The sequence below is a fragment of the Mirounga angustirostris genome, unplaced genomic scaffold (genome assembly GCF_029215605.1).
Source record: "Mirounga angustirostris isolate CCGP_5_RB_7025 unplaced genomic scaffold, mMirAng1.0.hap1 SCAF_8, whole genome shotgun sequence".
In the NCBI taxonomy this organism is placed as follows: Eukaryota; Metazoa; Chordata; class Mammalia; order Carnivora; family Phocidae; genus Mirounga; species Mirounga angustirostris.
This window is the reverse complement of record NW_026991716.1, coordinates 57226857-57298945: the sequence shown is the minus strand read 5'-3', so window position 1 is coordinate 57298945 and position 72089 is coordinate 57226857.

Here is a 72089-nt window from a genome sequence, read left to right as displayed (position 1 = left end):
TCGGAAGAGAGGGAGAGAGCATGTTATGCCTTTTTTTCAAAATTAGATTACCAAATGGAATTAAATGTGTATTTATTCAATTAGCTCCTTATAGTGATCCTTGTAAATTTCATTCTATGATCTAAATTTCCCTACACACTCAGTTCTTCAATGGTGAATTTCTACTCTGAAAATGATAGTTGTACAGTCCAAATGAATCCATGGTTCAATCGAAATAAGATAGAACAAAAATGAAATAAAAATTAATAAGCATATTATTGTTTTTCTTTCAAGGAAACAGATTTTATTCTTTCATTTAGTCTATTATTTTTTAAGAAAAATTTCTAAAATATTGATATATTCTATATTATGTGCATTTGAAGACTTTTCTCCTGCTGATATTCACCTGGTTTATGAATGTTGTTTAAAAAGTTTATATATAGGGCGCCTGGGTGGCTCAGTTGGTTAAGCGACTGTCTTCGGCTCAGGTCATGATCCTGGAGTCCCAGGATCGAGTCCCGCATCGGGCTCCCTGCTTGGCAGGGAGTCTGCTTCTCCCTCTGACCCTCTCCCCTCTCATGTGCTCTCTCTCTCTCTCACTCTCTCAAATAAATGAATAAATAAAAAAATCTTAAAAAAATAAAAAATAAAAAGTTTATATATACATATATATGTTTGTCTGTATTTTTGTCTTACTTCAGAGTGCCATGTGTAAAACAATTGACAGCTGCTTCTACCATCTCTGAATCTTTGGCTGTGTCCCTGTCTCAAACACTAGACAGCTAGTCTACTTTTTTTCTATTAATCACAGTTTGAAGGTATTATCTTATGAAACTTTCAAGCAAAGATCTCTTCCCAGGTATTAGTCTAATAATTCTCCAAAGAGAGTTCAAAAATAATTTGAAATCTCATTTAAAACTTTCTATTCAGCTATAACAATGACTTTTTTATTGAAACATAAATATAAAATCCTACTAGAAAGCATTGATAAGTTCTGTTAACTTCAAGATTGCAGTGAACCATGTCTCACAATAAATCAAGCCTTCTGTTATAATATCTGCCAACATGAAGGCACTCTTTGATTTGGTTTCATAGAGTTTTCTATGCCATCTTTAATATTTAAAAAAATATAACAAATTCCCAATCCTAGCCAACCAGATTTGGTGCATGCTTATTTTTATATTTTTTTCCAAATCACACTGATATATATGTTAAGTACACAGAATCTAATTAGTTTTTTAAAGAATAAACAACATATGACATAAATGACTTCAACTATAATCAACTTAATTTTATTCTTTTAACCCAGTTTTAAATGCATTTGTAATTAAACCTATATAAAAAGACATATACCTATTTATCAAGGTAAATACACATTTATTAATTTTATATATCTACAGTGTAGCTACATTTCTGCTAGAGTAATATTTAATAATATGCATATTCAGTTGTTGCATGTGAAAATTTTGTATTCAAATTTATCTTTTCTTGGTCATCACCAATTTTTCTAACATGTTTGTAACAAAAATGCTGATCAGCTCTGATCATTTTTCACAGAAGAAAGCACTAGAGGAAATCAACATACGTTAGAAAAGAAAAACGTCAGAGAGGGCGCCTGGGTGGCTCAGTTGGTTAAGCGTCTGCCTTCGGCTCAGGTCGTGATCCCAGGGTCCTGGGATCGAGCCCCGCATCGGGCTCCCTGCTCTGCGGGGAGCCTGCTTCTCCCTCTCCCACTCCCCCTGCTTGTATTCCTTCTCTCGCTGTCTCTCTCTCTGTCAAATAAATAAATAAATCTTTAAAAAAAAAAAAAAAGAAAGAAAGAAAAAAGTCAGAGAACACACGAGGAAAGTATTATTTGTGAGGAAGAATAGAATTTGATTCTTAAGCACTTGTGGAATCTGTACTCTTTGGAATTTCTTAGAATACAATTAAAACTCTTGTTTATTTTAATAAATAATCTATTTTCCTAAGAAGGACAACCATGTATAATTTTATACTTGGCATAGACATTTTCCTCTGCTTTTCGAAAGTTATCTTTACGCCGTTTTGCTTTTACAAAAGACCTACATTTGTATCTGCTCTGGCAACCCGAGAGAAATCCGGAGTATTTTTGGTGTCACGGAGAAGGGGTAAAAGCGAAAATGGCCTTCGGCGTCTGTTTTTCAGGGAGCCATTCTAGCAGTAGCTCCCACTCTGAGCAGCAAGAGGGATACCACCAAGCACCTTCCCTGGGAACCACACTAAGCATCTCAGCATCAAGCCTCAACAGCTTTGAATTGTGTCTGTGACTATCTGTGCTTTATCTCCGTTTATTTTGTGTATCTGTAAGCAAGATGTGTCCTAAGGTAAGAGAAAAGCCTAAGAGAAGTTGCTTTGGGGGTCTGGGACCACTCACAATTTTTTCCATATAAGTTAGTGGTAATTATTTCTTTGCTTTACACCATTTTGGCTTATGAAAGCTTTCATAGAAATGCTTTACTTTCAGATAGCAAGGAAAACCTGTATATAGTTCACAGACACCATTGCATTGGGCCCCTCCACAGTGTTGTGGTGCAGGAAGCTCAGGGAGTATTTGGGGATTTTCAAGGTGGTGTCTTGAAATTAAGTAAGGTTCTCACCTAAGAACATAGGCTAATATTACAGTAGGGCTTAGAAATAATTTTCATGAGTTGAGTGATGTTTTCATTTCTTAGAGTCTTAAATGAGGGAGAAAAAATGTAAAGAAATAAAATAATTCTTCTCTTCAATTGTTCTAAGTAAGAAGAACTAACTAATTTGACTTTTTCTCTATTGCAACTTCACTTTTAATTTGGCCTCCTAAATGGCTGTTGGATCTGCGCACTTTGCCCATATTCATTTTGTCCCATTACCCATATTTGGATTACGGTGAATTCCTCCTAACATGACCAGGATAGTGCCCCCCTTTCTTTAATACATTCTTCGTATTCCAGATACAGTTATTTTTTCTCAATTTTCAATTCAATAGATGTCCCTCGTTGCTGTTATGATAAAATCCAATCACTTCCGAAATTTCTGAAAATGTATCTGTTATGCACTTTAAGACAGATCAAATGTCAACAGTATGTAATATTGTTCCCTCTAAAAGCAGCAGTGCCGTGATTCTTTGACATGAAATATTTTTTTTTTCAGCAAGTTTTAATGGACAAGCCATAAAACTGAAGTTAATTCAAACTGTTTATTTTCTTTGACTAGGAAAAAATAATTTAGAAGAGACAGAGCACAATAATTTTATATTAAATCCTAAATTTGTCAACACTGAATAAAAATACCTCATAGAGAGTTTTTGATTTTAATTACTTGTTATATTACATCACTTAGATTTATAGAATCATTTATGCCTACTGTATTATGCTAAATATAAACAAGAATTAAAAATCATTTAAATGGTAATTATAAATATTTGATTGACTATGCAAAATATTTTGTACAGTGGCAATGATACACTGGTAAATCTTTACAGCAATTAATTCACTATGCATGAAATAATACTTGATTATTTTTGAAAATTTGGAACAAACCATAATGATCAATAAATTAGTTCCAGCCACAAAAGAAACACAATAAATCTTTGTTGAATGATTTAGTGCATGATATTTTGCATTGTTTTCCTTTAGGGACTCAAGTCTAAGTCCCACAAATGAAAAATGAACTGTTCTGTAGCATCATTCTGCTAGGTTCAAAAATACTGCTATAGTTATTAATTTGTAGATCAACATAGTACACCAAAAAGGGGAATTAGCTGAAAAATTAAGATTAAGCTATTTATTCCTCATACCCTTTTATGGAATAAAAGAAATAATGTGCAAATAAACCCCTAAGCAGGGGCACCTGGGTGGCTCAGTCGGTTAAGCGTCTGCCTTCGGCTCAGGTCATGATCTCAGGGTCCTGGGATCGAGTCCCACGTCCTGCTTCTGCCTCTCCCACTCTCTCTGTGCTCTCTCTCTCTGTCTCTTTCTCAAGTAAATAAATAAAACCTTAAAAAAAAAAAAAAACCCTAAGCAAATGGAATAAAAGAAATACTGTGCAAATAAACACCTAAAGAAATGGATAATTATACATGGAAAATTGACTTTTCAACAGAAGAATATTTCGTATTATATCTATCCAAAATAAACCTTGTTTCAGTTTATTCATTTCAATGGAATAAATGGACCAACAATTTTAAGTTTTAAACAAAGCCATTTGGATTCTCCCTTTACCCCTTTTCCCTAGGAAGATCTGTCACATAAACTGTTGTAGTGAACAATGTGATGCATCAACCAGGTCACAATTCAGGAATAGTTACCCCAGCTGCTACAAGGGAGGCCTCAGCTGTCAGCCCCTTCATACATACCTTACCCAAGGTGGTGTCCCCTTCCTGGGATGGCTTGCATTCAATGCATGATTAATGTTGGGATATGAAGACCTAGCATCAGAGCTCCCAGTGACAGCTGAGGCCTTTGCGTGTCTATAATGCAGTATACTTCTCCCCATTTTTAATCCTGCTTCCCTCCTGTCCCTTCAGAGGTGTTTATACCAAGAACAGTCCCTAATCAACTGTCTGCATACTAATCTCCAACTCATAGGCTGCTTTGGAGGAGCTCAACGCAGAAAACTTCCATTCTGTACATTCCATTGCATGATAGTCTTGGTATTTATAATTTAAAGATCATATGTTTTGAAATGAGCTAGTCCTTTATAGTCTGAATTCTGTAGAGCCCTATAGTTACAGATAGTTGGTTGCCTCAGGGATACCAAAAGTAACAAAGTATTTTTTTTCTATCAAACAAAACATATGCAAATTGCCTAAGGGATTATTATTCTTATTATTCTCCAATACATTGTAGATCTGCTTTAAGTACTTGAAAACCAGTGCATTAAACCAATTAATACTTTGCTGAAATTATCAGGATCGGTAAGGTACTAAGGAAATCAGACAAAAATGGATTCTAATTATGAGATTGCTACTAATGAAATGTGTGACCTTAGGCAAGTCACTTAATTTCTCTGAGTTTCAATTTTCTCTTCAATAAAATGAGCATTTCGGGGCACCTGGGTGGTGTAGTCAGTTAAGCCTCCAACTCTTGGTTTCTGCTCAGGTCTTGATCTCAGGGTCCTGAGATCAAGCCCCACCTCGGACTCTGAGCGCAGAGTTGGCTTGAGATTCCCTCTCTCCCTCTCCCTCTGTCCCTCCTGCTCATGTTCTCTCCCTCTCTCTCTCTAAAATAAATACATACATATTTTTAAAAATGAGCATTTGAACCAAGATGGTTTAAGTTTCCTTTCAAGAAGGTCTAACAAGGAATGGATAATTCTGAAAAAAGAGGTAAGTACATAAAATATATCCACATGTTCAGTCAGATAACAGTGTGTTTATCCAAACGCCATAAAAAAGGGCTTTGAGGTGGTTACTGAGGGGGAAAAAAAGGCTTTGAGGGTGATGGGACAAGCTCACCACAAGTTCCTCTGTGAGCATCATGACAGATACCCTATAATGTAGCACCATCACTGGAAAGCATAACACAGTTTCAGAACCAAATTCTCCAGTCTTCTGGTGTCTTGATTAGCTATGGAAGTGAGTTTTCTTTGCAATTGTGGGAACAGATTATTGCAATAAATATTGCAATCGTGGGACCAGATTTGATGAAGTTGTTGCAGTTTCTCCAAATTCTCTCCTCCCTTCTCCTGGCTGGATAAAGAGAACAGCAAATCCTAGGAGAATGTGGAAGCACAAGATGAAAAGAGCTGGGATTGCTGAATCACTGCAGATAAAGGCGGTCTGCCAACCAGAGACATTGCCAGTGTACTGTTCTGTGTATGTGAATTTCTGTTGTCTCTAAACCACTGACATTTTGTCTTGCTCATGATTGTTCCACTAATAATCATTACTCAAAGTTTAAAATTAATTTTTTCAAAATATTCACCTCTCAACTCCTACTAACATTATACCATGAAAGTCAGTCAATTATATAAAAGGAAATGACTCAATAATGATCTGTAAACCTCCAAATAAGTCTTTATTCTTTTATTTTCTTTATTTTCTGTTATTGACTTTTTTCTCTTCTATTCATGACAAGAAATGGAGCCATCTTGATTTGATTGTATCACTTGTGAAATGTATAGCCCCATATATAATTTTGTGATAGTGTTCTTCTTTAAATTCTTTCCTAAATAATGTTCTTTGTCAATATATAAACTGCATCATAATGAAATATTTATTTTTTTTAAGATTTTATTTATTTGACAGAGAGAGACACAGCGAGAGAGGGAACACAAGCAGGGGGAGTGGGAGAGGGAGAAGCAGGCTTCCCGCGGAGCAGGGAGCCTGATGTGGGACTTGATCCCAGGACCCTGGGATCATGACCTGAGCCGAAGGCAGACGCTTAACAACTGAGCCACCCAGGCGCCCCCCCATAATGAAATCTTTAAATAGTTTTTTCTATTCTGTAGATTTATCATAATTTATTAAATAAATGAATTTATTAAATAAATTCTGAGAATGAATTTTCAGGCCATTTTTATTTTCTAGCTATTAGATATATTGTCTTGAGATTAAGTTTCTTGAGCAGCTTTTAAATAATGTTTGGTCACAGCTGATCAGCAGGTTGAATAGCAATTTAAATATTAGTTAAATCTCACAAAGTCGATTTTGCTTTGAAATCAGAGCATTCAACGACATCAATACAATTTCCTTTAGATAAATTGTTTAACCTTAAATATCTCTTGTTTTCAAAGTGTGTGTGTGTGTTTTTTTTTAACAACTACTCATAGCTTAGGTAAATAATATACAAAGCATTCAACCCTTGAATATAACTGATATATAGTCGGAGGCAAAAATGTAGCTATTAATTTTTTTTCAGTAAACTTAAACTATTAAGTAATGTATGTATTTATCATATATAGGATGCCATTAATGATAAAAGATTTTAGGCAACTTACTGTATTAAAATATCCAAATACAGAACAGGACAAAAATCTAGATCAGAACACAATTTGTGAGTCCAAAAAATTTTAGAAACAAATAAATAATTTTACAAGGAACAAAGGGTGCTAACATGACTGAATTTAGTATTAAAAATGTGCCTCTGTTTCTAGGTAGCTACAGTAAAAAAAAAAAAAAAAAACTCAATAATAAATCTCACTTTTTTTTTATAAAGGACATAGGCAAGATTATCTAGGTAAGAAATTCTCACTGTAAATTTTAGTGAAAAAAATTTATTTATAATTTTTTCTCCAATATAGGAATCATTGAGAAACAACAGAAACCTCTGCTACTCTGATATTATCCTGGGGTATATATTCCTATTATGACACCTGAGGATGATCAAGAATATTTACCACACTTCCACCAAATACTTTTAAAATTCAAAGAGAGTAATTTATACTCAAAGTCATTTTTCAGCAAGTAATATAAAATGCTCTTTTGGGAAGATCATTTGAGGAAAGGGACTAAGGCATGGCTATCTCCTTACTAACATATTCTTTTGTCTATAGGAGTACATACTTTATGCAAAGATCACTCCCATGGTAATGAATAATGGAAGTAAGCTACCTCAGAAGGGATAAAGATAATTAGTAGATTATTGAGTCTTGGTATTTCATTATTTTGAATATATTTAAGGTCAGCTACATGAAATCTATGTGGAAATCTAAATGGAATAAATGAGAAGGGGATGGGGATTTTTATTTGTTTAGAAAATAATTTTGGATCTTTAAAATTAAACAGAAACTTTTAAAATAGTGCTATAATATATAGTACGATTAAAATTTATACCATTTATTAGTTCGCCGCTTAAAAATATGTGAAGTTAATAATATTCTGCTAAGACATTCAGTGGAAAGGTAAGATTATAAATCTAAAATATAAGTGGATATAAGTATAAATATATAATAAAGGTATAAAACTCAAGGTGATAAATTATTAATCATTTAATTTAACATCAACAAGGTGGAGCTATTGTGAAAAGAAAGAATTCAGTCAAGATTCTCAGATGCAAATGTAGAGTATAAATAAAGAGCCCCCATACAATGCAATTGTCTTTATCCCTTTTCCAATATTTTTTTGAATGTTGATTTTCTTCTGAGATGTACATATTAAAAAGGATGTAATAAAATAGCAGAGATATCACTAAAAATATACCAAGATTATCAAATAGTTGAGAAATAAAGCCAAGTAGAACATGCTTGAGGCATCAGATTTTGTTCAAACTCATTCGGGAAAAAAGACTGAGAGAAAATTAAATATAGTATCTAATGATACAATAGATCTGGTAAACATGGGTAAAAAGTGACATTTCATTTGCTGAGCCATCTGCCTTTAAAAATAAAAAGTTGATAGGGATCACATTAAATGTGTAGATTGCTCTAGATAGTATTAACATCTTCACAATATTTGTTCTTCCAATCCATAAGCATGGGACGTTTTTCCATTTTTTTGTGTCTTCCTCAATTTCTTTCATGAGTACTTTACAGTTTTCTGAGTACAGATTCTTTGCCTCCTCGGTTAGATTTAATTCCTGGGTATCTTATGGTTTTGAGTGCAATTGTAAATGGGATTGACTCCTTAATTTCTCTTTCTTCTGTCTTGTTGTTGGTGTATAGGAATGCCACTGATTTCTGTGCATTGAATTTATATCTTGCCACTTTACTGAATTCCTGTATGAGTTCTAGCAGTTTTGGGGTGGAGTCTTTGGGGTTTTCCACATAAAGTATCATATCATCTGCAAAGAGTGAGAGTTTGACTTCTTTGCTGATTTGGATGACTTTTATTTGTTTTTGTTGTCTAATTGCTGTGGCTAGGACTTCTAATACTATGTTGAATAGCAGTGGTGATAGTGGACATCCCTTCCGTGTTCCTGACCTTAGAGGGAAAGCTCTCAGTTTTTCCCCATTAAGAATGATATTCGCTGTGGGTTTTTCATAGATGGCTTTTATGATATTGAGGTATGTACCCTCGATCCCTATACTCTGAAGAGTTTTGATCAAGAAAGGATGCTGTACTTTGTCAAATGCTTTTTCTGCATATTGAGAGGGTCATATGGTTCTTGTTCTTTCTTTTATTAATGTATTGTATCACATTGATTGATTTGCGGATGTTGAACCAACCTTGCAGCCCAGGAATAAATCCTACTTGGTCGTGTTGAATAATCCTTTTAATGTACTGTTGGATCCTATTGGCTAGTATTTTGATGAGAATTTTTGCATTCCTGTTCATCAGGGATATTGGTCTGTAATTCTCCTTTTTGATGGGGTCTTTGTCTTGTTTTGGGATCAAGGTAATGGTGGCCTCATAAAATGAGTTTGGAAATTTTCCTTCCATTTCTATTTTTTGGAACAATTTCAGAAGAATAGGTATTAATTCTTCTTTAAATGTTTGGTAGAATTCCCCTGGGAAGCCATCTGGCCCTGAGCTCTTGTTAGTGGGAGATTTTTGATTACTGCTTCAATTTCCTTAGTGGCCAAAATCTATGAAGAACTTATCAAACTCAACACCCAAATAACAAATAATCCAATCAAGAAATTGGCAGAAGACATGAACAGACATTTTTTCAAAGAAGACATCCAAATGGCCAACAGACACATGAAAAAGTGCTCAACATCGCTCAGCATCAGGGAAATCCAAATCAAAACCTCAATAAGATACCACCTCACACCAGTCAGAATGGCTAAAATTAACAAGTCAGGAAATGACAGATGTTGGCAGGGATGCAGAGAAAGGGGAACCCTCCTACACTGTTGGTGGGAATGCAAGCTGGTGCAGCCACTCTGGAAAACAGTATGGAGTTTCCTCAAAAAGTTGAAAATAGAGCTACCATATGACCCAGCAATTGCACTACTGGGCATTTACCCCAAAGATACAAATGTAGGGACCCAAAGGGGTATGTGCACCCCAATGTTTACAGCAGCAATGTCCACAATAGCCAAACTATGGAAAGAGCCAAGATGTCCATCAACAGATGAATAGATAAAGAAGATGTGGTATATATATACAATGGAATATTATGCAGCCATCAAAAGGAATGATATCTTGCCATTTGCAACGATGTGGATGGAAATGGAGGGTATTATGCTGAGCTAAATAAGTCAGTCAGAGAAAGACATGTATCATATGACCTCACTGGTATGAGGACTTCTTAATCTCAGGAAACAAACTGAGGGTTGCTGGAGGTGGGGGGGGGGGGCAGTGGGAGGGATGGGGTGTCTGGGTGATAGACATTGGGGAGGGTATGTGCTATGGTGAGCACTGTATATTGTGTAAGATTGTTGAATCACAGATGTGTCCTCTGAGACAAATAATATATGTTAAAAAAATAGGAAGATAGTAGGAAGGGAAAAATGAAGGGAGGGAAATCGGAGGGGTGACGAACTATGAGAGACTATGGACTCTGAGAAACAAACTGAGGGTTCTAGAGGGGAGGGGGGTGGAGCGATGGGTTAACCTGGTGATGGGTATTAAAGAGGGCATGTATTGAATAGAGCACTGGGTGTTATATGTGAACAATGAATCATGGAACACTACATCAAAAACTAATGATGTAATGTATGGTGATTAACATAACATAATAAAACAAAAAAAAATAAAAAGTTGATGTTGGTGTTAAATAGCTCTTAGTTTTTGGAAATTATTCATTCCTTTTTTTGACAATGAATATTACTGTATCAAACACAGGGTTTATCACCTGAAGAAGAAAACATTATTAAACTTGGCCCCTGAACATAAATGGCTCCCATTCTAAGAAGAAATATAGAAATAACCCCACAAATTAGAATCAAGAACTATAGGTAGTTGAGAAAATAAATGGGGCATCCATCCAGTCTCTTCTTTTACTCTTTCTTTATATGTCCCAATCCATTCTTCAGAATTACATTTTTAAAAGTTAATCACCTCATATGGTACGTTTGTATTACATCCTCTAATTACTAGTATCAAATGATTTCTAGTTCCATTTAGAATAAATTCAATACTGCTTTTTCCTTCCTGACAACCTCATGGGATTTACTTTGGCATAAGTCTCCTCCCTTATCTGACACTCCTCTTCCCCTTGCCTTCTAGACACTTTGGGCTTTTTTGCTATTTCCAGATACATCAGATATGCCTTAGGCCCTTTGGACTTGCTGTTCCCTCTGCCTACAACTTCATTACTCAGATCTTCCCATGGCCACCTCTTCCCACGGCCACACACAATTCAGGTGGCAACTCCAATGATGCTGCACAGAAGGATTTATACAGATCATCCTCTTCAAAGTTGTCCAGTTTTCTAATGACTACTGTATTTTTACAACTTTGCTTTCTTTGTAGCACTTATTACTATATGAAATTATATTTGTATGCATTTATTTACTTCTTTATTTGACCCTCTCCATTAAAATTTAATTTTCTTGATAATTTTCTTGATAATGACCCGATATGTCTGGTTCACTGCTTTATCCCCAACTCTCTGTACTGTCTTCTCAATATTTTTCTGTATATCTAAACCTGTCTGAACAATGATGTCTATGTAAAGCAAAGTCATATACATAAAAAAAAGTGATGGAAATACAGTGTCATGGCAAAAGATCAAATGATGTTGAGAATGTCTCTCACTATTTCAGTACAAAACCTACTGTTTTTACTCACATAGGTAAGGATATAATCTGTTTCAGTTTGAGTTACCCAGAAGTAAATCCTGAGATAAGCATTCATGCGACAGAAAGATAGTAGGAGTGATTCCTACTGGAATAACTGGTGGGGAGGAGAGAAGTGAAACTGAGAAGAAAAAAAAAAAAAAAAAAAGAGCACAGGTGGGCTTCTGAGCAAAGACTCATGGAGGGTAACTCGGTTCCACAGGGGAGAACTGCAGACAGTGTGAGTCATTTTTCAGAATATCTTTAGGAAAACCAAGACAGATGGAACATTTACACACCACAGTTACTGGTTATACCTGCTCAAGGTGAAATTAGGTGCTCTAAATTTCCATAAATGTCCAACTAGGGTGAGGCAGACAAGTTTAGGCACACTGAGGTTATCTCCAGACAAAAACACAGGTGCTGGCTGTTGGGAGTGCAAGCATCCTGAAAGCTAGATGGATATGATAAAAAAAGATCTAAGGAGACTTATGGAACAATGACACTGAGTTGATGGTACAGATTAAAATATTTGAACTACCTACGTAAATCCTATTAGTCTATACAACCTGGATTATTTCAGAAGAAAGATTCCTACTGATAACAATCAGGTAGGTCCAATTGGTTTTATCATCTGAATTACCTTACATGTCTAACTGTAGTGGTACATTTTTCCTCTTTTATGTTAATAATTGTCAAAATTTAGAATACATCACATTGCTGTGCTTGCCCCTGGAGTTTCTGTTTCAATAGGTCTAAAGTGGGGCTTAAAATTTGTATTTATAAAGTTCTCAGGTGATGCTGACACTACTAATCTGAAGAACCACCATTCTTCTATTATGGATCCCCAAAATATCATTGATGGGTATTTTGAGTATTAATGAGTACTTTAAGCTATGATTGTGCTTGTTTTGTATAAAGCATATTGGCTTTAGTAATTGCGAAGTCTTATAATGTTTCATCATATTAAAAAAAAAAAAACACCTCTGATTTGATTTTAATGATTGGAATATATTTTACACCTTTGTAATATATCCTATTAAGAGAAATGATTGCATGGCTTTTTTGTTTATTTTTACAAATATCTTGCCAGTATTTAAGAAACAAGAGATTGCAAATGCAGTAGCCATTTAAATGTGTATTGAAAGAAATGGCATGTCTACTGACAAAAGCTATTGACACTTGGGTTATAATTGTTAAATAGTACACATACAAAAAAATATGAAACCCATCAGAGATTGTAATTAAATCCAAGGACGAACAATTTACTTTTTTATTTCTCAGTGGGATCTCGATAGGATATGAATTTTGGTCCCTCTAGTAGATAATGCATTTTCCACAAATTCTTAAATTAGGAGGATTAGTGGATTACTTGCAGCATTTTACTTTCACTTGAAATATTGGGTAAACTTCCATTTCAGATAAAAAATAAATTAACTCTGTAAACAGTACTTTGTGTATTAGAAAAAATATGTCCATTAACCAAAATGCCTAAAAATAATTTTCTACTTTTACAAATCCTAGATGAGACCAAGAGTTACTTATAAACAATTATTCTGAAAAATTATAGTTTCTTTCAAATGAAAACTAGCTGTAGTGAAATCATCTATACAGATTCTTATAACAAAGTTTCCATAAAGCTCAATCTTACATAGTGCTTTCCATGAATAAATGTTTTTTTTATTGCGATTCTGTTTAAGTATTGGGTTTCTTTACTACTCACTTAAGGGTGTGTTTTTGTTGTTTTTTTTTTAAGATTTTATTTATTTATTTGACAGAGAGAGAGAGCACAAGCAGGGGAGTTGCAGGCAGAGGCAGAGGGAGAAGCAGGCTCCCCGCAGAGCAGGGGGAGCCTGCTGTGGAACTCGATCCCAGGACCCTGGGCTCATGACCTGAGCTGAAGGCAGTCACTTAACCAACTGAGCCACCCAGGCGCCCAAGGATGTGCTTTAAAATAGTCTCCTTGTTCTTTTAATTATCTGACTCTCTATACCATTTGAATCTTCAGCTGTCAGCTATTTGATATTCTTCATAGGCAGAAAGAAATACAATTTGAGCAAAGTACTGTGAACTACAAAGAATATTAGAAATATATAATTAAGATAAGAAACTTAATCAACTATTAAAAATCTCCATTATTTACATGCCAAATCTCATATATACTTCAGCATTTAAAAAAATGAAACTAGGAAAAAAATAAAAACATAAATCTCTGGAGACCCATAAGTATACTAGAAGTAATACAATGAACCTCAGCTACCTTAAGCATATCTCTTGTTAATAGCATCAGCTCACTTTTCTTAAGTGTACCACTGCTGACCCTGGCCTAGGCACAGGAGTTGAAGAATTGCAAAATATGCATCAATCAGCAGAGCATCTTAGGGAAGCTGCAGAGCTCACTTAGCTGCTGATAGTTTGCAGAACCTACTTGACTAATATTTATTACCAGCACAGTGGCTTGATCAGAACTCACTGTCCCCACTGGGAAGTTTCCAATCACAGAATACTCTTTGTTTCCCTGAGAGAGGAGAATTACCTATAACATAAAAATATACATTGTGAATTCCTGCATGGGGATTTATGGAGAAACTCATCCCCATCCCACTTTGGCAGTCACACATTTGGGCAACTTGAATTGCAATATTTTCTGATACTTTCCCATCTTCAACCCTTTGAGCTTTAGATTTCATTTTCCTAGGAAAAAACAATAGAAATACATTTTCTATATCTCATATCCACATTTTTTTCTGAATCTCTTCTTTACACGTATTGTCAGTTTAAACCCTCCCACTTTTTTCAAATTATTCTTCTAACTCCTTACCCTTCTTCTATTTTCAATATGTATGCCTAGGTTAACCTTGCTCTCTCTAACACCCTGGATTGCTCTCCCTGTTCTATCCCATCACTCACTAACCAATTACAATCTGCTCCTCACTAGCATTATTGACATGATGCAAACTGGATTATATAAGAATAAAAAATATTAACTTTGACTGGGTTGGAGAAAAGAGTGTGAGGATTGGAGGCTTTCTAAGACCACTTTGGAGACCGGGCTCTGTGAATGGGGTTTAAAAAGAAAACAAATGGATAAAAAGAAACAAAGTATTCAGAAAAAAAAAAAAAAAAATCAGTGCTAAAATGGAGGTGCCTACAGTTTCAACAGTATTTCTTATTTAAGTTAATCTGTTCAGAATTATATTAAAACTATAATTGATATACATGGGAAACTTTGAAATTAATCAGAGACTTTCAAAGGAACAGTAAAATGTGGCCTTTTTTTTTCTCATGAATACTCTTTTTTTTTTAAGATTTTATTTATTTATTTGACAGAGAGAGACACAGCAAGAGAGGGAACACAAGCAGGGGGAGTGGGAGAGGGAGAAGCAGGCTCCCTGTGGAGCAGGGAGCCCGATGCGGGGCTCGATCCCAGGACCCTGGGACCATGACCTGAGCTGAAGGCAGACGCTTAACGACTGAGCCACCCAGGCGCCCCATGAATACTCATTAACCTTTTTTTTTTTTTTTGCTTCCTTGAGAAATATTATATAATTCTATAGTCTTTATTCTCAATAAAAAATGTACATGAGATTATAACATGCATAATGTTAAGTAACTTTGTTTCATACCTAAAGAATATTTTCGTATTAACAAAGTTATACCTCACTCTATTGAGTGGCTGTATTATGGCATATATCCCATGATACTACTATGTGTTCCAGGTAACTAATAATTACTTATCTGGGTCCACAGTAATACAAATCAAACATTTCAAGTATTTTCCCTCCTTGGTAATATAAATTCTTCATTGAAGATCCTTGTACTTTAGCATACACATAGAATAAATTCCTAGAAGTTGATTTGCTGGCATCAAAAATTATGTGTCTTGGGTCTACCCCACTTACATTTTTTCACAGTGGGTTCCTTGACATTAAGGTCTCAGTTTAATGTCACCCTCTAGGGCCTGCTTGGACAACATAGTACTTTTCTCTGCTCTCTATTTTATTTCCATCATTGTACTTACCCCTAAGTGATGTATTCTTTTAATACATTAGTCATTGTTGGCTGACTTTTTTGTTCTCTACTACTAGAATGCAAGTGCTCTGAGAACAGAGACTTATTCATGACTTGTTCACCACTGTGTCAGGCCCATAGTAGGCAGTCAACAAATAGTTGTTAAATAAATAAAATGATTATTACTAGTATCATGGTAACATATTACAACATTTTATTTGCCACTAAGAAGAGAATAAACAATACTATGCATGTGGAATGTTTTGAGTTTCAATCCTTGGGCCTCTCCGTTATTCACTATTTGGGCCTCTCCATTTTCACTATCTAGGTGACCTCATGTAGTTTTATGGCTTTAAATATGATTTATCCACAAATGACTCCTAAATGAACATTACTGGCTCAAATACAAACTCCAAAGTCATACGACACACTCGATAAAACAACTCCACCTGGACACTGAGCAGGCACCTCAAAATTAACATGTCTAAAACCAAATTTCTACTTGTATTGCCATCTGTTCCCACCACAAGCTTTCCCATGTCAGTAAATGACAACCTCATTCTTCCTGTTGCTCAGGATGAAATCCTTGCTAAAATCCTTTTCTCCTTATTTATAAACCATCAGCAAATCCTGCTGGTATTCCTTCAAGGATCCATGAAAAATTCATTCTGGAATCTATGCCACCATTTCTTATCACCTCCATTACTAGCATCCCTGTACAAACCACAATCATCTCCCATTTGGATTATTACAACAGCCCTTGTCCCCCTACAATCTGTTCTCAAACAAGTAGCCAGCAGATAGTTTCTAAACCTAGGTCAGGTCACATCAATCCTCTGCTAATAATCAAGATTAATATCACACTAATAATACCTCATGTTGATATGTTTCCCTGGATAGGATGCTACAAGAAGGGCATGTCACCTTGCCAGTATTTTCCCCCAAATTCATAACCTCAGTCTAATCACGAGGAAACATCAGACAAACAGCAATTGAGTGACATTCTACAAATTACCTGGCCAGTATGTTTCAAACATGTCAAGGTCATGAAAGAAAATGAAGAATGGTCACTTACCACAGATTGGAGAAGACATGACATATACATGTGACATGGTATACTGGATTGAATCCTGAAACAGAAGAAGCACATTAGTGAGCCAAATGGGGAAATCTGAATAAAGTCTGTAGCTTAAAGTCTGTAAATGATAGCATTGTGCCAGTGATAATTTCTTAACTTTGATAAAAAGTATTGTGCTTATTTAAGTTGTTAACATTAGAGGAAACTGGGGAAAGGTGTGTGGAAACACTCAATTCTATCTGTACAATTCTTCTGTAAATCTAAATTTATTTTAAAATTAAAAGTTAAAAAAATCTTTTGGGAGCTTCACATCTCACTTAAAAAACAAACAGTAAATGTATTTTAGGGTATCCACACATTCTGCCTCTCTCCACTTGCCTTTCCCCAGCACCTCTTACCGCACCTTTTACTTATTTTTCCTCATGCAACCTATTACTCTACTCCACCAATATGCCTGACTTTTTTTTTTTTTAAACCACCAAGAAGCTCAGGCTTCAGGTCATTTACATTTTTGGAATCTCTTCCCTTAATTACCCACAAAGCTCTCTTCCTCATACCTCTCAGGCAGGTCTCTGCTCAGATGTAATGTTAAGACTGAGACCCTCCCTGACCATCCTTCAAAAAATACCTCTTCTTCAAAAACCCCATTAGCAGTCACTATTCTATTTACTTCTTTTATTTTCCTTCATAACACCAGTCAATATATAAGTAGGAATTTATTTATGTGTGTTTTCATAATTTTCTCCCACTACTCTGTGAGACCAAGAACTTGTTTTATTCACTGCTATATATTTTCAGTTTTTATATTTTTCTCTGCCATGTAATAGACAATCAATAAATATTCATTGTTACTGTAAGATCTCACTTAGACATGGAAAGTCAGACTCATAGAAACAGAGTAGATTGGTGATTGCCAGAAAGTTGGGGGTAGGAAAAAATGAGGAGATGTTGGTCAAAGGGAACATACTTTCAGTTATAAGATGAATAAGTTCTGGAGCTCTAATGTGCTGCGTGGAGACTATAGTTAACAATATTGTATTATATGCTTGAAAGTTGCTAAGAGAGTAGATCTTAAAAGCTCTTACACACACACACATACACACATACACACATACACACACACAGAAGGAACTGTGAGGTGATGGATATGTTATAACCTTATTGTGGTAGTAAGGTAATAACCTTATTTTGGTGACCTTATTATGGTAATTTTGCAATATATACATGTATCAAATCATCACACTGTGTACCTTAAATTTATATAATATCATGTCAATAATAGCTCAGTAAATCTGGAAACATAAATATTTGTTGACTGTATATGAGAAAAAACAAAAGGGTTGATTTGGCTGGAAAATTATGAAAAACAATGATTTAAAACTTAAAAATTATAATTAGATTTATATATTTTCCATTTGTGTATTTAACATCCTAATTTACCTAGCAGATACATACTAAAAATACATATTTTCCCAAATAGTTAAAATATGCAGTTTATGTATACAGAATACATCATGTTCTTTAAGACAAACACAACTGAAGAGTCCAAACTAGCATCTATATTATTATATGTCTTTAATAATTTGTAGGACAAATGAGTAAATGGACACATGAATGAAAAATATGGGTGCAATTTCTCTTCTTGCACTCACAAGAGTTTAATTATGTTCAATTATTCATTTTATGTAGAGTTCCAAATGACAGGCAAATTTCAAAAGAAGGTAATTAAATTCAATAGCAATATAAGAAAAAATTATCCCTCATCAATAGCCGTTTTACTTCAGGTACTCATAGAATGCTTTCAAAAGAATGCTTTTTCAGAGCATTAGTAACCTTTAAGGATAATAATTGTATGTGCAAATGAACCAAATAATGAATTGCTTTACTAAATTCTCTAGTTCTTGTTCTATGTATGATTCTGCAGGCAGTTCTACGACACCCTGAAAACCAGTTGTTGAATAGGATTTCGATAGTGTAATATCACACTGTGAAGTAAAAGCGTATCGTATTGGTATGAAGTTTTAGTGTACTCTGGAGTTACCTCAGAATCACAAAGCAATTAGCCAATAATGTTAAAAAGTTATGGCTAATTTAACTAATGGTTAATGGGGCCTAGTAAAACTGTCAGAGTTGATGAGCCCAGGGAGATTTTGTGCAGGAACACACATTAAAGTCAGGGTCCTTTATCTCCTTTCAGAGTATAATCAGTATCTGGAATGATAGGCTTTTGTAATGATATGCCAAAAATATGTTTTTTGTTTTTAATCTTTTTAAAAATTTAAGTGTGAATAGGAACTAAAAAGAAGGCAGAGATTTGTCACTAAGTATATTGTATAGGTCACAAAACCATGCTCAGGCAGTCTCTAGGAAAGCATAGTTTTTTATGACTACTAGCAGCTTTAATAGACATAAATAAGATGCTTCTTTCCTTTATAGTTTGAAAATACAGCAATAACCACATTTGTGATTTATTGAAAGACAATGAAATACAATTAAATAAAAGACTGGTTGAAATGACATAAAAGGGAATATAGAGGAGATAGATTTGCAGAACTAAGTCTTTCAAAAAGGTTAGAAAAAATGGCAGTCTCTTCTAGACAACAGTTTTGAAGTCCCTAGCTAAAGGGCAATGCACCATTCTTTACGAGCTTCATGTTTTATTCATTAAATGGTTTGAGCTTGTAGAAGAAGTTATGTGTTTTCACAAAGCTTATGTTATAGATCCTTTACTCCAGGAAAACTCAGCTTCCTACTGTGAGAAATTCACTTGTTTCCAAAGTACCAAATTTAAGTAATGCATGAGAATGTGGATTTATGTACCAAAGAGAGAGGAAAAAATTCTGCACAAGAAACTGAAAAAGATAGTCTTTAAAGAAATGCACCAATTAGTTAAACTATCTCAGCAAAGTTTTGGATGATCCTTGTTCACTGCTAAAAGAAAGTTTCATGTGTTCCTTGACTTCTATTAAGAATTTTTTAAATAGGTATCTGGAATAAAACTTCTGTGACAAATCGCATGTAAAGTTATTGAGAGCAACTGTGATATTGAGAGCATATCTGAAAAAACAAAAGGATCAACTTGGTTCCCATTTTCTACCATAAAAATATTGTGCACAGGGGTGCCTTCGTGGCTCAATCAGTTAAGCGTCTGCCTTCAGCTCAGGTCATGATCCTGGAGTCCTGGACTGAGCCCTATGTCAGGCTCCTTGATCAGTGGGAGTCTGCTTCTCCCTCTCCCACTTCCTCTGCCCTCCTGCTTCTGTTCTCTCTCTCTTGCTCACTCTCAAATAAATAAATAAATCTTTTAAAAACATACAATGCACCAAAACTTCAATTTAATATAAAAATGGACACATTATCAATGACATGGCAGGAATCAAATTATTAATGGTAAATAAATCAGAATTTCTTTAAAGTTATAACAAAGGCTTCTAAAATCTAACAGTTAGCCAGAATATTTTTATGAACAATTCAAAATATAAATGCAATATATTGATTCTTACATGCAAAATTATGTATTTATGTATACTGAGCTTTGATTATTGAGTGTACAATTTGCAAAGGTCTGTGCATATCACTGTGAAGAGGTGAACAAAAATGTGTATAATTTGTATTCTGAATGAATAAAAAATTACATATATATATTTTTAATGAGTCAGACTGTAATAAGTCTTAGTGGAGTCATATTATAATAACTCCTAGTATAGAGTCTAAATTTGATACAAGATAATAGCTAAAGAGAGGTTAATTCTAACAAAGAAAGCTATGGTCTCAATGTTTATATCCCTCCAAAATTCATATCTTGAAATCCTAAAAGTGAGGGGTTATTAGTATATGGGGCCTTTAGGAGATGACTGGGTCATGAAGATGGGGTCCTTATGCATGGGATTAATGCCTTTATAAAAGAATCCCCAAGGGAGTGTGCTCACTCCTTCCACTGTGTGGTGACATAGTAAGAAGTCTTTGATGGGAGAGGACCCTCGCCTGTATATAATGGCATCCTAATCTCAACTTCCAGACTCCAGTACTGTGAGCAACAAAGTCCTGTCGTTTGTAAGCTACCTGTGGTATTTTATATAGCAGCTGAATGGATGAGATAAGGAGGAACTGCAAAGCCTTGAAGAACTTAAAGAAGGTGGAGTCTGGGTAGAATTTCAGAAGGTGAATGTGATGAGAAAGATATATTAGGCCACTTTGTTAACAGCAACTCATCTCTTCATTCATTTAATAAGGCAAATAGGAAATACCTGTTTCTCAGGCAGTACAGTGTGCCCTAGAGATGCAAAAATGAGTAAATTAGACAAGGTATCTGCACTTAAGATGATCACAGTTTAGAGAGAATATCAGACAAATTGAAATTAAGCAATGTAACATTTTCACTTCAGCCATAAAAGTACAAATGATTTATTATTAATGGATAGGGTGAAGCTCATAGCCTACCCTGAAGTTGTCAAATTAAATTTTCAGAGGATTAATGGGAGTTATAAAAGTTAAATAAATTTAGTCATATAACAGACAGAGGGAAGTTAAAGACACAGTTCATAAATAGTATGGTAGGTATGTAGTAAGCAACATAGAAGTCTAAGATATTAATGGAGCAGAGATTAAAAATCCTGTGGCTTTGAGAGACAGGATGGGATGTGGAGGTATGGAAAAGACCCTCCTACAGCTTCCAGCAGGTCAGCAAATGTGAGATGCACAGGAATACAAGGCTCACTTAACTTGAGAAGAGATACAATTTAGCTAGTTCAGGGAAATGCTCCACTTGGTGGTAAAGTACATATAACCTTCCCAGTACCTTCTTTGGTCTCTAGATGACTCTCTTAGGATTGATGAGCTTGTGCTGCCCTATGGATAGGAAAGGGGCTACATAGGAATCCTCCTGAGCCTACTCAAATTTGGTTTTCACTCCAGCCATGTTAGTAACATCCTGGTCTCAAATTCTGCTCTTACACAGCAATGCTACTGTCATTCCTCCAGTTTCCCAAACTTGAAACATGGAGTTTTTTACTCATCCCCTCCAACTTTCCCCAGTGTCCCTAGATATAAAGTTACCAAGTCTTAGCAATCTTGTTTCCTAAATATGTCTCTAAATTCTCCACTTACTTACTGGCATCTCTATAATTTCTGTCATCCTCACCTTTCCCGTGACTTTCACTCCCTGCTGACTCATTTCTCTGTCTTAAATCTTTCTAAAACACAAAATTCAATATGATAATCCCACACACAAATCTTTTGATTAAGTGTGACTTAATCTTAGCTGGGTCATTATTAAGGGGTGTTTTAAAGGTCTGAACCTTCTCAACAAATAAGAATATGTCTTAATCTTAGCTGAGTCACCTTTGAGAAGATGTGTTAAAGGTTTGGACCTTCTAAAAAATAAGAAGAAAATACTTATAAGACATAATTTTTCATATAAAAATTCAGGAAATTCATGGAACTGAGGCTCATACATTGATGTATTATGATGGGTATACAACCTCCATATTAAAAATCACTTTGTCAATGCCTTGCCATGGTGGCTACAGGATAAAATTAGAACTCCACAGTTTGCCTTAAGAAGTCCCCATTTCTATCCTGACTCATCTTTCACTATTTTCCTCTCCATTTGAATGAGTCTTACTCTAACTTCAGAAAATTTACACATAATTTTCTCAAACTCTGTAATCTTCTTCCATCAGAACCTACCTGCACATTGCTAAGGCCTTTGTTTAAAAGTTCTTCTTAGACTGTTTCTGTTCTGCTAAAATTTTCCTATCTGATTAACATATCAGTTGTCATTGTATTTATTTAATTATTATGTGTCTTCTAAGCCATATGCTCTACTTTTGTATCCACTGTCATGCATAGTGTTTGGTGCTCTACAGGTTGTAAATAAATGAATATTGGTATAATAAAGGCTGATATATTAGTGTCACCTGCCGAAATGCAACATAACAAGTCTAAGTTTCCACGGCCTACAATAAAACATTATTTCACAATCTTGGGACTATCTGTCAGCTATGGTTTGGCTAATATTATCAGTCTTGGATGGGCAAGCATGGATTCCTGGCTTAAGGTTGGGTTTAAAGTGTGCATTGCCAATGGAAGCAATATCAACTCCGCTAGAGTAAAAATTGGTTCTTGATATGTGTGTGGGATTTTAGATATTATGATGATTTGTGTTCTTCCAAAGGGCCACAATATAGAAACAAAAATAGTATACTTGTGATATTAAAATTTCATGTGTGGGAAAAGACATTTAGAAAAAAAAAAGTCTAAAAAGTTTCCTTAGAGAAAGTCAATAAACAAAGGTGGAGATGTACTAGCTTAGGTTTATCCATGTGCTTTCATTCTATAATGCATGGTGAGTGGCTACCTGTAACATACTTCTCTTCAAGACAGAGACCAGAAGCTCTGAAAAGTCAAGTCAAATTACTCATACACACTGAGAGGCTCTGTATGCATTATTTCTGCTTGCATTCTACTGGAGAGAGCAAAACATAAGCCCAACATTAAAAGGGGCAGGAAAGTTTACTCTGGGTATTCTAGAAGAAAGCCCTGTAAATTCACCATGCAAAGGGCATGGATCTGTAATTACATTATAAACATGAATGGAGAATTAGATACAATCATCCAATCTACCACATAATGAATTCTGGAGTTCCAGAATGAGTATAAACAACTTAAAAAGCTGTCAGTCTTTAGCACATTTGAACAGGAACAGATTAAAAAAAAAAAAAATAGAGCTGAAATTTGCAAAACAGAAAGTTTCCTTCCCTCACCTTTGTTTTCTTCTTGAACTTACATTCTGACAGTCTGTACAAAATCTTGTCAGTAGACTGTATACAACATTTTGGATTTATTGAGCTTTCATGAGATATCTGAAACATTTGCAAAGTCCCTCCATTTTAAACTACACTCAACAATTCAGGAGTTAAATTATATAAACAGAAAGTAAGAGTTCATGGAGCTTAATTTCATTTGTAGTTTTGTCATTTAAAAACATTAATGGAAAACTTCTATATACTATGTCCCTATGACTGAAATAATCATAAATATACTATAAATAGCATAAATTACTATGAAGTGATATCATAGGTAAAGTTACTGGATGGTCTAGGTTATCCATCAATAGGATGGAAATAAACACTTCACAGGTAATAAACTCAGACCAATAATCAAAACTTATACACTGAAGAAAAGCAGCTAATATGAGGGCTCATTGACTTTACATATACCCTAAAAACAGTACCAAAGCATTTTTTTATGGACTTGGAAAAATTCATTGATTACTAAAATGAACACTTAAGTAATTCTAAATAATAGTAATAATAATAATAATAATAATACATCCACAACACTAAAGTATCTTAGAAATTAAAAGGAAGCCAACAAAAACAGGAACAAAAATGTTTGATTCTTTCAGATAAACAATTATGTAAAGGAAATTTACAAAGTAAAACACAGTTTGGAATCAGATACCAACTACCAGTTAGAATGTGGTTAATCAAGCAGGCTCTGAAGCCTGGGCTGCCTTCTCATTCTACTTCATTAGTCATGGAAAGATTCACTTTCCTCATTTAACACTCAAGAGTAAGTATTCAACAAGTATTATTTATTCTTATTTATTTATTTATATTTTTTTATTTTTTTAATTTTATTATGTTATGTTTATCACCATACATTACATCATTAGTTTTTGATGTAGTGTTCCATGATTCATCGTTTGTGTATAACACCCAGTTCTCCATTCAATATGTGCCCTCTTTAATACCCATCTCCAGGCCAACCCATCCCCCCAACCCCCTCCCAAGAACCCTCAGTTTGTTTCTCAGAGTCCATAGTCTCCCATGGTTCATCTCCCCCACCAATTTCCCCCCTTCATCTTTCCCTTCCTACTATTTTCTTTTTTTTAACATACAATGTTATTTGTTTCAGAGGTACAGGTCTGTGATTCAACAGTCTTACACAATTCACAGCGCTCACCATAGCACATATACTCTGGTTTCTCTTCAGATCGTATAAAACTTTCGCCTTTTACTAAAGATTTATTCTTATTTAATTACGAGATTTTATCCTCGAACCTCCTGGAGCAGGTTGCACAAACTTTCTCTGTTAAGGGACACGAAGTAAGTTTGTTCAACTTTGTGGAGCGTAGTGTCTCTACCACAATTACTGAGCTCTGTCACCGTGGTGTGAAAACAGTCATAGACAATACACAGTGAATGGGTGTGGCTGTGTTCCAAAGGACAATAGGCCTGAAGTAGCAAGTAAACAATCCTACTAAAGAACTGTGTCTGGGAAGAAAGAAATGGAGAAGGTAGAAATTTAGCCCCCTTCATTGTTTAAGCAACTAAGATTCAAAGATTGTTTCTTACCACAATTTAATTAATCTGTCCCTTATACATACCTTTATCCTAATAACTGGAAAGAAAAAAAATGACATGGAGATATTTTATGCTGTTTGTAAGAAAATAAGAAAGTCTTCTCATCACTTAGGAGAGGAATTTATCTGCTAAGAGTAAAAAATCAAAGTTTTTGCTTAGAACATTTGAAGAGGATAGGAAATATAAACATTTGTACTGTGTAAGAGAGGAGACAGTTACATAGAAATAATGAGACTCTTGGCCATTAATTACTGAGTGACTAGCTAAGATATAAGGCTACAAATCTGTGGAGATACCTTTATTTTAATGTGTGCATGTGTAAGTGTATGTGTGTATGCACGTGTGTGTGTGTGTGTGTGTTTGGAGTATCACTCAGTAGCCCCTATGTGAACACACAAAAGTCAGACATCTATTTGATTTAGTGTTGATGATTTCCCAGGTCAACGTGAGGAAATGACATGAGGTCATGGGCAGGAAAATAGGAGGGATTCCAAAACTGGCAAGAAAATGTTTCAAGTTAAATAATCCTAAAATTGAAACTAGATAAGGATGGAAAGGAAGGAATGGAAGAATTTATAAATTAGTGAAAACAGTAGCAGCCAATTCTGTAAAAGGTAAATAGTGTATTGGACATAATAGAGAAATGGGTGAAAACTTGAAATCAGAAAATGTTTGGATGATTTCAGATAAAGAACATCTCTAGAATGTTACTCAAGAGTATAAGTTTATGGATCTGAAAGTGGTTTTGAACAGGGAGGAAGCTGACTCTCTCATCTCTAGGACATGTGGGTCATGGAAGGTTAGGCACCATTGGAACAAACTGGGCACAGACGCTTTATTATTCCCCATCCCAAGAAGCCACTGGTTAGACAGCACAGAATTTTTTTTAAATTTTATTTTATTATGTTATGTTAGTCACCATACAATACATCATTAGTTTTTGATGTAGTGATCCACAAGTCATTGTTTTCATATAACACCCAGTTCCAAATGCAGTATGTGACCTCCTTAATACCCATCACTGGGCTAACCCATCCCCCACCCCACCCCCCATCTAAAACCTTCAGATTGTTTCTGAGTCCATAGTCTCTCATCGTTCATCTCTCCCTCTGATTTCCCCCCATTCATTTTTCCCTTCCTTCTCTTAATGTCCTCCATGTTCATCTAAGCAGAAAATCAACGAAGAAACAACAGCTTTGAATGACACACTGCACCAGATGGACCTCATAGATATATACAGAACATTCTACCCTAAAACAAGAGAATACTCATTCTTCTCGAGCACACATGGAACTTTCTCCAGAATAGACCACATACTGGGTCACAAATCAGGTCTCAACCAATACAAAAAGATTGAGATTATTCCCTGCATATTCTCAGACCACAATGCTTTAAAACTGGAATTCAATCACAAGAAAAAAATTGGCAGAAATTCAAACACTTGGAAGCTAAAGACCACTCTGCTCAAGAATGTTTGGGTCAACCAGGAAATCAAAGAAGAACTTAAACAATTCATGGAAATCAATGAGAACTACAACACATTGGTCCAAAACCTATGGGATACTGCAAAGACAGTCTTAAGGGGGAAATGCATAGCCATTCAAGGCTCACTCAAAAAAATAGAAAAATCCTGAATTCATCAACTAACTCTACACCTTAAAGAACTAGAGAAAAAGCAACAAACAATGCCTAAGCCACGCATTAGAAGAGAAATAATTAAAGCAGAGATCAATGAATTAGAAACCAGAAACACAGTAGATCAGATCAATGAAACTAGAAGCTGATTCTTTGAAAGAATTAATAAGATCAATAAACCACTGGCCAGACTTATGCAAAAGAAAAGAGAAAGGACCCAAATTAATAAAATTATGAATGAAAGGGGAGAGATCATGACTAACACCAAGGAAATAGAAACAATTATTAGAAATTATTATCAACAACTATATGCCAATAAACTGAGCAATCTGGATGAAATGGATGCCTTTCTGGAAACCTATAAACTCCCAAAACTGAAACAGGAAGAAATTGACAACCTGAATAGGCCAATAACCAGTAATGAGATTGAAGCAGTGATCAAAAACCTCCCAAAAAACAAGAGTTCAGGTCCTGATGGATTCCTTGGAGAATTCTACCAAACATTCAAAGAAGAAATAATACCTATTCTACTGAAGCTGTTTCAAAAAACAGAAACAGAAAAAAAGCTTCCAGACTCATTCTATGAGGCCAGCATTACCTTAATCCCCAAACCAGGCAAAGACCCCATCAAAAAGGAGAATTTCAGACCGATATCCCTGATGAATATGGATTCCAAAATCCTCAACAAAATCCTAGCTAATAGGACCCAACAGTACACTAAAAGGATCATCCACCACGACCAAGTGGGATTTAACCCCGGGACTCAGGGGTGGTTCAACATTCGCAAATCAATCAGTGTGATAGAACACATTTATAAGAGGAGAGGAAGAACCATATGGTCCTCTCAATTGATGCAGAAAAAGCATTTGACAAAATACACCATCCTTTCCTGATTAAAACTCTTCAGAGTATAGGGATAGAGGGAACATTCCTCAAGTTCATAAAATCCATCTCTGAAAAACCCACAGTGAATATCATCTCAATGGGGAAAAGCTGAGAGCCTTTCCCTTAAGATCAGGAACACATCAAGGATGTTTTCAACATAGTACTAGAAGTCCTAGCAACAGCGATCAGACAACAAAAAGAAATAAAACATATTCAGATTGGCAAAGAAGAAGTCAAACTCTCTCTTTTCGCAGATGACATCATATTTTATGTGGAAAACCCAAAAGACTCCACCCCCAAATTACTAGAACTCATATAGCAATTCAGTAATGTGGCAGGATACAAAATCAATGCACCGAAATTAGTTGCTCTCTTATACACTAACAATGCAACTGTAGAAAGAGAAATCAGAGAAACAATTCCATTTACTATAGCACCAAAGACTATAAAATACCTCGGAATAAACCTAACCAAAGAGGTAAAGGATCTATACTCTAGGAACTACAGAACACTCATGAAAGAAATTGAAGACACAAAAAGATGGAAAAACATTCTATGCTCATGGATCAGAAGAATAAACATTGTTAAAATGTCTATGCTACCCAGAGCAATCTATACCTTCAATGCCATCCCAATCAAAATTCCAATGACATTTTTCAAAGTGCTGGAACAAACAATCCTAAAATTTTTTTTTAAGATTTTATTTATTTATTTGACAGAGAGAGAGACAGCAAGAGAGGGAACACAAGCAGGGGGAGTGGGAGAGGGAGAAGCAGGCTTCCCGCCAAGCAGAGAGCCCGATGTGGGACTTGATCCCAGGACGCTGGGATCATGACCTGAGCCGAAGGCAGACGCTTAATGACTGAGCCACCCAGGCGCCCCAAACAACCCTAAAATTTGTATAGAATCAGAAAAGATCCCGAATTACCAAGGAAATGTTGAAAAAGAAAAACAAAGCTGGGGCGTCATGTTGTCCAATTTCAAGCTATATTACAAAGCAGTGATCACCAAGACAGCATGGTACAGGCACAAAAACAGACATATAGACCAATGGAACAAAATAGAGAGCCCAGATATGGACCCTCAACTCTATGGTCAAATAATCTTCGACAAAGCAGGAAAAATATGCAATGGAAAAAAGACAGTCTCTTCAATAAATGGTGCTGGGAAAATTGGACAGCCACGTGCAGAAGAATGAAACTTGACCATTCTCTAGCACCATACACAAAGATAAACTCAAAATGGATGAAAGACCTCAATGTGAGACAGGAATCCATCAAAATCCTAGAGAAGAACATAGGCAGTAACGTCTTTGACATCGCCCACAGCAACTTCTTTCAAGATACATCTCCAAAAGTTAGTGAAACAAAAGCAAAAATGAACTTTTAGGACTTCATCAAGATAAAAAGCTTCTGCACAGCAAAGGAAACAGTCAACAAAACATAGAGGCAACCCACAAAATGGGAGAAGATATTTGCAAATGACACTACAGATAAAGGGCTGGTATCCAAGATCTATAAAGAACTTCTCAAACTCAATACCCAAAAAACAAATAATCAAGTCCAAAAATGGGCAGAAGATATGAACAGACACTTCTCTGAAGAAGACATACAAAGGCCTAACAGACACATGAAAAAATGTTCATCATCATTAGCCATCAGGGAAAGTCAAATCAAACCCACATTGAGATATCACCTTACACCAGTTAGAATGGCAAAAATTGACAAGGCAAGAAACAACAAATGTTGGAGAGGTTGTGGAGAAAGGGGAACCCTCTTACACTGTCAGTGGGAATGCATGTTGGTACAGCCACTTTGGAAAACAGTGTGGAGTTGCCTCAAAAATTTAAAAATAGAGCTACCCTATGACCCAGCAATTGCACCCTGGGTATTTACCCCAAAGACACAGATGTAGGGAAAAGAAGGGCCATATGCACCTCAATATTCAGGGCAGCAATGTCCGCAATAGCCCAACTATAGAAAGAGCTGAGATGCCCTTCAACAGATGAATGGATAATGAAGATGTGGTCCATATATACAATGGAATATTATTCAGCCATCAGAAAGGATGAATACCCAATTTTTGCATCAACATGGGTGGGACTGGAGGAGATCATGCTAAGTGAAATAAGTCAAGCAGAGAAACTCAATTATCACATGGTTTCACTTATTTGTGGAACATAAGGAATAGAGAGCATAGAATTTTAAGAGAATTTATTCTAGAAGAGAAATGAATAAGAAGTCTTACACCAGATGAGTGATTTCCACAATTTCATGGAATTCAGAGACATATGAGAGCTTATTGATTGATAAAAGAGAGCATGAACGATCATATGAACAAGAAGGTCCGGCAGTAGAAGTGAATCACTCTTACTGAGAACTCAGATAGACTCTGCTTTCAGAGCTCATGGATACATAAAATTGAAAGATAAAAAGTAGCTCTAAATAGGGATTTGAGGAGGCCTGGGTGGCTCACTCAATTAAGCATCTGTGTCTGCCTTTGGCTCAGGTCATGATCCCAGGGTCCTGGGGTTGAGCCCCGTGTTGGGCTCCCTGCTCGGCGGGGAGTCTCCTTCTCCCTCTACCCCACCCCCTGCTTGTGCTCTCTCTCTCTCTCACTCTCTCTCAAATAAAATATTTAAAAAAATAAAACAAATAGGGATTTAAAAATGGACATATCTGTCAGCTATGAAATAGCCATATGACTGAACCCAAAACTGTTTTGAGAATAGTTACACCAGTCTGTCCCCTTCTCTGCCACCCACCCCAATACTAGAAGACAGTAGCCAGGCTTTTGCATTTAACCATAAAAAGTCTGAGCATAAAAAAAAAAAAAAAAAAAAAAAAAAAAAAAGTCTGAGCATAAGTTAAAAGAACTGTCAGGAGACAGGCTTCCTGGTAAAAAGTGATCACCCCCACAAAAAGAATCTGAAGGGATCCAAAGGCCATCTCTTCTCCAACACATCGAAAGAGGAACAAAAGCCCTGTCAACCTTCTCTTTAGTTAGAAACCCACTGGGGGTAAAAACCTAATAACAATGAAGGAACTCTATTAAGGGTGATTTATAGTACTCAGTGTAGTATCTTGTTTATGATTACAAAAAGTAACAACTAAGAGAAAAACAAGGATTATTTACTGACAAGTTTAAAATTTTAATTAGATTCAAAAAGATATTGCTTCCACAACCAGTAAAATATTAACAAGAAAAACATAGTTTAATCAGAGTACAAGTAAAAGTTCTTAGAAAATAAAAATACTAATACAAAAAATAGTAAGTTTTAAATGACAGTTATTTTTCAAAAAAAGAAATTGTAGAGCTAATGAAGATGAGAATCTTCATCATAAAAGTACTCGCAAAGTTCTATACAGTATGAAAAAAAAATGAAACAAAAGAATCGCATCTAGCAACTTCATCTGGATACTTCTGTAAGACTTCAAAAAGATATAAAAGATTCTTTATCCTTCAAAAGAAAAAAAAAGCAGGCCACTTAGAAAAATATCACATTAGCATTCATTTATCTTAAAATGTATGTTAGAGGAAAATAGAAAATGAGTTGAAGTATAGAAAATTTACTTTGATTGCAGAATTCAGTACTCTGTAAATTAATAATATAAATCAATATTTTCTGCTAATTATCAGCAAAAGTAAAGATATTTGTCAGATATACAGACTATCAGAAACATTACCTTTTTTGAAATACATTAATTGAGGTAATGTTCAGTAAAGAGGAGGATAAGAGAGAAGGTATTGCTGTTATATCTTGCTCCAGCTGTTGGGAACAGTGAAAGGAGGCTTTAGTGGGACAGACCTGTAGTAGGGCTGAGAGAAAATCCTATACAGACTACAGCAGAAGATTGCAAATTCCTTGGGAAAATGCCACCAGAAAGAAAGTAATTATAAATACTAAAAAAATATGATAGAAATACTCATTTCTGTGGAGAGTATGATGAAAGCCTATATTATAGCTTGTTCATCAAGAGAAAAAAAAGTCAAATGAAAACGTTGAAAGAAACAAGAATTGCAAAAGTATACCATAATCCAAGTAGAAAGCAAATTAAAATGTTGCATGATTTTGAACAAGTATTATAGTGCCTAACTACTCAGGTTATGTTAAACTATGCTTCAGTTCATACACATCTGACATCTCAGTGACTTAACAAATAGAGATTTACATGTTCTAAGTCAGGGTCTGTCCTGGGCTCATTGGTTCTGTAGTGTGGCTGCCTTCCAAATGGTGGGTGACTCAGGGATTCAGATTGCTTATATCTCATCATCATATCATCTGGAACACATGGGATGCAGCTTACTGCATCAAGAGAGGAATATGCTGGAGGCTACAATAGTGTTGTCCTATTCACTGGTAGTAGGTGGTTTTATAGCCCCAAGTGTAAAAAATCTAGGAAATGAAGGGAGCATACACACATTCAGTGAACAGTAAATGCTTCTACCACAGACTGTAGAATCTAAGAATCAATTTCACCTTGACACCAGAAAATTTCTTGTCTAAGTGCTACAGAGAATCGGGCTTTGGACCCACAGAGAAGAAAATTAGTCTCAGCATATTTATTGGATCTGCCACAGCCAGGATTATTACAGCCATAATAAGAGAAGCATTCTTTATTGTTTACACTGCAGCACATATACAAAATAGCTTATTTATGATTTTAAAGCAAAATGAATATAAAAGTAGTTTTATGATATAAAGGTAAAATCATTGTTGTCAAGATGGAAGTTAGCAGGGGAGAGGTAAATACAAGGAAAATTATTAATATCTACATTTCACATATTAGGGAGTTGAATATACTACTTATATTTATTGGAACCAGAGATAAAAGATGTAAGTCAGCTGTAAAGATAGTCAACTGAAAAACTAATATAGAAAGTATGAACAAAGTAGGACTAAAGAAGACATGGTATATGTTAAAACATCTTAACCTTTTTCATAGTGGGGGACAATAGATGTCTTTTGATTAAGAAAGAGAAAAGATATTATTTAAGTTACAGAGGCAATCAAAATAATTAAAAATGAAACATTTAAGAATCATTTCTATAGCAAGTAAAACTGGAGGGTAGAAGGTGAGTTTGAAGACTGTACTATTTATTATAAATATTTATCATTTAATTGAAACAGGATGACTTATGGGACTTTGGTTATTGCAGATGTATTTCTGAGGTCCCAAAGCTGAGGATGGTGAGTGCTAAGAACCCATTCTTTTTTCATGAGAATTGTTACTGATCCAGAAGGCCCACAGGATAGTTCTCTGATTCCTAGCTCATCATCCACTTTCTGATTATAAGAAAAACAGAATGAAAAGTCCAAAAATGAGGAGAATTCCAAAGAGTCTGGTATTGGTATTTTAGTTCCCTGATACAGAGTGCTAGCAAATAGTTTCCTTTTTTTCATGGTCAAGGGCAGTGATGGTACTCTTCCATCTTAAGACAAGTGAGGGGAGGCTTCGAGAGTATAAATCAAACTATTGGGTTTTTCTGTCCAAACGGATTGACTCCTCTGGATGATGGCTGAGCTGATGAACTATGTAGACTATCATAAGCTACTACCCTACCAGAGAGTTGAGAGAACTTTGAGAAGGTAGTCTGTGCCCTCTGGAGCTGGGAAGTTATAGGAGGAAACTACTTGTAAATGACTCTCAGCCTAAAGATGAGAAGCTGGCTGGAGCTGTCAGGGATTCCATGTTAAAAGAAAATCCAGGAGAAAGATACACCTCTCTTCCAGAATTTCATCAGTTTCACAGTGGCCTTAGTGGACACCACAGAAGAAAGACAGGCTCATCCATTTGAAAGGACCCAGCAGAAAGGGCTGCCTGAGGTAGTGAGGCAACCCCAGAAGAGAATGTTTTTGTGATTTGTGCATCAAAGGAGGAATTGAGGGGAAGTCACAATAGAGTAGTTTGCCCACTGCAGGGAATGGTGTAATTATTCGTTTACCCCATCTGGCAAGACTTTGAGGAGCCAGAATCACCCTGTATGTGAAAGAGGCAGTATTTGAGTGCCTGTTACTCAAGGAAGCACCCTTCAGATTAGGGCATCATGTATCAAATGAGACCTTGTTATTTTCCTTTTATCTCTCTCTCCATTGTGTCCCTGGAGGAAACAGAAACAGCTTGGATGGCAGGGGGATAAGACTGAAAGAACAAGACAAAAGGACAGGTCTTGTGATATTCATTATCACCACAAGTTAAGGAGTATGGGTCAGGGAGAACAGAGAGATGAGTGTGAGAAGATTTAACTGAGATGTGAGATAAAAGTTTGATTTGGATTTGACTGGGTTTCTTTACATTTGAACAAGACCTAGAATTCTTTGATGGGACACAGCTTCCCTGTCACCCTTAACTGGTGTTGGCAAAGAGGGAAACTGATATGAACAGTGGATAAGATAGGGTGTCATTCCCATTTCATATCAAGTAAGCTTCCTTAGAATTTTATTTTTCCTTTGAAGATGAAGCAGCTTCTACATTTATAACTTTGAAAATCTGAGGATTTGCATTTTGAGTCTGTATTCAATTGTTTTGTTTCTTTTAAATGTTTTTTTCTTTTTTTGAGCCTTTCGATCCCCAAAATATTATGCATTCTCTAGATGTTTTGAGGCAGGCTTTGTATTTTACATTATTCAGAACATCCCAATTGGTTGTTCATTTCTTATTTTTACTATTCCTTTAATTCACCAAAGATAAACTCCTAGGTTTATCACTTATCAGAATAGAAACAAGTACACTGTCAATGTTGTGTGTATATAAGCATGTGTGTGTTTGTGCCTAACTTTGAAAATAGTTCATATTTGAAAGAGTTGTAGAGCACACTAAATAAAGTCAGCAAAGCTGTACTAACCAATTTTTCAACATAAATTTTCAGTTGTAACAATTGTATGTTTGATTGCTACAACTGACTAGAGTAGGCATGTTTTAAAAATCTAGTTTTATCCATTTGTTCAACAAACACTTAGTAAACTCATTGTTAGGTACACAGAATACCAGGCAGACCACAGATGCATTAATGGCCCTCAGATAAATAATAGACTAGGGGAACTAGGGATAGTAAATAAATACACAAATACTAATAATTGCAGGCATATTTAAAAAACTATAAAGGAAAAGCAATGGATGTCTTAAAAAATAGATATTAGCACTGAGACCTCATGCATGAATAAGGTTAATGAGAAGAGGAGTAAAAGTATCACACATATTTCATGAATTTGTTCATTCTCTGTGCAGATATTCTTTTTATTATTATTATTTTTAAAGCATTTCATTTATTTATTTTTAAAGATTTTATTTATTTATCTGACAGAGAGAGACACAGCGAGAGAGGGAACACAAGCAGGGGGAATGGGAGAGGGAGAAGCAGGCTTCCCGCCGAGCAGGGAACCCGATGTGGGACTCGATCCCAGGACCCTGAGATCATGACATGAGCTGAAGGCAGATGCTTAACCGACTGAGCCACCCAGGCGCCCCTCTCTGTGCAGATATTCTGAGGTCAAAAGATGCATCTCATGTTAGAGGCGCAGAAAGATTAGATTTCATAACTCTCCACCAAAATTAATACTTGGAAACATGTTTCCCGACATTTCTATCATACACGTACACCTTGTGTTTCCAGCTATAATAAATAATACTCAGATTATTTCTGCTCCAGAAAGAATTTTTTATGATTTCATCTGAGCTGGATGATTTGGGAACAGAAAGCCTAAAGAAATGAATGCATCGTGTTGAAGGCAGGACACATGTCTACACCAGAAATTGTGTTACTAGAGTTATCTTTGGTCCTGACAATATAGACAATGTCCATTTTCAACATACACACATTGATGTCTCAGAATAAGCTAGATGAAAGTAGAAAATGTGACTATTTTTTCTCCTGAGTCTATTCATTCTCTATTTGGTTTAATTTGCTGGCAAAAGAGGGATTGCAAATATTCATTATTTACACCACTATGATAATCCTTGCTAAAGAGCATTACTAAAAACCAGCTCAAAACAAATAAATTGAAGGAGCAAAAAGTAAGCACATTAATGACTTTTTAAATAAAATACTTGAACTAAGTACAATAAAGAGTATTTACATTTAACAGTATTTAAAATTAAGAACTTTGAATTCAAGCATCTTATTCTTGGCAGGTGATATCAATGATCCAATTACTTATGGTAATAGAAGCCTCTTCCGCTATTAACAGGTGTTTGTATTTATGACTTGATCAAGAAGGTATCAGTAAACACCCTCTGCCTTCTCTGTGGCACTTGCAATTTCATTTGAACACATTTATAAAAACCTTAATGTACTTGCTACTGAGTTTATATTTTCAAAGTCCAGATGAGGAATAAAAGGATATTTTATACACTTGAAGAAAACAGATCTCCATTTCTCTTAATCCTTTGGAAAGTTTAGGGAAAAAGTAACACATGTTTGGATTTTCCAGTTTCCCAGACAGTGACTTATACTCGTACTGTTCATTTTACATTTTTTTAATAATTGTTCAGTGGCTCCTGATGTATCTTTTTTCCTTGTCTGAATGAATTTTTAGTAATTTATCATATATCTGTGATAACTAACTACAGAGGATATATTATTGAGTAAAACAAAATTTAGGTTTATTATAATAATTTCAGCCACGAGTATTTTGTATATTTCATCTGTATCTCAGTAAAGTATTCATAACTCTCTGAAAGTCATAAGCAGAAAACCACAGAAGTATACCAAACTATAGTCATTTCAATCACAGTCTATGAAAAATTCAGAAAGCAGAGCTACCAAATATTATCTTTTGAATTATAGACACAAATACTACAGACATTTCCAAAATCTCTACTCTGGTTTGAATTGATTTAAAATTTATAGTGAGAAAAACTCCTCCAATAATATACAGACTCTACGCAAAGAATGTAAAAAGAAAAAAAAATAGCATAAGTACTATATAAGTCCTATGTTTTGCTCTTTTAGTCTGCTTTAGAGCATACTCTGCCAAATTGTTTTAATAATGTTCAGTGAACCTCATAAGTACTAAAATATTATCTGTGGTCTTAACCATAGCTGGGACACAAGAAGGATATTACTGATAACCCCTATAAAATAAATACATATACACATTCTATGGTCAGTAGGCTTGATATTTCAAATATAGGTTAGATTAAGAGGTTGAAAATTTCAAACCCAAAGGTGTCCTTGGAATGGATTGAACCTCCTGATTTTCTGCATTCTATTTTAGTATCAGTCTAATTGTCAGTCTTTGATATCAATTTTTGCTCTCCCTTAAAACAGTGGCGAAATCAGATCTTATTAATCATGTAGAAAAAAAAAAAAAAACAAGAGGAAGAGGTCAGGGGAGGAGGAGGAGAGAAGGAGAAGGGGAAGGAGAAATATCAGAAACAGTGGCTGAGATCAATGGAGTAATATCAAATATCCCTTAATGTTATTTGAACAGAAAATAATTATGCAGAATAACTAACAAATACAAAATAACCCAAAACAAATTTAAATGAAATAAAAAAGACCTTTGACTCTAGGTTTCTTGGTACCAGAAACTCCTACCTATCTTCAAGCATAGACTTAGCCCCGAGTTTTAGTAAATAACTGAAAATCACTATGATGGCATAAGTGAGTAGAAATACTCAAGTTCTACTTTCACATATGTAATTTTCTTTATGTATGTTATGTTTCACTAAGTAGTTAAATACTGCTGTGCAGCATATTCTGTATAATAACATATTAATATTATGTTCTGATAGTATATTTACAAATTCTCACAGTAGTGCTAAATATATATTGATTCTATAAGTGAGTTTGCAGGGAGAGAGGGAGAGAGAGAATCTTAAGCCGGCTCCATGCCCAGCACAGAGCCTGACATGGGGCTCCATCTTTTGACTAGTTAAATAAAAATGTACATTAAACTGCTTCATTGAAAATGAAATTTAAAATATACTGCACAATTATTTGAATATTGTGGTAAAAATGGTACACTCTTAAGTTTTTAGAGGAAGTGTGAAACTGGTATAATAATTCTAGAAGCATTCTTGAATTTGTATATATAAGCATTTTTATATTTTCAAAAAAAGACTCACAATAACTTGCTATTTTCTTAAAACAAGTTGTGGCTAAAGGTTTTAAGAGCTATGGAATGCCTCTATGCTTTGACCCAGTAATTTTGTTGTGTCAATCTTTACCATTAGGAAACCATATAATAAGCAGAAAAGTTAAATAAGCAAATATATTCATGTCAGATTTATAATAACTAGTATTTGGAACACAAGGATATATGATAAAATGCATTTTTACATGAATTCAATAAGTATGTAGTTAGAAACTACATTTTTCTAACTAATTAGAAGTAGGTAGTCAGAAACAGAAGGTTGCAGAATTAGGAAAATTATGATATATTATGTATAATCCTTAGACTAAAATGACACTATTATTATTGTAACAACAAAGGATATATGCATAAACCCAGGTAGGAATAGGAAAAGAAGGTGAAAATACTAATTTATTAAGTTCTTGTTTTCCTTTCCTTCTTTAATATCATATTGCAAAAAGCAGAAATAAAATTTATTGAGTGCTTGTATTTTACCAAGAGCTATATTTATGTTATTTTATTGATGCTCAACTCAGGATGCATATTAAAATTATAATACAGCAGTTATTTTTCTTCCTTTCCTAATGGCATATACAATAATGGTGCATTTTCAATTAATGGGGATTAAGATGGGATGAAATATTGCCTGTGGTTTGGCTTTTATTTTCTGTTGGAATTTAGCCTCAGAGAGATTTACTATTTTGCTCAAGATCACATTGCCTGTTATGTGAAATGATATGTGAGTCAAGTCATATCTAATTTCAAAGTCTTCTCTTTTTTCACCAAAAATGAGAAATAAATGAGAAATAAGGACTAAGAAATGAGAAATAAATAAATATGTCCTAGATACCATAGACTTTTCTATAGAGAAGACATGCAGGACCTGCCAATATGTATCTGTGTCTATGATCTTTTATTTATATGCCAAACAAGTTTTTTTTCCTCAACACACACAACACACATACACACATGCACACGTCATTTTCTTTTGTGAATATTTTTATAAGTATTTTATTTTTTTAATTTTTAAAATTTAAATTCAATTAATTAACATATTTTTAGTTTCAGAAGTGGAGGTCAACAATTCATCAGTCTTATATAACACCCAGTGTCCGTTACATCATGTGCTGTCCTTAATGTCTATCACCCAGTTACCCCATCCCTCCATGTCCCTCCCCTCCAGCAACCCTCAGTTTCTTTCCTGTGATTAAGTCTTTTATAGTTTGTCTCCCTCTCTGATTTCATCTTGTTTTATTTTTTCCTCTCTTCCCCTATGATCCTCTGTTTTGTTTCTTAAATTGCACGTATCAGTGGAATAATATAATTGTCTTTCTCTGATTGACTTTTTTTTACTTAGCATAATACCCTGTAGTTCCATCGATGTCAATGCAAATGACAAGATTTCATTTTCTGATGGCTGAGTAGTATTCCATTGTGTGTGTGTGTGTGTGTGTGTGTATACACCACATTTTCTTTATCCATTAATCTGTCGATGGACATCTGGCATCTGGTCTCTTTCCATAGTTTGGCCATTGTGGACACTGCTGCTTTTATAAGTATTTTAAGTATTTAAATATTTTTATAAGTATTTTAAAGGCAAATCCAGATTCCAATTCCAGAAACTGCTAGCCAAATTATTTTAATGGTGTGATCCTAATTTATTTTATTTACTTCAAATCACACTTGCTCATACTTCCATATTACTATTTATACATATTTTAATAAGTTATGATATTTTTTAAAAGATCATCACTTCTTAACAAATGTTTTATATTCTTGAACATTGATTTTCCTTTTTGTATTTGTTCCCACAGCAAGTTTGGTTTATCTCCTCCTTACACTTAACCAACCTGAGCTGTAATGATCAATCTATCTATTTGTTTTTTTTGGAGGGGGGTCTGTTGCTTGTTTGGGGCAAGAGGGAGCTGTGTGAACTCATTACGAAAAGATCATGGCACAAAAATGCTGTTCAATAAATGCATACAAAATGAAACAATAAGTGTTAAGCTCCCTAAAATTGTATGGCCTTATGTTTAATTGCAGTACAACGTTATAGCCTGAACCAAATCTAAAAGTAAATACAAAAAATCTTGAAACTTAAGTCTTTGATGAAGTCTCTTAAAGACAAGGAGGAAGGAGATAAAACAGCACAGCACACAACAAAATTCTAAAAACACTATTTTCCATGTCTCCCTGAATTCTTATATAGCATGAGTGTTGATATAAATCTCACTTTTCTTAAACTCTAACACTTGGACTTTTCTCTCAAACTAACTTAGTCTTCCTTACTCTTTACCCATTTTGTGTGTACTTTAAGAATCCTATGTTTTTAAAATACAAATTTATCTAGTCTTTCTGTCTTGATAATTTTACTCTTCACCCATTACCATGAACTGCCCATCAAATTTTAGATATATGTAGGCAGATTAAAAACAAAAACACTCTTAGAATGGTCTTAGTGTGAAAAACTAAATATATGCTAGAAATTTTTCATTTTGTGCAGTCACAGAATTCATTCATTTGCATTAGAGTACTGGTTTCCCCAACATAAATTTAACTTAATGTTGAAAAATTCAAACATGTAGCCATTCACTCAAATTTTATGGTTACTTTACTTGGAACACTGAGTAAAGATCACATGAGTGGATATAAGAATTTTCACACATGTATTTGGAATATATTTCTCCTTGCCTCCTGACTAGTAGCACTGCCATTCTCTACTGCTAGTTCTGCAAGATCTCAGATTAGAGGACAAGAGGATCCTTTTACTTCTGAAGGTGGATGCTACACAAATGAAACGATAAAAAGCCCTGGAGATTTTTTTATGATGGGGAGTGAGCTAACTCTCACATACAAGCACTCAATAGAAAATACCAAAATACATGAGCCTAAGATTTTAGGGCCTTTTAGTGGATTGGACCCTGTCAACTTAATGGGATTATGATCCCCCAACTTCACTTGACTGAATGGTTCTGGCTTAGAGTTGACCACAAGAGAAATTTGTATGAGGTTTGGAAGGAAGAAGGGGTTGACCTCCATATGCTGTGAAGCTGGGTGGGCACAGGATGCCACTGAAGTTTGAGATGCTGTCTCTGATATGCCAGCTAGCCTGGTTGGCATGGTTGGGGCAGTTGCAGGATGTGCTGCTCTACCAGGTTGTACCAGCTCAATTACTTCATCTTCTCTGAGTGTTAATGCTATGCATGCTCAGCCACATGACCAAAGTCAGCAGGCTCTTCTGTAGGTCACCTACAGAAGAGTTGTTCCACCAACATTAGAGGCATTGAGGAGCAAATGTGGGTTCCAGTGTGTCCTTGCTCCTCCAGTTCATGTCTAGCTTTTCTTCCTAACTGCAGCCCTGCTAACTTACAGCAACTTCAGGAACAACAACCTTTCTTCATGCACCTTTTTACATCCTTTTTATTATGCAAGACATAATCTCTACACTATGTACCTTATTCTTTATCATAAATAGTGTTTCAGCATTCCTTGAAACTCTGACCAGCGTATGTCTATGGGCTAATAGGATAGGCAACTATGCTCAGCACTCTATCTTTTATTCTCTCAGAAATTTTTACAAATTTTTGGGGTGCCTGTGTGGCTTAGTTGGTTAAAATCTGCCTTCGGCTCAGGTTATGATCTCGGGGTCCTGGGATTGAGACCCATGTCAGGTTCCCTGCTCAGTGGGGAGTCTGTTTCTCCCTCTCCTTCTGCCCCTCCCCCACCCCGTTTGTGCTCTCTTTCTCTCTCTTGTTCTCACTCTCTCAAAATAAATAAAATATTTTATTTTATTTTATTTTAAGATTTTATTTATTTATTTGAGTGAGAGAGAGAATGAGAGACAGTCAGCAGGAGACGGAGGAGGGTCAGAGGGAGAAGCAGACTCCCTGCCGAGCAGGGAGCCTGATGCAGGACTCGATCCCGGGACTCCAGGATCATGACCTGAGCCGAAGGCAGTCGCCCAACCAACTGAGCCACCCAGGCGCCCTAAAATATTTTTTAAAAAGGAATTTTTACTAACTTTTAAAACACATAATATGACCTTAATAAGAGAGGAAGTTAAGGGAAACAACTGAATTCATACGTGAAGTAAATAGGTACAAAGAAAGCTAATGGCCTGGAGCTAAGGTTTAAGAAGCTCTGCTAAGTGACTTGGTAGCTTTACATGGAGAGCACAGGCAAAGGAGAGGCAATAGCAAATATGAAGATGGTTTTGTAGTTTCTGGAGGTGCTTATATTAGTTTTCTATCTATGTCATAACAAATCACCACAAATGTAGGGCTGTGTTCCTTCTGAAGCCTCTAGGGGGAAATCAGTGTCCTTGCCTTTTCAAGCTTCTAAAGGCTACCCACATTCCTTGGCAACATAACCACCTTCCTTCATCTTCAAAGCCAGAAATGCATCTTCCTCTGACCTCAGCCCAGAAAAGTTCTTCCCTTTAAAGGATTTGCGCAATTACACTGACCCATCTGGATAATCTAGGACCATCTTCCCATCTCATGGTCTTTACCTTAGCCGCATCTGCAGAGTCTTTTTGCCATATAAGTGAATATACTCTCAGGTTCCAAGGACTAGGATATGGACATTTTGGGGGGACCATTTTTCTGCCTAGTATAGTGTTTGAAGATTTCACTGAAATTATTTATAGAAAAGTCTACAGAAAAGCTATACTTCCTATCTGTCAGGGAGGATTTATCATTTGGATATATTCCGATTTAAATCCTAACCAAAATGTGATCTTAGACATGAAGCTGAAAAATGAAAATCAGTGAAAGATTTTTTTTATTTATGCTTTTATTTTCAGAATAGTGGAGCAATTTATTGTCTTATATTGTTCTGATTTTTTTAAGTACATAGTACAAAACATGCTCCAATTCTTGAATGAGATCATAAAATCAAGGAAGTAGAAGATTTGAGAAAGGTAGAAAATATTATAACTACTTTCTTGTCAAAGCCTGTGTACATATGCCAAAGAAAAGTAATTAGTATTCCTTTAAAATTAATCTTTTTATGTATCTCAATTACTTTCCCTTTTATAAACCTAGTCAATGAAAATCTTTTCATTTGTTATTCTAAATTCAAGAAAATCTATAGTTTTGTTTTGTTTTGTTTTTTTAATTTCTGGAGGGTTAGTCATAACAAGGCTGATGCATTAACAGTCAGCAGTTATTTTTCACAATCTTTTGACAAATATAGTTTATCACCGTAAGGGGATATACACATTCTTCTACCATGGACATTTTAACAAATATATAATTTCAAACTCAGTAGTCTTTAGATAATAACTTTTGAAACTAATCTATTTCCCTCTTTTGCAAGCAGAGACCAAAATTTAATTTTGCAGTGAAGAAATGGAGAATAAACATGATCTTAATTCAAATATTAAAGTAAATGACATACCAATATCTTCTCATTTGAATAGTAGTCCAGTAGTCCATTTTTGCAATCTCAAGAAATATTGGGTCAAATTCTTCACTCAAAATCTCACTTTAAGCCCTGTGATTTAAACTAACATTTTACATAAATAAATCTAAAACAATATATTGGAGACCTATAATGTTTTTCCAAATATAAATTATCTCACTTATTTTTCCTGAGATAGGTATTAAATGAAACATTTTATAGATGATTACTCTGAGACTCTTTAAGATTTTATTTATTTATTTATTTAATTTATTTAGAGCATGAGCAGGGGGAGGGGCAGAGGGAAAAGAGAGAGAGAACCTCAAGCCAACTCCACACTGAACATGGAGCCTGACAGAGGGCTTAGTCTCAAGACCCTGAGATAATAAGTGGAGCCAAAATCAAGAGTCAAACGCTTAACTGACTGGGCCACCCAGGTGCCCCAGATGATTACTCTGAGACTCTTGAGTTAAATAAGCCTGTTCAGATCCTGACCCTAGTGATCCTGAATTTACACCATACGCCTTTCCGACCACACCAAGTCTCTTAATTTTTCTAAGCAGAAGCTGTTATGAGCTGTTGGTCCCTAGCTCCTATGCCTGTATTATTTCCCACCCTTTTCTCAGCCACTATGTAAGAGTCAGATATTTGCTTTCTATTTATAACATGTTACTCCTTGTATCCTAATACATTTCCTCATCTCTAATTCACTGGTTGGCTGACTCGGGTCCTGTAGCTATCCATCAAAATATGCTTTTATTAAATTTTCCCTCTTATTAGTGTTAACCAAAATATTTTAAATACTTATATTTAGGGGCGCCTGGGTGGCTCAGTCGGTTGAGCGTCTGCCTTCGGCTCAGGTCATGATCGCAGGGTCCTAGGATCGAGCCCCGCATCGGGCTCCCTGCTCCACAGGAAGCCTGCTTCTCCCTCTCCCACTCCCCCTGCTTGTGTTCCCTTTCTCGCTGTGTCTCTCTCTGTCAAATAAATAAATAAAATCTTTAAAAACAAAAAAACGAAAAAACTTGTATTTAACTAAAATTGTCTTCCAGGTGAATTTGTGATATGCTATTGGCACTTGAATGAAAAGCTTGCTATTCATCAAGGTGACTTCATTACTTCCTTTCTAGGAGATGCACAATGGCTTTACATTACATTGTTAAAAAATGAGATGCAGCTACATTTTCAAAATTACAATTTTCAAAATCAATTAGGTTTTAAGATGATATTTGAACCAAATTATTTGAATAAATTTTCAAGTATTAAGATAATTTAAAATATTACAGGAATGTAAATGTAGAAAAAATACATCAATAAGATGCATCTCAATAATTTATGTCATTTAACAGTGTCACATTGAAATTGTCTTGGTTATTGGGCAAAATGGTCCTTGAAATGTCCCAATGTATTAATTGTGCAGGATTGTGATACCATAGGTAGTTTGCCTTGATTAATATAAAAAAGGAGAACACATTGTTTTTGGCCACCTTCTCCCCCATTATTTTACTATATGCTATTGTCAATATATTATTTTCCAAAGGTAAAACTATAACTCACATATAAATATAAGATAAACATGAACATGTTCATGAAAAATGAAAAAGCCAATAAGACGCCATCTTATTGCCCCATAGGCCAAATCCAACCACTTACTATTTTTTTAAATAAAGTTTTATTGGAACACAGCAATATTCTTTGATTATGTATTATTTATAGTCACCTTTAAACTGCAGTGCTAAAGTAGTTGAGTCAGAGACATGTCCTGCAAAACAGAAAATGTTTATTATCTGAATCTATACAAGAAAAGCTTGGTGACCCTGATACAGTACTTCAGAAAATCATTTAAGAGAGAAAAGAGCAAAAGAATATGATGGTAGGTGACATACAACACTGTTTTGTGTCCTATAAGACAATAAAAGCATAACCTTTGTGGTTATTTTGTCTATTGGGCTGCAGTCTACAATGTAACATTTAACTTCTTACCACCTGGGTTCTGATCAAATAGTAAATTGCAACGTGGAATATTCCTACCTACTTCTATATCATGAAAGAATCCTTTGCCTCAATATGTCATTGAAAGGATATACTGTACTCTCTTTTGATTCCCAAGTTTGGGATGATTTTCTTTTAACACCAGTAAACCAAAAAAAACAAAAAAACAACAAAAAAAGGACAATCCAAATTCAATCTTCTGGTTTTCACTCTGTTATCTAATCATATCTTTGTCCTGATTTCATTATACTTGGTTATGAAGGAGTTGCTAAGGCACATACAAAATGTTTAAAATGTAGTGCCTTAAAAATGTCCATAGAAATGATCCCTATTTATGATTTTATTTCTCCATCCCTTAGGCTATGACATTACTTTTATACCTCTGACATTTATTATATTCTAGATAATATTATATGGTTACTTGGCACACATGAGGCTCTCTTATTAGACTATAATACAGTTTGTAGCATAACAGAGTCCATTGCTGTTACTAATTACTGTTTATTAATTTTGGTAGTTCTTTAATACAAACAGACTTAGTTTTTATAGGATATTTTTAAGTTTTGTAAATAATCATACATCATATGAAACAGCATGAGGTTTTGTAATCAAGTAATATAGAGTTCTCTAGACTGTACCTCAGAATATTTTTAAAGTCAGGGTTACATTTATTTGGAAACCTTTAATACTCTCCCAAGATACTGTTCTCCTGTATCAATTGTAAGAGAATTTCATTGTTTTCTTGCTGCCTACTGAGCTGTAGACATTCTAAAAGTGTCTTTTTTATTAAATCTACTAAAGAAATAGAAATAATATTTGACCCCCTTTGTATTGCTGAAGCAAATGTTACATTGGCAATTTGCTATTTTCAACTTGTTATATGGCTTTTGCTATGACAAATATTTATAGGTTCAGTCTTCTATTGTTGCAAATAATATTATTCTGCTGACATATCTGGTCATTATTTCTATAAGCCATGCTAACTTCAGTAACACATTTAGGTAAGAAGACATTTGTTTTTGTCAAAAAACTTTTTTTTTTCATATATGTTCATGATGTACTCAAATTGTGAACCATCCAAAGATGATCCCAAACACCATAAAATAAATAGAGCCTAAATATTATATTTAGAATTTTAAGAATCTGTATAAATACATAATATTGAACCTCAAATTTTTGTGTGCATAATAATTATTTGGAAAGCTTTTCATCACGCAGGTAACAGAAATCCACCCTTAGAGATTTTAAGATTAGAAGGCAGCAGCATGTTCAGAAATCTGAATTGTATCAAGTTCTTGAGAAGAATAAGCTGGAGGTGGTCTGATGTTAAACTGATAATAATGCTCTAAAGTGTGCATTTTTACTGCTAGTCTCTTTTAAAAATCTTAGAATAATGTATAAACTGGGAGCGCCTGGGTGGCTCAGTTGGTTAAGCGACTGCCTTCGGCTCAGGTCATGATCCTGGAGTCCCGGGATCGAGTCCCGCATCGGGCTCCCTGCTCAGCGAGGAGCCTGCTTCTCCCTCTGACCCTCCCCCCTCTCATATACTCTCTCTCATTCTCGCTCTCTCAAATAAATAAATAAATCTTTTAAAAAAAAAGAATAATGTATAAACTGTATTTGTTTCCTTATACTTAGGAGAGTGGTAAATATTTCTAGTTTTAGTCAATTTATTTAGTTTCATACACATGTTGAACTGATGAATCATGAGATGAATCTTCATAGGAATTTTATTTATTTTGAGGGGTAATTTAAATTTTTTGAGTATAGTTGACACACACAATTACATTAGTTTCAGGTGTACAGCATAGTGATTCAACTTCTCTATACGATACGCTATGCTCACCACAAGTGTAGCTACCATCTGTGACCATACAATGCTATTCCAATACATTGACTATATTCCCTATGCCCTTTTATTTCCATGACTTATTGATTCTGTAAGAATTTAAATAATTGATCCAATATATCTTCCCTAAGAAAGAACCCATAATGTGGGATCACTTGTTCAACTCAGTGGGTCAAAGTGGGAGAATCAGGAGATCTTGTCTATGTTCCACCTGTGGCCCTGCTTAGTGTCAGTGGAGGGTGAATATAAAGACTAGATTCTTGGGGCGCCTGGGTGGCTCAGTTGGTTAAGCATCAGCCTTCAGCTCAGGAAATGATCTCGGGGTAGAGTCCCACTTCTGGCTGGCTCCCTGCTCAGTGGGGAGCCTGTTTCTCCCTTTCCCTCTGCCTGCCGCTCCCCCTGCTTCTCTCTCTGCCAAATAAATAAATACAATCTTTAAAAAAAATAAAGATTAGATTCTTTCTGAGGTATAATGTTAGGTCAAAGTGGACAGAAAGACTGGATATATTTGTCAAATAAGGACATATGTAAAATAGGAATTAGAAGCAAAATCAAGGCAATAAGGTAAGTGAGCTTGAAGAAACAGAGGGAAGTGAATGATTTACTTTTTAAAAATATTCCAAAGCCCCACTGCCAGTGACTTTCAATGAATATGTCCAAAATGGGGCCCAGCAATTTTAAAAACAATCTTAGTTGATTATGACATAGTCTGTTACCCTCCCTTAAAAAAGAAATTCACTTCTAATAGTTCAAACGCTGCGTCTATTTTCTATCATATTTGCCCTAATTCCTGTCATAATTCTCAGCACAGAACACACAAAATTATTTATTAATTTTTTAAAGTTTGCTTTAAACATTGATGGTAATGGAGAGAGACAGGGAGAGGGGTTGAGAGGGCGAGAGAGAGAGAGAGAGAGGGAGAGAGAGAAATGCTAACATAGAGAGATACAAACAAAATTAAGTCTGTGTGGAGAAAAAAATCAATATCATAACTTCAACACACATTCGCCTACACACCACTACCACCACCGATAAAAAAAAAAAAAGAAAAGAAAAAAAGAAAGAACAAGTGTTGACATGAAAAATGAAATTGCTGGGCTCCAATGTCATACATTAGGGAGCATAGAATCAAGACTTAAATGACCCTAAATTAACTGGCACTACTTATAAAAAGAGTGTGTTTTACCTGTCAGTAACAACTAAAATAAAACTTAGAATGTTGGGCGCCTGGGTGGCTCAGTTAGTTAAGCGACTGCCTTCGGCTCAGGTCATGATCCTGGAGTCCCGGGATCGAGTCCCGCATCGGACTCCTTGCTCAGCAGGGAGGCTGCTTCTCCCTCTGACCCTCCCCCCTCTCATGCTCTCTCTCTCTATTTCATTCTCTCAAATAAATAAATAAAATCTTTAAAAAAAAAGAACAACTTAGAATGTTTCATGGAAATCCTATAGTATACACATTTCCTCTGAAATTTAACCACAAGTTATTTTTTTTATTTGTTTGTTTTGGATTTAATAATAACAATGTAGGGGAAGTCTAGAAAGAAAAGCTGTATAGGAAAGCAGTTATATTTCAGACAGGCTGAAATTTAACCAATAAGCACAATATTTATTTTTAAGATTTTATTTATTTATTTGAGAGAGAGAGAATGAGAGAGAGCACATGAGAGGGGGGAGGGTCAGAGGGAGAAGCAGGCTCCCTGCCGAGCAGGGAGCCCGATGCGGGACTCAATCCAGGGACTCCAGGATCATGACCTGAGCCGAAGGCAGTCGCTTAACCAACTGAGCCACCCAGGCGCCCCCAATAAGCACAATATTTAAATTATTATAATTTTGACCAAACTGAATTACCATATATCCATAGAAATGAATCTCCCAGGCCATGTTAGATCCTCTCCTTTTAAGATTCATCAGCACCTTGACCTTCCTTTCAGAACATTCTGTACACTTAAACATTTTTTTTAATGGATATGTTCTCTGACAAACTGCTAGTGAAATGTTTATAGAACACATAAATATTTCATTCACAACAGTAACTCCAGTTCCAAGAGAGTTCTGGTACATAGTAAATCCTCAACAAATATTTGCTAAATGAATGACTGAATAAATGAATGAGTGGTGTTTGTGAATTGAATTTTCAGTTTTTAAAAGCAAAGCCATAGGGGCTCCTGGGTGGCTCAGTTGGTTAAGTGTCTGAATTCAGCTCAGATCATGATCTCAGGGTCCTGGGATCGAGCCCTTTGTCTGGCTCAGCACTACGCAAAAAAATCTACTTGTCCCTCCTCTCTCCCTCTGCCCCTAACTCCACTTGTGCTCTCTCTATCTCTCTCTCAAAATTAAAAAAAGAAAAAATGAAGTCATAGAGCCTGCGTGTATAGTAGATTGATTTCAATGAAAGTGACTTTTAGAATAATCCTAGAAATGTTTGGCTATATTAGGTTCAGACTTGACTTTAAAGGAAACCTTTAATGATGTTCAGAAACTTAATTTAAATTTAGAAATAACTTGTAGCCATTGGAATCTTTTAGAAGCTTTTGATGTGTCTATAAATACATATGGGAAATAATTTTGGCAGCATCATTAACTGAGGACAAGAGGAATGAGGCAGAGAGATCCTCTGTTCATCTCAATCTTCTGTGAATAAATTCATTTCCTCAGGCATGAGACAGAATAAAAACTTAGCCATGGGAATTCTTTAAAGACACCTGGAAATTTAGGTAATTTGGCAAAAATTGAGGGCAACTGACTCAAGCCTTTGTGGAAAGTAGAGCCAATCTATAGAAAAGCTGTTGATGAATGGCCAAGGGGATCTGTGTAACAAAAGGGCAAAACCTTTGTTACTATGTAGGCCTGAAGCAGTAACCATTAGTTGCAGGCATGATGGTGGTTTAAGAATAACAGGCTCAGATATTTCTTAAGTCACTAGTTTCCAGATTCATTTGTTAGAAAAACAAACAAAAAACTAGTGAGCTCAGTGTGTGTAAGAAAATGGATTAGATATAAAAAACTATTTGAGTTGTATACTAATTTGTGGCATTAAATTTTTGTTGGGGAAATTATATATATTTGAAAAACACAACTCAAGGTAATGATCCATATACCATAAGAAAATTATACATGGCCCTAAGGAGATAAGAAATAAGAGTATTATTGGTGCTTATCAATCCGTGTGCTTCTGAGCAAGCCACTGGATGCATCTTTTCTGTTTCCATTTTTGTTGTTACACGGGATTGTGGCAATATCACTCAAGCACCAATTTATAGATTCATAAAGTGTTATGGCAGGAATGCAACTTAGAGGTTACTTGCTCCACTTTTCGGCTACAGATTTCTTTGACATTAATTTGGCACAAAGGAGAGTATCTGCTGAAAATGCCTCAGTCACGCTCAGAGAGCAGCTCTCATGCAGTGGGAATCTGATCATTAAGAGACACACACACTTAAAAAAAATAAAAAATAAAAAAAATAAAAATAAATTAAAAAAAATAAAAAAAAAAAAGACACGCACACTTTACTACAGTCCTTTATGGGAAAGAATTTCAGCTAGGCAATGTAAATGGTCTTGGACAATGAAAACTGGGGAGAAGAAAATAATTTTGTATTTGCCATAAGTTATTTTTCCTCTCGACACTCAAAAGAAAGAGCAATAGGCATTCCCCACATCTAATTACTTAGATCTCTGTGCTGTGTATATTTTCTAAACTGAAATTACTTTGTCATAAACAAGAATTAGCAGGGACTTTTCCCTAAATCAGTCCAAGTTCTGTGGTATCAAATACTAATGGGCCTGAAATAGTTTATGCAAGTGAATCGATACTGTGCAATTTTTCCTTTTGACTGCTAATGGTGAAGATATTTTGCTATTTTGAATTACTGTCTATGATCATTTTATTTCCTTTCGACTGAATTAAATTCTGAGAAACATCACATCTTTTCTTTCAATACCATAGTGGATATTTCGGATTTAAGAATGGGTGATTATTTTAACCATTACTCCTCCATCTAGTCACCAGGAAGTGAATCACCTTATTATCTACAGCATAACTTTATGTTCTTGGTCATAGTCATATTTTCAGGGAATTACTCTGTTTCTTACTGAGTATGTAAATACAGCCCTTGAATTCCTGTGTCTGGAACACATACCTCGTAGGATACCAGAGCAAAATCTGAGAAAGATGAGAACAAGTAAGTTCTTGAAATGACTTTCTGGGATTCATAGTCTGCCTTTTTTTGGGCATGCATCAGGAAAAATAACAATCCTTTGTTTTTTGTTCACCTCAGTACCATCTAGGAGTCTCAGGTATTAGCAGTTTAAAATGTGCCCTTTCCTTCTTGAAGCGCTCTCCTGCAAGTAGCTTGCACAACAATGTAACACAAAGCAGCACATTTGTGAATACCATAGTGTATGGAGCAGGCATCTCAGTTTGGATCCTTTGCCTCCTTTGCATTCCCCAAAACACAACCACAGTCGAAATATCTTCAACCTCTTCAATATTCTTCAAACTTTTTTCTGTGTGTTTTCTACCTTTTATATTTTCTTTTGTTTACCTTCTATTTTCTCCTTTTTTTTTTTTACCTTTCCAGTACATCTCCTGGAGACCGCGAATTCCTTGGGATTAGGGTTTGTGGTTTATTTATATTTATACCCCCAAGTGTCTATCATAGTGCCTGACATACAGCTAAAGAATACTCTGTGCTGGTGAAAAAAATATATGAATTCATAGTGCATGTCGCAGACAGATTAATCTATCAATATTGCCTACCATGTTTATCATTTATTCCTTAGCTTCTTTTCTCTGCCTCTCCACAATGCCTTTTCCCACTCTTCAAATACACAAACCCCTTCTTCCTATTCACCCTCAGCAGTTATGATGCTACCCATTGCAAAGATGAAATAACATAAATAAAAGTAAAACTTTTCACCTTTCTCCCACCCTGTATATCTACAGAGATAAATTTGTTTAAACACAATTAAAGCAGTGCCTTTCTTCCTGTCCAAGTTTACTCCCTCCATATATATATATTTTTAATTGAGATAAAACTGGCATATAACATCGTGGAATTTTGAGATAATTTGGTCATTATGCATCTTTGTCTTATACTCCAAAAGTTTAGCTTTTGTGTTATTTTCGAAGTAGTAATACATGTTAAAACCATAGATTTAAGTAAATCCTGCTAAAAGCATACCATATAGAAGAACTCTCCAGAAATAAATACCAATACAATTTTTAAGTTTTGTGTGTTTGTCAGCAGGTTTGTCATTGGCTTATTTTAAAATAATTTCTCACTACTTGCCCTTACCTTGGTCATCCCACTGTAAAGAAGATAATAAATTGCAGACCTGCTGATAACCCTTTATTTATAATATTGTAAGCTATGTTTATAAAAATAAGAGGACAATTATTGACTGTACAAATCCACACTAGGAAGTAAGGTTGATCCTAGCAATAACCCTGAGAGGGAAGTACACTGTGATAGTTTCCTCAATTGCTGATTCAAACACAAATAAATGTAAATATACACAAAGATAACTTTTTCTAGCAAATTTTACCAGTATTTTTATTCAAAACAAAAATCCTCCCAGCAATCTCTAGAACAGTTCAGTACAAATTGGACCTAAAACCTCTAATAGGCTATTGAATAAAGACCAAGGAGTTTCAAACAGCCCTAAACCAAACATGAGAAGCACTGATCATTTGTGCATGTCTAGTGTCCAATTTAAAATGAGGGATTGTTTTGGATCATGTAGATATAGACTCAACCATGAAAATAGCAGTTTTGCTCAATTGCCCTGAGAAAATGAAGAAATCCCTTGAAAAAATAAAAGATTAAGCCAGAGTGCTAGGGGCAAATTGTTAATAATTGTTATGGGACTTGATTGGCTCATAAATGCTTCACTCTATCATATTAACCACTCTCTTCTGAGGAAGGTATCAGTCCTACAAAATTGTTTCCATTTGCTTACTGGACCTAGTAAAAAACTAGTCTGGGAAGGCAGAGGATGATTGGGAGGAAAAATGAAGCTTGTTTTATGTATATTCTCTAGAAAGAAGTAGCAGCAGAAAGAGGGATAAGGGGGAATGGGGAAGAGAGAGAAATTTAGCACTACAGTGTCTCTTGAATAGTGGGGGAGAGGTAATAACTAGTAAAAAAAAATAGACTTTTGAGAATTTTTATGGTTCCATGATAGAACAACATTACCTACAATAGGAATCGAGATTATGAATTTATCACCTTCTGTTTTCTTCTATTACAACTGTGAAATAAAAAAAAAAATCAAAGGCATTTCAGAACATACAGTGTCACTGGTTCTGGCTTCTGAGATCTTAGTAATGAGTATAGGACGTTGCCACAGTGTAAGACTTTCAGTGTCCCAGCACATCACCTGCTCTACTGCGTACCTGCTGGGTAACATTGACCTAATTCCCTAACTGCTCTAACCCTCAGTTTCCTCAACTCCATAGAGGGGCAATAATAATTCTTATGTCCTACAGTTGTTATTAAATGAAGAGTTTATAAAGATTTCTGACAGGGGCACATGGGTGGCTCAGTCGGTTAAGCATCTGCCTTTGGCTCAGGTCATGATCCCAGAGTCCTGGGATGGAGCCCTGTGTCAGGCTCCCTGCTCAGTGAGGAGTATGCTTCTCCCCTGGCTCTTGTGCACTTGTGTGTGCTCTCTCTCTCTCTCCCCCTATCAAATAAATAAAATCTTTAAAAAAAGAAATTTCTGACATACAGAAAGCACAAAACAAATGATACTTTATATCAATGGTACTCAATTTCATTATCTAAGATATCATTAATTATAAAATGCATTTCAATATTATAAATAGTAAAATGAGAAAAATGTGCTTTTTGTTGAATATGAGAAAGATCAAAAACAAGTTGGAAATATTAGCACCATGGCCAGTTCAAGTTGGAAATAAAAATAATGGCTCTAAATTAAGTAAATCAGCCTAAAATGTTTGAAACTTGTAGGTATTAGTAAGCAGGAAATATATACTTCTGTACCTGCCCAATTAAACATTTTAATGCTTTTCATTTTATTTTTAATATATTTTTCCAAGTTGTTGGATCGAATTTTATGAGATACATAATTCTTGTAGTATAAAACTTGAGTAGAAAGTATTATTTATGCTACTAAGATGGAAGAAGCATTGGTTTATATTTGTTTGAAATGTATAGAAATATGCACATTAAGTGTAATAGAAACAAAATAAAAATCATAGCTCCTATAAAAGACCTTAAGTCCTTCTATCACTTACTAAAGTGTAGAGCTAGAAAAGATTAAGAAAAGGAACATAATTAGCATTATCCATGTGTTAGAATTTATAGCTGCTTGTAAGATATTCCAAATCACAAACACTTTTCACAAAATGAATGAAAGAGATGTAGTTTTGTGTACAGATGATGACAGTCCTATGATACATGGAACTGACTAGTCTCGCATTGTCATTTTGGGGTACTAGTTCAATTATAATGAGTGTACAATTCCCTGAGCCTAGATCAGCACAGGGGGGCGAGACACTCTTACTCATTCTGTTCTTCTTAACAGAAGAAGCCCTATACTGTCTCTTGGCCAAAAACAGACTTCTCTGAAAAACCGGTCAAAATTACATCACACAGCAGTTTGATGAAAGGCTCTTTGTCGTGTCAATGGAGTCATTGAAGTAGCTGTCATGGGGCGCTACAGAAACCTGTAAGTCTAGTGATCCAATAGGTACTACAATCTATGTTTCCGTGCTTTTCCTTTCCTTTTCATTTTTTTCCCCCACCACAGAGGGGAGATGTTATCTTCCTCAGAGTTATATAACAAGCAACGATTTCAGAGTAACATGGTCCATAGGGCTCCATGTGTGTGAGGTTTTACTGACCACCTCTTCCAGGTCATAAACCTGTATCCATGTTCTCCATGTCATCCAAGGTGCCAGGCTGTGTCACAAGTTAGGAGGCATTTGAACATCAACTGCATGCTTGACCTAGAACCAGCGAGTTCTCACAACAGCCCAAAGCCTAGTAGTAACTCAGTTCTTTATCAAGTAATTTATATTCTTTTAATTATGCTGAACTCTTTGCTTTTTGTTTCACTATCCTCCGTGAGGCCAATTCAGGTCATAAGAATTCTTCTGGTGTGTGGTGTATTCTGATCCTCTTCAAGGCTCCAGTCATAGGTCTAAATATCCATTATAACCTTATCTTCAGAATGTTCCATGCTTGGAGAAACAGAATACTGTCAGCAAAAACACCATGGTAGTGGGAGATGTGATTGGTTTCCTCAAGCAAAACTGCTTGGCAATACCACTGCCACCCAAAAATTCCCTCTGCTTTGGGATCTGAAATAGCCTATGTTATAAACTAAATTCCGGGATCCAAAGTTTAAAAAAACCTCGACAAACACCCTATCCCCTATGTACTTTTCTTTGTATGTGTACCCTCAATCTATAAACTGTACAGACTTCCCTGGTGGTCTAGTGGTTAGGATTCGGCGCTCTCTCATATAAACTGTAGAGACTGCTTAGGTATAGGAACACCTTATGGACAGACCTTCACTTTATCACCATATGTATCCAAAAATCTTTCCTTATATAATCTGAAAACTAATGACACAAGCAAATATGTATGCTGTCCTGCTATGAAAAATGATACTTATGCCTAATGTCCTAGAAGACAGCAGATAAGAAAAGCTAAAGTTAGACCAAGACATATCATTTCACATAGTCTCTAAACATGGGTGTGTACCAGAAGAGAAGAGCTAAGTGACTCCTCAAAGCACCACTTTTTGAAAAGTCTGTTATGGTTGAAATGCATTTTCTGACATGAAGCAAATAACACAGATTTGGTGCTGTTCTAATTACTTTGCTTACATTCAGCTTCACCCATTTCCTTTCTCAAAAGACTGATATTCAGTGGTCTCTGTGATGATCCCAGTCTTGTCACACTGTTTGTAGTTGTGTATGGCTAGAACTATAAAACTCCTACCTTTTAGGGTTTTGAAGAAAGTGCTGAAGTACAAATGAGTATTTCCTCTCACTGTTTCCATGTGCACTGGACTGACAGACATATCCCTTCAACACTATGTGGCTAACACGTTCTTTTTATTCTTCCTCCCATGCTCATGCACATTAGCAATACATTATGAGTTGCATCCTCAGACCTCATGGATATAAAATCTTCTGTCTTGTTTTTCAGCGACAATCTCGTTCCTTTTTTGTTTTTTATATGCCTTCATCTCCACTATTTTCAGGGTTAGAAGTGATGAGCTGTGCTAGCATTATTTCACTGACAAATATTTTCCCTTTATTCCTCTTTTTCCAGTTATTTTTTTCCATCTTCCATTCTTAGCTGCTTCTCCTGAATTTTTTTTTTTTCATTTTCCACCATGAGGGGTTAACTTTTGTACATATTGAAATCACAGTATTTATTTTTATCTATGAAGATTTTAATTATTAAACTTTATCATATGAGACGTTTGGGCTTCTAGCTTATTGGCTCTTTTTAATTGTTTAATTCTTTGTTTGCTCAAAAATTGCATTTTTAATTAAAAAGATCTTTGTGTTTTGGTTTGATTATTTTATTTTAAATTCTGAAGTTGGCACTACACTGGAAATCTAAATTTCCCAAAAGACTAGTCTCTGTATTAGAGATAGTTCACAAAAGAGTCTCAAGTATAACAAAAAATAGATGCATTTTCAGCATGATATAATCCATATTCATTTTCTGACTTGAGTATTCTTTTTCCTTTGATTAAATTGAAACAGGTGGTGGGCGCCTGAGTGGCTCAGTTGGTTAAGCGACTGCCTTCGACTCAGGTCATGATCCCGGAGTCCCGGGATCGAGTCCCACATCGGGCTCCCTGCTCGGCGGGGAGTCTGCTTCTCCCTCTAACCCTTCCCCCTCTCACTCTCTCTCTCTAATAAATAAATTTAAAAAAATCTTTAAATTGAAACAGGTGGTAACTTTAATCACTACTCTTTATCTTATATTCATCACTTACTATTTTACTAAAATTCTTGTAAAATGTCATAATTATAACTATTTCATTTTTTTTGTTCACATCTCAATGTATGATACCCATTATTGCTCAAGGAAATATTTAATCTAAAAACTCGAATAGATAAATGAGTCATAATCTCATTCATCATAATTCATTTGTACATACTTAGAAGTAGGAAAATAGACATACACAGAGCAAAAGAATTTCTTTGACTTTGCAATATACAATCTAAACATGAAAAATTACTGTACAAATCATGTATATTTTTAAGTAGCATTTGAGTAGTTTACATAAAGTATGGACATTAGGGTATATCACTTAAATAAATAAAATAAGGAATCCAAAGTAACAAGCTCCCCATATGTATTTTGAAATATAATTTCAGAAAAATAAAAAATAAAATATTAGTTTTACAAAAAAAATAGTTTTCCAAATAATAAGAAATTAAGAATTAACAGTGGAAGCATCATTTATATAAACAGAATTCAGTAAGTGAGCAGAAAAGCCTGAACTATGATAATTATTTGTGAGGTGAGAGTAAAATAATGACAGATCTTTACCATGTGATAACTGAGCAGCTTCCCTCTATATAAAAAAATACAGTTCGCCTCTCTTCTCCATCTATGTTTGGAAACATATTAAGATAATATGACCTGACAATGTAGACACAAGAGTGAGGACACACCTAAAGAGGAAGAGAAGACCTCTCAAGTTTTGAAGAATCCATGGATTCCAAATCTGTGTCCCACCCCAGAAGATGATTTAGGGAAAAAAAAATAAGAAAATCAATAGGAAAATAGGCAAACAAACATTTGATAGCAAACTCTTGATTATTAAATATATTTTGTCCATTCAAAACATTGGAAGTTCTGGTTTATTAAAAAAGATAATTTAATTAATTAATTAATTTATTTATTTGAGAGAGAGAGAGCAGGGGAGGGGCAGAGGGAGAAGGAGAGAGAGAATCTTTTTTTTTTTTTTAAAGATTTTATTTATTTATTTGACAGAGAGAGAGATAGCGAGAGCAGTAACACAAGCAGGGGGAATGGGAGAGGGAGAAGCAGGCTTCTTGCCGAGCAGGGAGCCTGATGTGGGACTCGATCCCAGGACCCTGGGATCATGACTTGAGCCGAAGGCAGACACTTAACGACTGAGCCACCCAGGTGCCCAGGAGAGAGAGAATCTTAAGCAGGCTCCACACCCAGCGTGGAGCTCTATCTCACAACCCTGAGTTCATGACCTGAGCCAAAATAAAGTCAGATGCTTAACTGACTGAGCTACCCAGGATCTCCTAAAAAAGAGGATTTTAAAGAGATACAGTATAATTTCGCCTTTTACCAAGAAATGAGTTTCATTGATTACTCTGAGAATGAAGAAATTTTGTTAAGCAGACTTTTAATAAAGCTTCAAAATGAAGTCAACTGGATTAAAAACATATCTGATGCATAAAATAACAACTTTGTCTAATAAGCAAGAAATACAAGAAAGATAAGGCTTTCCAGAAAAGCACCTTATGTCTTTGCTAATTAAAAACATCAGGGAAAAGGGATGTGATTTCCTTAAGCAAGTGACTCTTGTAGTGAATGGCAGACCCTATTATTTCGTCTAGGAACCAGAAATGGAAGCCAAGCAGAAAACAGATGAAGCAACAAATGCATAATTTTACAGCAGTGTGGGATATCTGTGGACTAGTAGCTGGAGGATGTGTTATGTAAGAAATACTTTTTCATATTGCCAGTAGAATGACAAGGTGAATAGTTGAATTAAACACATATGAATAATAATCTCAAAATACCAAAGAACATTTTGTTGTAATTAGTTATGCAAGTTCAGCAATTGGCTAGCCATAGGAGTATTAGGAAGATAGATGGTGAACATGCTGATCTACCCTAAAGAACAAACATGTCTAGCGTTCCTGATGCTCTGATACAATATGTGTGCTGTTAAGAATTACAGATATGGTCATTCATGGAAGGTTGAGGTTCACTTGCAACGTTACTCTGTATATTTTAATATTTAATTTAAATTGATGGCCAAACATCACAATGTAAAGGCAGCCCATGTGGAGAGGATAGCAAAAAATGTGCTTGCTTTAAGCTCCAATAGCACTCTGTGTTATTCAATCTCTAACAGAAGAAGAAACAGTGAAACTCTCTGCTTCTCAGGGAAAACTAAATGCCGAATAACATTTATCTTGTAAAACCTCTTGTTGATGTGTGGCACAGAATTTAAGTTGCTCATTAGTCTTTTATTAGGGTAATCCAGTTCTCTTGCTACAGGGTAGACAACAGGCTGCAGAAGTTTAAAAGACATTATTTTTCTAGCACTAATAGACAAACACTTAATACATAATGCACTTAACATACTATGATTTACACAAATTACCCCCTGGTTTTGTTCCCAGCAGACATATCTCGGCATCTCATGGAAACAAAGATTAGAACATCTGTGCTATTATTGAACAAATCTCTTCCTAGAAGTTGTTCTGTAGCAATACCATATGGAGGAAATGTTTTCACATTTCTCTCAGACATTGCATGAAAAGATTTGTACAATTACTAAGAAAGAAAACAGGATGGAATTAAACCACTAGTAACTTATTTGTTATTAAAATATATATTTATTTTCTTAGTGATAATTTAATTTACGCATATATTGTTTATGAAAAACACTTATTCTTTAAATTCAGAAAAGATTGCAAAGTATAACTTGAAAAGCTACGATGATGATGATAATGATGATATAATAGTAATAATAATAATAATAATAATAATAATAATAATAATAATAATTGTGGGCACTGATATTTCATCTACTATGGGCCAGGCACTGTCTCAACCACTTTAAATATAGTAATCCAGGGGCGCCTGGGTGGCTCAGTTGGTTAAGCGGCTGCCTTCGGCTCAGGTCATGATCCTGGAGTCACAGGATCGAGTCCCGCATCGGGCTCCCTGCTTAGCAGGGAGTCTGCTTCTCCCTCTGACCCTCCTCCCTCTCATGCTCTCTGTCTCTCATTCTCTCTCTCTCAAATAAATAAATAAAATCTTTAAAAAAATAAAAAATAAAAAAAAAATAAATATAGTAATCCATTTAACCAATACCTGAGTCATGTACTACTATCTCCTCAATTGTTAAGTTGTGGAAACTGAGAAATGGAAAGGCTAAGTAAGCTAGTAAGTGCAGCAATAGTCAGTAGGGTATATGTTCTTAACCTCTCAGTATTTGTTTCTGAGAGGAAATAATTAAGCAATAGAATGGAAATCATATTTTGAATGAAAATGAAATTAATCACTTTGTTACTGACACTATAGAGATACGGATTTGCGCTCAAAATTATATCATTCCAGAGTAAATTCTGAAACCTAATATTTCATTCCTAGTTGTCTTCCTATCATTAGGTCAAATCCAGATTTATTTTAAAATAGATACATACACACACCATTCCAAATATTTTCAGAATGTGTAAATATTTATTAATGAGTTATACCAAAAAACCTCTTGTGATAACTTAAACTATAACTTCATAAAGGGGCTACATATAGTATAGAGTTTGTGCTTAATTTGGCTTATTTTTTTATTTTTTATTTTTTTTATTTTTAAAGATTTATTTATTTATTTGAGAGAGAGAATGAGAGACAGAGAGCACATGAGAGGGGGGAAGATCAGAGGGAGAAGCAGACTCCCTGCCAAGCAGGGAGCCCGATGTGGGACTCGATCCCGGGACTCCAGGATCATGACCTGAGCCGAAGGCAGTCGCTTAACCAACTGAGCCACCCAGGCGCCCTAATTTGGCTTATTTAAAATAACATAATTTTTCCCCATTTTGGATGAATAAATTTCAGGTGTTAGAAACATCAAAATAAAGTTTTAAGTTAGAACTCTGCAAACCATTTCTATTGACTTCCTTTTGGTCTGTGAGTTATGCTTTCTTTTATTTCATTCTCTGTCAGGGAAGAGTATTTCAGGGCCAGCTCCTGAACTTGATGTGCCATTGATAGCATCCGCCATTGCTTCGATCTGTATATAGTTACATATGGTAATGGACGGTATGGGCTAAATCTGGATTTTACATAGATTGGAAGACAACTTGGGGTGAAGGATTGAGTTCTAAAGCTTATTATTGAATGATACAATTTTGAACACAAATCCACAATCTCTTCTGAGAGCGTTTCCACACTGAGCTTTTCCCAAGCAAGAAAGGATTTCTCTAAATAGTGTGAAGACCATGTTTCTTAATGCAGAATTATTTCAGAGTGGTCTGAACTAAAGATTAAAAACAATTAACAAAAGCATGCATTTTGGAAACCAGTGTGTCTCATAATTCAGTCAAAACAACAATTAGGTGAGCATAATGATTATCTTTTAAAAATGTGTAATACTAGGATTTACCATAGATCTTTGAAGTCATGGGACCAAAGAATCTGCAATGTAACAGGCATGCCAGGTGATTCTGATACAAGTGGTCCATGGACCACATTCTGTTAATACTTTCCTTCTGCTACTTATCAATATGTGTAACTCCTAGTTCTCATTTTAATTATATATATATATATATATATCTCAATCACAAAGACCACAGTAGATGCTAGGTATTCCTTGACACTTGAGATTAAGCCCATAACTGATTTTACTACTCCTTCACTCTTGATAGAATTTAGTGGGACATTATAGCATATGCCTGGTCTAAGGAAAAAGTGGCTAAGAGCTTTGAAGTTCTGCAAAAACTATGTGCCAAACAACAATCAAGTCTATTGTAATGATCAAGTTTAAGGATCATAAATCTTCATTGCCCTATACTATGAAAGAATTGATTTCTAAGATTTCTAACTTTCCTTTCCTGGGTTGTACTCTGGTGGCCAGTGGTGGAATCATTGATAAAAATCCAGAACTCTCGGGGCGCCTGGGTGGCTCAGTCGTTAAGCGTCTGCCTTCGGCTCAGGTCATGATCCCAGGGTCCTGGGATCGAGCCCCGCATTGGGCTCCCTGCTCAGCGGGAAGCCTGCTTCTCCCTCTCCCACTCCCCCTGCTTGTGTTCCCTCTCGCTGTCTCTCTGTCAAATAAATAAATAAAATATTAAAAAAAAAAAATCCAGAACTCTCATATGTGGAACATAAGGAATAGCATGGAGGACCACAGGGGAAGGGAGGGAAAACTGAATGGGAAGAAATCAGAGAGGGAGACAAACCATGAGAGACTCTGGACTCTGGGAACCAACCTGAGCATTACAGAAGGGAGGGGGGTGGGGGGATGGGGTAACTGAGTGATGGGTATTAAGGAGACATGTGTGGTGATGAGCACTGGGCTAATGAATCATTGAACACTACATCAAAACTAATGATGTACCATATACTGGCTAATTGAACATAATAATAAAAAAAATCCAGAACTCTTGCCACTGTAAACCCAAACTAAACTCTTTTGAGGCAGTATGATTTTCTCATTGTGACAAATATCTATTTTAAGTAAATTAATCTTCTAAATATGTGTTTGAGATTATGTGTTTTAAGAAAGAGAATTTAAAATCCTTAAAAAAACATAAAATGTTAGAACTAGAAATATTTAAATGTAACAAAAGAAGTTCTTTCATCATTCTCATCCTCATCCTCATCAAACTTTAGCCTAAATAGCTCTAAGTTTTAAGAATTCTATTAAGTATGAATGTATTGTGTGTACTTCTCTCTCTCTCTAGCTAATCTTTCTTTCTACTATGTTTGCTTTTTCCAGTTAATGACATGAAAAGAAGAATTCAAGTTCCCCCTGAATGTCACAGAATATTTTCCTATTTTGGAAGGATGTTGGACTTCCATAAGTTCATTCTAACATCAACATTCTTTGAGTTAATGACCCTTCCTGATTCATGAACATTCATCATTCTGGGTCTGCAAGAGTATCGGTTAAACAGAGTGGATCAGTTAAGCACAATTAAGCATAGTGGAGCTTTTATAACTTTCCAATTTTCTGCTCACCATCCAGCAATAAACATGATCAGAAAAAATAATTTCTCTCTGACTCCCTCTTTTTCTTCTTTCTCTTTCTCCCCTTCCCCTTTTGGCTTTAAAGGTAACCTGTATTAAAAGTCTTTTATGATGTATAAATATATTATGAATTTTACCTAACAAAATCTTTAAGCATTCAGATAAATAAAGTTAAATTTACACATAAGATACCTTCTATCATTTGCCCACCCTCACCTTCCTTTCAGGATTTTTAATAGGATTAAGAACAGAGTACTTCTCAGCACTCTGAGACTTTTTTTACCCCATGGCTAGAGACTGTCTTTGAATAAAGTTATTTGCTGCAAAGCATGTAGCCTATAGCCAAGCGTTAACCTGGTTTTCGGCAGGGCACAGGTATCTTTCAGTTAGATGAAACACTAAAGTTGAATTATGTCTGTCATAGAACTGCAACAGAAAATATGTATTCCCCGAAGTATATTTTATTTATGCTGTATCACCATAATCAAAACCTGGACTCACATTGTTAGAGTCATATGTGAATTTGTACAGGCACTGGGTAAAATGCCATATACTCACCCACACTGAAATATATTAGAGTTTTCAGTGAACATGCCAGATTAAAAGTAGTAATATATTTGTGAATTAGAATTTTCTTTTCTATTTTGCTGAGAGTAAGGGGTAAAGTAGTGAGTTCTAGTTTATACTGACATGACCCACCCAACTCAAATGGATTCAGTCCTGAAACCAAGGATAGATCTGAACTAAATATCTCTAACAATTATGAAATTTAGGAAGCTACATACATTATAAAATCATAAATCACGCCCCACAAATATTTACTTTTCTTTTTTTTTTTTAAGATTTATTTATTTATTTGAGAAAGCGAGAATGAGAGAGAGAGAGAGTACATGAGAGGGGGGAGGGTTAGAGGGAGAAGCAGGCTCCTCACCAAGCAGGGAGCCCGATGCGGGACTCGATCCAGGGACTCCAGGATCATGATCTGAGCCGAAGGCAGTCGCTCAACCAACTGAGCCACCCAGGCACCCAAATATTTACTTTTCAATAGTAAAATAGTGATATTATTTTTAACATGGTATCAGTGAATATTTCATTATTGAAATAGTCTAAGATTCACTTCAGATTTGAAAAAGAGGAACATGAAGTTACAAAAAAAGCCACCAGTTCTGCTTTAGGTCAAGCTCTATCTTTTTCCTGGATCGTAGAAACACCATCCTCACCTCAGACTTACATCCTTTCAATCTACCCGCCATATAGAGTCTCCAAACTGACTCTTAGACATTGCCAGCATGATGTTGATATTGCTAGGCTTAAAACTTGTTACTAAGGTTGTAAGGTCTACAAGGTAAAGTGGAATTTTCAGATAGCATACAAGTGCTCACTCCATATGCCCCTGCTTACTTTTCCAATCTCATTTCTCAGGTCCTTTCATGTACCTTTTGTCCTAAAGAAGACCAGTCGTTGCTATTCCATGAACACACTCCCTCTCACACTTGTTTGTTTTGTTTTGTTTTGTTTTGTTTCTGTTTATTTTATGTCGGCTCCAAAAAAATCTTTTCACCTTTTCTACTTAGCTTACTGATAACCTCTTCTAAGCTGCAGCCTCCACTGAATTTTCAAATGGAATGAATTACTCTCTTAGTTATGCCCCATTCTTTCTTGTACCTATTTTTGTAGGACTTCACTGCTTTATTACAAGGGGATGTATGCCTACCTTCCTTTACTAGAAAGGCTATAAGATCTCTGATGACAGGAGACACGTGAGGTTTCCCTTTATTCTCTCAGCACTGAGCACACTGTGGGGAAAACCGATATTCATCAAAGGAGAGGAGAAAGGAAGGAGGGAAAAAGAAGGAGGAAAGAATCATTGAGTTAGAAAATTGTTGAGGTAGGAAAGCTCGATAGGGTCTATTTAGAGAGAGGAGAGGATATATACTAACTATAGTCTATTGACTCAGACACCATGTGAAACATACATAATTTAAAAAAGAATATGAAGTCTCATTTCATTCATCCATCCATCCACAAAATATTAAGATTTCAAAATATCACTTTACTAGCCTGAACAATGGAAGGAAAACTGGAGATTCAAGTTAACATTAATTGATTTTTTTGTCCTCCAAAATTCCAAATCTTAAGAAAACCTTGACCTCTAATTTCATCCATATTTAATTTTTTTTTGCATTTGTATCTGTAGTCTCTCTATCATAGAAATGGACACCTTAAAGTTAATACATAATCGAATAATTGAGTAAATACATAAATTTCAATTATCTCTGGGTTTAAAATGGAGTAATTAAAATAAAGCTAGATTATTCTAGACGGAAAGAAGTCTCTAATTGAGAGTAAACATTCCTTGATGAATTGTGGTGGTCATTCCTTTTTCACAGATTAGGTTATTGGATTTTCTTTCTTGATTTATTTTTAATAATCTAATATTGAGTTGTTTTTATTTTTTAGGTCTTTTTTCTTTATCAAAGGTAGTTTTTTTGTTGTTGTTGCTTTGTTTTTGTTTTGTTTTGTTTTGTTTTTACTTATTGCTTACACAAGTAGGAAAAATACCGGATTTTCACTTTATAGTCTCCCCTCATAAACTACATTGAAGTTCAGAGGTAGTTATCAGAATATAGTTGAAGAATGAGTGGTCTGTACAGAGAAGATGTAGTAAGAAAGGAGTTAGATATGTTGATATTGTCATCCCTTAGTTTTCAGACTCCGATTGTCTCCCACCCAGTACTACCCCTTGTAACTTCCAATGCTTACTCACTCTCTGTCTAACATAATTCTTCTCCCTAAACATGACCTGTTCTAGGTCAGTTCCCAGTCTTCTAATTGTTGAACTTATTCTGATAAATATCACACTTGCTTCAGGTCTGACTTTCTGCCTCATTATAAACATTTTCCTCCTTCTGTACAGGGTGGAGCCTCTTAGACTTACCACTCTTAACATGTTCCCTGCTTTCTAGTGTCTTACCTATTGGGGGCTTTTTTCCTCATCTCTACCATCAATACCTATCTATACTTCCGCTCATTTGTAGCTGCCTTCAATTCCTATAGTTCATTCTCTTATTGAACATTGGTATCTGGTTATTCCCTGGTCCAAATCCCCTCCTGATATTTAACTTATTCACCTGTGTTGAGCCATGGTTCTTTTTTTTTTAAATATTTTATTTATTTATTTGACAGAGAGAGATAGTCAGAGCAGGAACACAAGCAGGGCGAGTGGGAGAGGGAGAAGCAGGCTCCCCGTGGAGCAGGGAGCCAGATGTGGGGCTCCATGATCCCATGTGGGTTCATGACCTGAGCCGAAGGCAGACACTTAACGACTGAGACACCCAGGCGCCCCAAGCCATGGTTCTTGAGTAGTACTGAGGTAACAACATGTCACTGACCTTTTATTCCTAAACATGCCTCTGTTAAAAAATAAATAAATAAAGATAGGGGTGCCTGGGTAGCTCAGTTGATTAAATGTCTGCCTTTGGCTCAGCTCATGATCCCAGAATGCTGGGATGGAGCCCCATGTTGGGCTCCCCGCTGAGCAGGGAGCCTGCTTCTCTCTCTGGCTCCTGCTCATGCTCTCTCTTGCTCTCTCTCTCAAATAAATAAATAAAATCTTAAAAAAAAAATAAAGAGAAATTCATGGAGCTCTTATAGAATGAATAAGTTGGCCACTCAGACACTGATTGGGGGTAGAAATTTCCATCTGAGCCATTCAAAACAGACATACATATTCATAAACTCAATGGATGGGAGTTAAATAGGTTTAGGGGAACTGACTCATCAACCAGACATACAATAGATGAATGTGAAACCAGAAAGCCAAATTTATTAAGTTACAATGAGAAATATAACTGGGAGACAAACTAGACAATTTTTGCCTCTTCTCAGCTCATTGTCTTGATGGGAAAGTAAAAAGGTATTCAGAATATTTAATAACGGTAGAACCAGAGCAAGGGAAATGAACTGGAAAATCTTCATAACAATTGCCCGATTGCCAGCATAGTTTGATGTATCTACCTTTTGAATAAGAACATATATAGAAAAAATTGTCAATGTAACAAAAGTCTCACCCTCTGATGGCAAGAGATACATTAAGACGCTCTAGATTAAATAAATACACTGTATATTAAGAAAATTTCTCAAGTCATTGCAATTACATTGATTACATTTCTTCATTTCATTTAAACAATAAAACAGTTGTCTGTTTATAAAAAAAAAAAGAGATTGCTATGAAAACAAGAGAAAGTGTTTCTGTTAGTGATTTGCCTTTGGCTATCAGTCAGCTAACCTGACTGATGGCTTTAAAAGAAGAGATGTGAGTAATGACCTAATGGTAGGAAAATAAAAAATGGAGGGAAGCATGTGGCTCCCTTTCCTGGCATACCTATTAAGCTTTCACAATTAGAGCTGCTTAGTCTCTGCCTACCAATTACACACCACCTCAGTGGGCAGGATGAATAACGGAACAGAACAAAACAGGATCTCAATACTATTACTGTAAACTTCAGAATTTTGAAGCTTTTGAGTGTTTGGGAGTCATGTCTAAAGTACATAATTGTTTTGCTTTGAGCAAATAAATTTATTCTTATTTTAGTGTGAGCTCCACCTAATGTTCGATTTCTTTTATATGTTAGAGATTATTTTTAATCATAGCATTTTTTTTTAGAAAATGCATCACCTCATTTCTGTTATTAACTGAAAGATCAGCTGCAGATCAGGAATTAAAAGAAGTTGAAAAAGCCCTCATATCCTAGTCATACATTCAAACTACAGATGTATGAGTGTCCCTAAAACAAACAGTATGTACATATTGCTTTGAGATTATATTCTGTTTTTACACACAAATTCTTTAATTTTATTCTCAGATCATCTTGTAAGTAAGGTGATTTTATTTTTATTCTAGTTTCATGGATGAAGAAACTGAGTTCCAAAGCTTGAAAGGCTTACTCACATTAATCAGCCAGTTAGTGAAAATTCAAGACTCGGATGCCATTTTTCTAATCATGAGACTATAAACCCTGGTTTCCCCAAACAAATTTACAAAAGGTAATATCACTTTTGTTAATTTTGATATTTAGATCCCTTAATTTACATGCCTCCCCCCTTCAAAATAAACCTTGTGGCAATGAAGAAAGATGTCGTCTTTGAGACGTCGTCAAAACATACCCTTGTTTATAGCAGTGGTTCCCTACCATCAGTGCAAGTCAAACCATGAGAGACTATGGACTCTGAGAAACAAACTGAGGGTTCTAGAGCGGAGGGGGGTGGGGGGACGGGTTAGCCTGGTGATGGGTATTAAAGAGGGCACGTTCTGCATGGAGCACTGGGTGTTACACGCAAATAATGAATCATGGAACACTACATCAAAAACTAATCATGTAATGTATGGTGATTAACATAATAAAAAAAGAAAGAAAAGAAATATCTTGAAATTTTCTTAAAAATACCAACACTGATATCTCTAGAAATTCTAATTTATTTGGATCGGGTCCTGGCCATTGGCATTTTTAAAGTTTCATAGGTTCTTAACTTTAATATGTGGAGAGAGATAAGAACTACTGTTTTAGGGATCAGAAGTTAGGATTAAACCCATTTTTCCTTTTTTGACTCATCCTACCTATATGCACTAATGGCCTCCACTCATGACCCGTCCTGCCTCAATAACCACTTGTTTCCGTGTGGGTGGCGGAATAGTAACTTTCATATTGTTTGATACACAGGCATTTCTTTTTTCAAGCCAGGATATATATATTGTTTGATACACAGGCATTTCTTTTTTCAAGCCAGGATATGAGTATATATATATATATACTCATTCTTTTGAAAGGATTTAAAGATCAATCTTTGCCTCTAAGAAAAGGGAATTTCTTTTTTTAGGTTTTTTTTTTATTGTTATCCATGTGCTTGATAATATTTTGTCTTCAGTTTTGATAGTTTAAGTAAATGAAGGAAAAGGAAAAGGAGAGAAAAACATAATTCTGGAGGGAAATTATGAAAGTATGGATATTAAGTTATGGGGCAGGAGTATAATATTTTTTCTTCGGTTTTGATAGTTTAAGTAAATGAAGGAAAAGGAAAAAGGGGAGAAAAAACATATTTCTGGAGGGAATTTATGAAAGCATGAATATTAAGTTATGGGGCAGGACTGGTGGGCACAGACAAGGGAATCCTAAAGACATAGGTTATATTGGGAAGACTTACTAAAGAGATAAGGCTTATTATTGGAAGAATTTGGTTACAGTGGAGACTATTGAGAAATCAAGGCAGGGATTAGAGATTATCTAGGAATCTGAGCCTTCACTAGAGAGACAACCCTATCTCTTGCCCAAGGCCTATATTAGTTGACCTCCTTGTCTGTCTCAGAAGAGTCACTTCTTATAGTCCTTCAACTATTGATTGCCAAATATGAAGCATACTTTCTTATTAAATATCACCGCCATTCTGAAACATACATATTATATGCTTATTTTGTTGATGAGAAATCTGAATTACTTAGGGGGGTTAAACTGCTGCAGAAAGTTACATCAGAGCTAAGTTCTGACTGCAAATGTATTTGGTGCTAAAGCCCAGTGTCATTCAATCATATTAACATTTCTTTTATTTTTTTAAATTTGTTTTAAAGATTTTTTTTTATCTGACAGAGAAAGAGAGAGAGAATGAGCAGGGGGAAGGGCAAATGGAGAAGCAGACTCCCCGCTAAGCAGGGAGCCCCACATGGGGCTCAATGGAAGGATCTTGAGATCATGAACTGGGATGAGGAAGATGCTTAACTGACTGAGCCACCCAGGTGCCCCTATACTAGCATTTCTGAAAGTGTATTTATGGAACATCATTTTTGTGAAATGTTAATATGGTTTGGGGGATTCTACAGTCAAAGAGCATAAAAATTATGCCTGTCATTTCACTCTTCTAGAGATTCACAATATCCATAGCATAGCTGTGACAAGTTCCATAAAAGACTTCCTTTACTTTGCTTACACTTCAGTTTCCCTACTTACTTGACTGAGTACTTCCCCCCCCCCCCCCAGTACTCAGTTACACTTGTGACAAGAGTTTGGGAAATGCTGCCTTTTGTAAGTCTCCCTAGGGAAAAGTGTCTCCCTGGTCTTATTACTCCTAAAACAGGACGCTGGCCAAGGCAACTGCCACAATAAAGATTCTATCTAGTTCCTGTTACCTAGTATTGCAGTCCATCCATCTTCCTCCCCTGTGATTAAATCTACACAGTAACCTCATAGTACATTTATGAGTGTTATTGATATCCATTTAACTCCTGCTATCTCTTTTTCACAGTGATTCCTGCACACCCACAGAGAGCCTTAAGTTATCTCCATTTACTAATTTTCAGCTCCTCATTGCTATGTTTTATGTGATGGTGAGTCTTTATTCATCCCAGACACTTTGAAAGACATTTGAGATGAAAAAAAATGAAACAAAAAATTATATCTAATCATATAGAAGGAAGTAGAGTGGTAAAAACACAGACACTAAAAGATAATGAGAATGTACAGCATGAATTCTTACTGAGGGTGAGTAAGCTCAGAAGAAGGGGAACACAAATAGTTGGAGGTTTGGGGGCAGCTTCACCAAAGAAGTAATGACCAAAAATGAGTTTTGAAATATAAAGTGTTCTAAGTTATGAATATGGAGGATTTGAATAGAGAAGAGAGAATAAGAGAGAGGAAATGAGAGAGAAAAAGAAAATAGGAAGAGAAAAGCATGAAAAGGGAGGTAGATTTCATTATAATTTAAACAGAACATGGAACTATATGATAAGTCAATATCGATACAGAGGTAATAGAAGGCACAAAGGCAAATTTTGAAGGATCTTTTTGTCTTTTAAAGTGGAATCTGAAATTTCTGTTTCTCTTGCATCTATTCTCTTTTTTTGATATCAGCACCCATCTTTCTTTTAGAACGTTTCTCCTTCTCTCCGTGTAGTAGGGCTATTCATTGTAGAGTCCCACTCCTGCCCAGGAGACTCAAGTCATGTCAAACTGTTTGGTTCTCAGTTACTAAGCAAAAGAGTTTTTCTACTTCCTCATAGATCACAAAATATATGTTGTGATGAGCACTAAGTGTTATATGTAAGTGATGAATCACTAAATTCTACTAAAACCAGTATTACACTATATGTTAACTAACTAGAATTTAAATAAAAATTTGAAAAAAAAAAGATGCAAAATATAAAGATGCTACCTCAGAGCAAACTATGGACATTATCCCTAAGACAGAGCAAAAATCTAAAAGAATGGCATAAAAAAAAAAAAAGTCAATATATTTTTCCAACATCATTATTATAAAAGATAACTATAAAAGAAAATAATATTATTACCTAACTTAAATTTCTAATAGATTTATATAACCGGGAATTGATTGCATCCAGAAAAATCCACTATACAAAGGAGTCGTGCCTCTATTCTGAAGGCAATAGAATGCTATGAATGGATTTGAAGTGGGCAGACCAACAAGGTCAGAGTCACATTTTAGAGAGATTAATTTGTTGGCAGTGCATAGGATAGGTTAGTGAAGAGTAATCTACTGGCACAAAATCCATCCTGAGATTTGGAGTGGTAATACAAGTGAGCTTTGGCAGGATAAACTAACATATTATGGGGCACTTTTTTTTAAAGGTAGCTTTAGATAAAGGGATGAGTTACTCCCATGTCAAACCCTTCAGTGACTCCTCAGTATAAACCTGATACTTCTAAAAGTCCTTAACACTGCTTGCCAGGCCTTGAATAATATAAAACCTGCGTATTATCTTACCTATGAACCCTGCTTATTATCTTACCTAATTCTAAACTACCTTCTGTGCACACTATGATTTAGCCCCATTTGCCTGTTTGGTGGGAAGAAACATAAACCTTGGAATTTAGCCTGGAAAACAAAGAACAGCAGCTCCAGGTGATTATCAGGTCTCAGCTGATTAAAATGGCTATGAAGATTTTGCATTTAAAGAAATAAAGAAACTATTAGGACACTGTGTTGTGTCCTCATCCCCACAGACTTTGTGGTGACTTTGGGTTATATCAGATCATTTGTAAACCAGGTGTTCAAATCTATCTGAAGTGGAAGATGGCTTCACTCACTGTAGGGAATTGTACACTGAACCATCTTGTGACACAGGATTGTCCCCGAGACCTTAAGCTCATCAATTCTATTGCCTTACTGTAAAGAACTTGAGTGATTTTATTTTAAGGTATAATTTCTACCCCTCAGACTGCCAGATTCCAGGTTA